Below are 72,089 nucleotides of genomic sequence, written 5' to 3' on the forward strand. Positions count from 1 at the left end.
TATGTGGAGAGTAATAATTTTATGCATGAGACTCATGATAAGAATGCTTTATGTGATAGTTATATTGTTGAGTTTGCTCATGATGTTACTGAAAGTTATTATGAGAGAGGAAAATATGGTTGTAGAAATTTTCATGTTACTAAAATGCCTCTCTATGTGCTGAAATTTTTGAAGCTACACTTGTTTTATCTTCCTATGCTTGTTACTTTGCTCTTCATGAACTTGTTTATTTACAAGATTCCTATGCATAGGAAGCATGTTAGGCTTAAATGTGTTTTGAATTTGCCTCTTGATGCTCTCTTTTGCTTCAAATACTATTTCTTGCGAGTGCATCATTAAAACTGCTGAGCCCATCTTAATGGCTATAAAGAAAAGAACTTCTTGGAAGATAACCCATGTGTTATTTTGCTACAGTACTTTGTTTTATATTTGTGTCTTGGAAGTTGTTTACTACTGTAGCAACCTCTCCTTATCTTAGTTTTGTGTTTTGTTGTGCCAAGTAAAGTCTTTGATAGCAAGGTTGATACTAGATTTGGATTACTGCGCAGAAACAGATTTCTTTGCTGTCACGAATCTGGGCTAAATTCTCTGTAGGTAACTCAGAAAATTATGCCAATTTACGTGAGTGATCCTCAGATATGTACGCAACTTTCATTCAATTTGAGCATTTTCATTTGAGCAAGTCTGGTGCCTCAATTAAATTCGTCTTTACGAACTGTTCTGTTTTGACAGATTCTGCCTTTTATTTCGCATTGCTTCTTTTGCTATGTGGGATGGATTTCTTTGTTCCATTGACTTCCAGTAGCTTTGAGCAATGTCCAGAAGTGTTAAGAATGATTGTGTCACCTCTGAACATGTGAATTTTTGATTATGCACTAACCCTCTAATGAGTTGTTTTGAGTTTGGTGTGAAGGAAGTTTTCAAGGGTCAAGAGAGGAGGATGATACAATATGATCAAGAAGAGTGAAAGCTCTAAGCTTGGGGATGCCCCGGTGGTTCATCCCTGCATATTTCAAGAAGACTCAAGCATCTAAGCTTGGGGATGCCCAAGGCATCCCCTTCTTCATTGACAAATTATCAGGTTCCTTCTCTTGAAACTATATTTTTATTCGGTCACATCTTATGTACTTTACTTTGAGCGTCTGTATGTTTCTTGTTTTTGTTCTTGTTTGAATAAATGCTTGTGTGGGAGAGAGACACGCTCCGCTGGTTCATATGAACACATGTGTTCTTAGCTTTTAATTTTCATGGCGAAGTTTCTTCTTCGTTAAATTGTTATATGGTTGGAAACAGAAAATGCTACATGTAGTAATTGCTAAAATGTCTTGGATAATGTGATACTTGGCAATTGTTGTGCTCATGTTTAAGCTCTTGCATCATATACTTTGCACCTATTAATGAAGAAATACATAGAGCATGCTAAAATTTGATTTGCATATTTGGTCTCTCTAAGGTCTAGATAATTTCTAGTATTGGTTTGAACAACAAGGAAGACGGTGTAGAGTCTTATAATGTTTACAATATGTCTTTTATGTGAGTTTTGCTGCACCGGTTCATCCTTGTGTTTGTTTCAAATAACCTTGCTAGCCTAAACCTTGTATCAAGAGGGAATACTTCTCATGCATCCAAAATACTTGAGCCAACCACTATGCCATTTGTGTCCACCATACCTACCTACTACATGGTATTTCTCCGCCATTCCAAAGTAAATTGCTTGAGTGCTACCTTTAAATTTCCATTCTTCACCTTTACAATATATAGCTCATGGGACAAATAGCCTAAAAACTATTGTGGTATTGAATATGTACTTATGCACTTTATCTCTTATTAAGTTGCTCGTTGTGCGATAACCATGTTCCTGGGGACGCCATCAACTACTCTTTGTTGAATATCATGTGAGTTGCTATGCATGTTTGTCTTGTCTGAAGTAAGGGAGATCTACCACCTTATGGTTAGAGCGTGCATATTGTTAGAGAAGAACATTGGGCCGCTAACTAAAGCCATGATCCATGGTGGAAGTTTCAGTTTTGGACATATATCCTCGATCTCAAATGAGAAAATTAATTGTTGCTACATGCTTATGCATAAAAGAGGAGTCCATTATCTGTTGTCTATGTTGTCCCGGTATGGATGTCTAAGTTGAGAATAATCAATAGCGAGAAATCCAATGCGAGCTTTCTCCTTAGACCTTTGTACAGGCGGCATAGAGGTACCCCTTTGTGACACTTGGTTAAAACATGTGCATTGCGATAATCCCGGTAGTCCGAGCTAATTAGGACAAGGTGCGGGCACTATTAGTATACTATGCATGAGGCTTGCAACTTGTAAGAAATAATTTACATGATACATATGCTTTATTACTACCGTTGACAAAATTGTTTCTTGTTTTCAAAATCAAAGCTCTAGCACAAATATAGCAATCGATGCTTTCCTCTTTGAAGGACCATTCTTTTACTTTTATTGGTGAGTCAGTTCACCTATTTCTCTCCACCTCAAGAAGCAAACACTTGTGTGAACTGTGCATTGATTCCTACATACTTGCATATTGCACTGATTATATTACTCTATGTTGACCATATCCATGAGATATACATGTTACAAGTTGAAAGCAACCGCTGAAACTTCATCTTCCTTTGTGTTGCTTCAATGCCTTTACTTTGAATTATTGCTTTATGAGTTAACTCTTATGCAAGACTTATTGATGCTTGTCTTGAAGTACTATTCATGAAAATTCTTTGCTATATGATTCAGTTGTTTACTCATGTCATTACCATTGTTTTGATCGCTGCATTCATTACATATGCTTACAATAGTATGATCAAGTTTATGATGGCATGTCACTCCAGAAATTATCTTTGTTTATCGTTTACCTGCTCGGGACGAGCAGAAACTAAGCTTGGGGATGCTGATACGTCTCCGACGTATCGATAATTTCTTATGTTCCATGCCACATTATTGATGATATCTACATGTTTTATGCATACTTTATGTCGTATTTATGCGTTTTCCGGAACTAACCTATTGACGAGATGCCGAAGTGCCAGTTCCTGTTTTCTGCTGTTTTTGGTTTCAGAAATCCTAGTAAGGAAATATTCTCGGAATTGGACGAAATCAACGCCGAATATCTTAGAATCCCCGGAAGCATCGAGAACACCCGAGAGTCGCCAGAGGGGGGCCACAAGCCCACCAAACCATAGGCCGGCGCGGCCTGGGGGTGGCCCGCGCCCCCCTATGGTGTCGTCGCCCCGTTGACCTTCTGACGCCGCCTCTTCGCCTATTTAAGCCCCCTCGACCTAAAACCTCGACACGGAAAAGCCACGGTACGAGAAACCTTCCAGAGCCGCCGCCATCGCGAAGCCAAGATCTGGGGGACAGGACTCTCTGTTCCGGCATGCCGCAGGGACGGGGAAGTGCCCCCGGAAGGCTCCTCCATCGACACCACCGCCATCTCCATCAACGCTGATGTCTCCCATGAGGAGGGAGTAGTTCTCCATCGAGGCTCGGGGCTGTACCGGTAGCTATGTGGTTCATCTCTCTCCTATGTACTTCAATACAATAATCTCATGAGCTGCCTTACATGATTGAGATTCATATGATGATGCTTGTAATCTAGATGTCGTTATGCTAGTCAAGTGAATTTTACTTATGTGATCTCCGGAGACTCCTTGTCCCACGTGTGTAAAGGTGACAGTGTGTGCACCGTGTGGGTCTCTTAGGCTATATTTCACAGAATACTTATTCACTGTTATGAATGGCATAGTGAAGTGCTTATTTATATCTCTTTATGATTGCAATGTGTTTTGTATCACAATTTATATATGTGCTACTCTAGTGATGTTATTAAAGTAGTTTATTCCTCCTGCACGGTGTAATGGTGACAGTGTGTGCATCCGTGTTAGTACTTGGCGTAGGCTATGATTGTGATCTCTTGTAGATTATGAAGTTAACTATTGCTATGATGGTATTGATGTGATCTATGCCTCCTTTCGTAGCGTGAAGGTGACAGTGTGCATGCTACGTTAGTACTTGGTTTAGTTGTGTTGATCTGTCGTGCACTCTAAGGTTATTTAAATATGAACATCGAATATTGTGGAGCTTGTTAACTCCGGCATTGAGGGTTCGTGTAATCCTACACAGTTAGTGGTGTTCATCATCCAACAAGAGGGTGTAGAGTATGCATTTATCTATTCTGTTATGTGATCAAAGTTGAGAGTGTCCACTAGTGAAAGTCTAATCCCTAGGCCTTGTTCCTAAATACTGCTATCGCTGCTTGTTTACTGTTTTACTGCGTTACTACTGCTGCGTTACTACTGCTTGTTTACTATCCTGGGCAAAGCACTTTTCTGGTGCCGTTGCCACTGCTCATATATATATTCATACCACCTGTATTTCACTATCTCTTCGCCGAACTAGTGCACCTATTAGGTGTGTTGGGGACACAAGAGACTTCTTGCTTTGTGGTTGCAGGGTTGCATGAGAGGGATATCTTTGACCTCTTCCTCCCTGAGATCGATAAACCTTGGGTGATCCACTTAAGGGAAACTTGCTGCTGTTCTACAAACCTCTGCTCTTGGAGGCCCAACACTGTCTACAAGAATAGAAGCTCCCGTAGACATCAAGCACTTTTCTGGCGCCGTTGCCGGGGAGGAAAGGTAAAGGCACTCATACTTCGGTTCCAGGTAAAGTAATTTTCTGGCGCCATTGTGTTTGTGCTCGAAGCTATTTCCTTTAGATCCTGCAATTGCATCTTTTTGTTTCTTGTTTACACTAGTTTGGCATAATGGAAAACAACAAAAATATGAGAGATCTTTATGAACTTTATCTTGAATTAGGACATGATGTGTTTGAAGAGAGAATTAAAAAACCCATGGAACTTTATATGCATGCTAATGGGAATGTTATTAATATGAATGCTTTGAACACTATTGTTGCTAATGCTATGGAAAATTCTAAGCTTGGGGAAACTGGTTTTGATGAGCATGATCTTTTTAGTCCCCCAAGCATTGAGGAGAAAATTTTCTTTGATGATACTTTGCCTCCTATTTATGATGATTATAATGATAGTAGTCTTTTAGTACCACCTGTTATGGAGGATAAATTTGATTATGATTACAATATGCCTCCTATATTTGATGATGAGAATAATAATGATAGCTACTTTGTTGAATTTGCTCCCACTACAACTAATAAAATTGACTATGCTTATGTGGAGAGTAATAATTTTATGCATGAGACTCATGATAAGAATGCTTTATGTGATAGTTATATTGTTGAGTTTGCTCATGATGTTACTGAAAGTTATTATGAGAGAGGAAAATATGGTTGTAGAAATTTTCATGTTACTAAAATGCCTCTCTATGTGCTGAAATTTTTGAAGCTACACTTGTTTTATCTTCCTATGCTTGTTACTTTGCTCTTCATGAACTTGTTTATTTACAAGATTCCTATGCATAGGAAGCATGTTAGGCTTAAATGTGTTTTGAATTTGCCTCTTGATGCTCTCTTTTGCTTCAAATACTATTTCTTGCTAGTGCATCATTAAAACTGCTGAGCCCATCTTAATGGCTATAAAGAAAAGAACTTCTTGGAAGATAACCCATGTGTTATTTTGCTACAGTACTTTGTTTTATATTTGTGTCTTGGAAGTTGTTTACTACTGTAGCAACCTCTCCTTATCTTAGTTTTGTGTTTTGTTGTGCCAAGTAAAGTCTTTGATAGCAAGGTTGATACTAGATTTGGATTACTGCGCAGAAACAGATTTCTTTGCTGTCACGAATCTGGGCTAAATTCTCTGTAGGTAACTCAGAAAATTATGCCAATTTACGTGAGTGATCCTCAGATATGTACGCAACTTTCATTCAATTTGAGCATTTTCATTTGAGCAAGTCTGGTGCCTCAATTAAATTCGTCTTTACGAACTGTTCTGTTTTGACAGATTCTGCCTTTTATTTCGCATTGCTTCTTTTGCTATGTGGGATGGATTTCTTTGTTCCATTGACTTCCAGTAGCTTTGAGCAATGTCCAGAAGTGTTAAGAATGATTGTGTCACCTCTGAACATGTGAATTTTTGATTATGCACTAACCCTCTAATGAGTTGTTTTGAGTTTGGTGTGAAGGAAGTTTTCAAGGGTCAAGAGAGGAGGATGATACAATATGATCAAGAAGAGTGAAAGCTCTAAGCTTGGGGATGCCCCGGTGGTTCATCCCTGCATATTTCAAGAAGACTCAAGCATCTAAGCTTGGGGATGCCCAAGGCATCCCCTTCTTCATTGACAAATTATCAGGTTCCTTCTCTTGAAACTATATTTTTATTCGGTCACATCTTATGTACTTTACTTTGAGCGTATGTATGTTTCTTGTTTTTGTTCTTGTTTGAATAAATGCTTGTGTGGGAGAGAGACACGCTCCGCTGGTTCATATGAACACATGTGTTCTTAGCTTTTAATTTTCATGGCGAAGTTTCTTCTTCGTTAAATTGTTATATGGTTGGAAACAGAAAATGCTACATGTAGTAATTGCTAAAATGTCTTGGATAATGTGATACTTGGCAATTGTTGTGCTCATGTTTAAGCTCTTGCATCATATACTTTGCACCTATTAATGAAGAAATACATAGAGCATGCTAAAATTTGGTTTGCATATTTGGTCTCTCTAAGGTCTAGATAATTTCTAGTATTGGTTTGAACAACAAGGAAGACGGTGTAGAGTCTTATAATGTTTACAATATGTCTTTTATGTGAGTTTTGCTGCACCGGTTCATCCTTGTGTTTGTTTCAAATAACCACTGCTCATATATTCATACCACCTGTATTTCACTATCTCTTCGCCGAACTAGTGCACCTATTAGGTGTGTTGGGGACACAAGAGACTTCTTGCTTTGTGGTTGCAGGGTTGCATGAGAGGGATATCTTTGACCTCTTCCTCCCTGAGATCGATAAACCTTGGGTGATCCACTTAAGGGAAACTTGCTGCTGTTCTACAAACCTCTGCTCTTGGAGGCCCAACACTGTCTACAAGAATAGAAGCTCCCGTAGACATCACATAGCATGCACACTGTCACCTTCATACTATGAAAGGAGGAATAGATCACATAAATACCATCATAGTAATAGTTAACTTCATAATCTACAAGAGATCATAATCATAAACTACGCCAAGTACTACATGATGCACACACTGTCACCATTACATCATGAAGGAGGAATGGAGTACTTTAATAACATCACTAGAGTAGCACATAGATGGATTGTGATACAAAACACATTGCAATCATAAAGGGATATAAATAAGCGCTTCACTATGCTATTCATGACAGTGAATAAGTATTCTGTGAAATATAGCCTAAGAGACCCACATGGTGCACACACTGTCACCTTTACACACGTGGGACAAGGAGTCTCCGGAGATCACATAAGTAAAATCCACTTGAATAGCATAATGACATCTAGATTACAAGCATCATCATATGGAGACTTGTGCTCCGGTGCTTTCTGAAAATTCGATTTGCACAACTTTCAAAGCAAGACCAAAGGCTGTGGTTAGGAGGAGTGGGTCGTGGGAGGTGGGCAGTTGCACGCTGCGGTGATCACAGCCATCCGACTGCTTTGGGAAGCGTGCAAAAAAAGTATTGGAAAGCACAGGAGCACTCCTCTCATATGGATCTCAATCATGTAAGGCAGCTCATGAGATCATTGTATTGAAGTACATAGGAGAGAGATTAACCACATAGCTACCGGTACAGCCCTTAGCCTCGATGGAGAACTACTCCCTCCTCATGGGAGACAGCAGCGTTGATGGAGATGGCGCTGGTGTCGATGGAGATGCCTTCCGGAGGCACTTTCCCATCCCGGCGGCGTGCCGGAACAGAGACTCCTGACCCCCAGATCTTGGCTTCGCGATGGCGGCGGCTCTGGAAGGTTTCTCGTACCTTGGCTTTTCCGTCTCGAAGATTTAGGTCAGGGACCTTTAAATAGGCGAAGAGGCGGAGTCGGAGGGCTGACGAGGCGGTGACACACTAGGGGGGCGCGCCCCCCTGGGCCGCGCCGCCCTGTCATCTGGTGGCCCTGTGGCCCCCTCTGGTGGCTCTCGGGTGTTCTGGAAGCTTCGTCCAATTATAAGATGTTGGGCGTTGATTTCGTCCAATTCCGAGAATATTTCCTTACTATGATTTCTGAAACCAAAAACAGCAGAAAACAGGAACTGGCACTTCGGCATCTCGTCAATAGGTTAGTTCCGGAAAACGCATAAAATCATCATAAAGTGTGAACAAAACATGTAGGTATTGTCATAAAACAAGCATGGAACATAAGAAATTATCGATACGTTGGAGACGTATCAGCATCCCCAAGCTTAGTTCCTACTCGTCCTCGAGTAGGTAAACGATAACAAAGATAATTTCTGAAGTGACATGCTACCAAGATAATCTTGATCATACTATTGTAAAGCATATGAGATGAATTGAAGTGATTCAAAGCAATGGTAAAGACAATGATTAAGCAACTGAATCATATAGCAAAGACTTTTCATGAATAGTACTTTCGAGACAAGCATCAATAAGTCTTGCATAAGAGTTAACTCATAAAGCAATAAATTCAAAGTAAAGGCATTGAAGCAACACAAAGGAAGATTAAGTTTCAGCGGTTGCTTTCAACTTATAACAAGTATATCTCATGGATATTGTCAACATAAAGTAATATAATAAGTGCAATATGCAAGTATGTAGGAATCAATGCACAGTTCACACAAGTGTTTGCTTCTTGAGATGGAGAGAAATAGGTGAACTGACTCAACATAAAAGTAGAAGGAAGGCCCTTCGACGAGGGAAGCATCGATTGCTATATTTGTGCTAGAGCTTTGATTTTGAAAACAAGAAACAATTTTGTCAACGGTAGTAATAAAGCATATGTATCATGTAAATTATATCCTACAAGTTGCAAGCCTCATGCATAGTATACCAATAGTGCCCGCACCTTGTCCTAATTAGCTCGGATTACCTGGATTATCACCGCAATACATATGTTTTAACCAAGTATCACAAAGGGGTACCTCTATGCCGCCTGTACAAAGGTCTAAGGAGAAAGCTCGCATTGGATTTCTCGCTTTTGATTATTCTCAACTTAGACATCCATACCGGGACAACATAGACAACAGATAATGGACTCCTCTTTAATGCTTAAGCATTCAACAACAATTAATATTCTCATAAGAGATTGAGGTTTGTTGTCCAAAACTGAAACTTCCACCATGGATCATGGCTTTAGTTAGCGGCCCAATGTTCTTCTCTAACAATATGCATGCTCAAACCATTCAACTCATGGTAAATCGCCCTTACTTCAGACAAGACGAACATGCATAGCAACTCACATGATATTCAACAAAGGTAGTTGATGGCGTCCCCAGGAACATGGTTATCGCACAACAAGCAACTTAATAAGAAATAAAATGCATAAGTACATATTCAATACCACAATAGTTTTTAGGCTATTTGTCCCATGAGCTATATATTGCAAAGATAAAGAATAGAAGTTTTAAAGGTAGCACTCAAGCAATTTACTTTGGAATGGCGGAGAAATACCATGTAGCAGGTAGGTATGGTGGACACAAGTGGCATAGTGTTTGGCTCAAGGATTTTGGATGCATGAGAAGTATTCCCTCTCGATACAAGGCTTAGGCTAGCAAGGTTATTTGAAACAAACACAAGTATGAACCGGTATAGCAAAACTCACATAAAAGACATATTGCAAGCATTATAAGACTCTACACCGTCTTCCTTGTTGTTCGACCCTTACTAGAAAATATCTAGACCTTAGAGAGACCAATCATGCAAACCAAATTTTAGCAAGCTCTATGTAGTTCTTCATTAATAGGTGCAAAGCATATGGTGCAAGAGCTTAAACATGATCTATATGAGCACAACAATTGCCAAGTATCAAGTTATTCAAGACATCATACCAATTACCACATGTAGCATTTCCCGTTTCCAACCATATAACAATTAACGAAGCAGTTTCAACCTTCGCCATGAACATTAAAAGTTAAGAACACATGTGTTCATATGAACCAGCGGAGCGTGTCTCTCTCCCAAACAAGCATTTATTCAGAGAATGAAAATAACAAAATGAAAATAAAAGCACACAGACGCTCCAAGTAAAGCACATAAGATGTGACCGAATAAAAATATAGTTTCAAGAGAAGTGACCTGATAATTTGTCGATGAAGAAGGGGATGCCTTGGGCATCCCCAAGCTTAGATGCTTGAGTCTTCTTGAAATATGCAGGGATGAACCACCGGGCCATCCCCAAGCTTAGAGCTTTTACTCTTCTTGATCATATTGTATCATCCTCCTCTCTTGACCCTTGAAAACTTCCTCCACACCAAACTCGAAACAAACTCATTAGAGGGTTAGTGCATAATCAAAAACTCACATGTTCAGAGGTGACACATTAATTCTTAACACTTCTGGACATTGCCCAAAGCTTCTGAAAGTTAATGGAACAAAGAAATCCATCAAGCATAGCAAAACAGGCAATGCGAAATAAAAGGCAGAATCTGTCAAAACAGAACAGTACGTAAAGATGAATTTCTAAGAGGCACCAGACTTGCTCAAATGAAAATGCTCAAATTGAATGAAAGTTGTGTACATATCTGAGGATCACTCACGTAAATTGGAAGAATTTTCTGAGTTACCTACAGAGAATTCAACCCAGATTCGTGACAGCAAGAAATCTGTTTCTGCGCAGTAATCCAAATCTAGTATGAACCTTTCTATCAAAGACTTCACTTGGCACAACAATGCAATAAAACTAAGATAAGGAGAGGTTGCTACAGTAGTAACAACTTCCAAGACTCAAATATAAAACAAAATTACTGTAGCAAAATAAACACATGGGTTATCTCCCAAGAAGTTCTTTCTTTATAGCCATTAAGATGGGCTCAGCAGTTTTAATGATGCACTCGCAAGAAATAGTAGTTGAAGCAAAAGAGAGCATCAAGAAGCAAATTCAAAACAAATTTAAGTCTAACCCACTTCCTATGCATAGGAATCTTGTAAATAAACAAATTCATGAAGCATAATGCAACAAGCATAGAAAGATAAAACAAGTGTAGCTTCAAAAATTTCAGCACATAGAGAGGTGTTTTAGTAACATGAAAATTTCTACAACCATATTTTGCCCTCTCATAATAATGTCCAGTAGCATCATGAGCAAATTCAACAATATAACTATCAAATGAAACATTCTTATCATGAGCTATATGCATAAAATTATTACTCTCCACATAAGCATAATCAATTTTATTAGTTGTAGTGGGAGCAAATTCAACAAAGTAGCTATCATTATTATTCTCATCATCAAATATAGGAGGCATATTGTAATCATAATCAAATTTATCCTCCATAACAGGCAGTACCAAAAGACTACTATCATTATAATCATCATAAATAGGAGGCAAAGTATCATCAAAGAAAATTTTCTCCTCAATGCTTGGGGGACTAAAAATATCATGCTCATCAAAACCAGCTTCCCCAAGCTTAGAATTTTCCATATCATTAGCAACAATGGTGTTCAAAGTATTTATACTAATATGTTCCATGGGTTTTTTAATTTTCGCATCAAACCATCCATGTCTTAACTCAGGAAATAATTTTAAAAGCTCACTGTTGCTTTCCATTATGCCAAACTAGTGTAAAACAAGAAACAAAAAGATGCAATTGCAGGATCTAAAGGAAATAGCTTCGAGCACTTACAATGGCGCCGGAAAATAGCTTAGCAGCCGAGATCCGGAGTGTGAGTACCTTTTACCTTTCCTCCCCGGCAACGGCGCCAGAAAATAGCTTGATGTCTACTCACGCTTCTTTTCCTGTAGACAGTGTTGGGCCTCCAAGAGCAGAGGTTTGTAGAACAGCAGCAAGTTTTCCCTTAAGTGGATCACCCAAGGTTTATCGAACTCAGGGAGGAAGAGGTCAAAGATATCCCTCTCAAGCAACCTTGCAACCACAAAGCAAGAAGTCTCTTGTGTCCCCAACACACCTAATACACTTGTCAGATGTATAGGTGCACTAGTTCGGCGAAGAGATAGTAAAATACAGGTGGTATGAATGAGTATGAGCAGTAGTAACGGCACCAGAAAATACCTTGATGATACAACTGGCGTGTGGTTGATGGTGGGAATATTGCAGGCAGTACAGATGCAGTAAAACAGTAAACAAGCGATGATTGCAGTATTTGGGAACAAGGCCTAGGGATTATACTTTCACTAGTGGACTGATGCGGGGTGGCCTTCGGTCACTCCCACACCAAGACCAACAAGTCCCCCAAGTGGACCAATGATGAGAGCCCGAGTTAAAGCTCTTCATGATGAGGTGAACTCGCTCCTTACCACCCTTGATCTCGGTACCCCTTTGGATGGATTACTACCTCATGCCGACGTGCTATGTGTCATTAGGTACAAGGAGCATCAAGATCACGGAGTGGAGGACACACCAGGGTCAAAGGGAGGAGAGGAGCAGCTGGACGCGAAGATGGACATGGAGCTGGATCGGAAGTCGCCCGAAGAGCACAACGAAGAGAAGTTGGCCGGCCGGTCCAGAACCCGGTCTGACCGGCCTCCTGACCGGGCCCCCGGTCCAGAACCCGGTCTGACCGGCCTCCTGACCGGGCCACCCGGTCACCAACCGGGTTTTGCGCTTGTGCCATCCGGGCGCTATCCAGGGGCCCCGGAACCTCGTCCGATCGTCGCCCGGTCCCAGGCCCGGTCTGGACCGGCCTGCCCGGTCCCAGGCCCGGTCTGACCGGCCTCCTGACCGGCCTGCACGACTTAAGTCGCCAAATTGGCCCGAACTTGTTTCCTTTGTACCTTTTCGGCCCGTGACGCCTTGTAAGACTATATAAGCACCCTAGACGCCCCTTTACCTCTTTAGACTTGTTTGAACTCAAACCTACCTTTGAGCTTAGTCTCCCTTGGGTATCATCCCTCTGTAATCAAGGCACCTTAGTTGTTGACTTTGATCTTGTTGAGTGAGATTCTAGTACAAGTTACTCTCTCTCCCTCACCAAGTTCTTCCTCTCCAACTCCAATCTCTCACCGGGAATTCTGCCGCGTGCCTCTTCCGGGTGATTCTATTGGCGTGGTCCATCGAGCCATGGAGGTAAGCATCGGGTGTATCGGGTTGGTGTGCGTGCGTGATTCTCGGAGTTCCTCGTGTTCTTCGTGTTCCTCGCGTTCTTCCATCTTCCCCCTTGGATTCGAAGTCAATCCGCGAGATCGGGCCACACGCGGGGTCTTAGACCTCATCATATGGTATCAGCAGCTCTTGGTTACCGCGGATTTGACCTTCCACCCACTCGATTTCGTCCCTAGAAAATTTTCCAAAAAATCCCCAAAAATAGCCCCAAATTGCCTCTTGACCGATCTGTGATTTGGTTGTGTTTTGAGTGGTTTTGGTCCGTGGATCTGGTGTTGTTGTGCTTGATCTACTATTTCCCCAACTTTGAGCCTCCGATTCCATCGTTTCCCTTCGTTTTGGTCGATTTGGTTTTGGTTTGGGGAAGAACAGGAGAGAGAAAGCTCCAGCCCGCGAAATCCGGTTGAGAACCCGGTCAACCGGGCCCACGATCGGCCGAGCCAGCCCAGAACCCGGTCGACCGGGCGGCAACCGGGCAAGCCGGTCCAGGATCCGGTCCGACCGGGCCCCAGACCGGGCGCCTCCTCGCGCCCTCCTTCGACCTCGACTTCCGGCGATCTCCACCACCACCACCACCACCATCGCAGGTATAACTTGCAGCTTTCACCTTGTAACCCTCTTCCTTTTGCGATCTATCCCATCGAGCATTGCTTGTCTAGTGTTGCGAGACATTGCACGTGGCCCCGCAATGTGAGGTGTGTGTGTCGCGTTGAGTAAGGCATCCAAGCAAACACTCATGTGGCAAGATAGCAAAAGCGAGGCTAACGCTAACATAGTGCGTGAAAAAGCCCCAAAAACACAAAAAGAGTGCGAGTAGCACCATACATCCATACATCCATACATCCATACGCCCATACATACAAAGTGTCCAAGTGCCACCAAAGATACAAACGAGTGCAAGTGCCACCATATACAAAAGAGAAAAAGCTTTTAAGCAAAGAGAGATACGAGAAGAGAGGCCGCGTGTGAATCTTGTTGTCTCTTCCTTTGCAACCAAAGCTTTGGCTCTCCTTGTGTTAGTGTGACACCGAGCACTTATACATACACTTTTCCGCTCACTTTTGGTTGCACTAACCCCGCTTATCTCGTGTGTGTGTTCCACAACTTTTTCCGTGTTTATAGTGATCTTCACATTGACATTTGGATTTTTGGACCTCACCCACTTTTAACAACATACTCGATCTTGGATTTGTCTTTTGGCTTTCCACAACACTCGCTTAACACCATATTTGCTAGCTTTTGCGTGTGGTTTTGCGTGTGTTCCCGATACACTTGATCTTGCTTTCGGCTTGGTGGATTGCCTCAATACTATCTTACCTTGGTAAGGGTACGAGGTAGTCTCCTTCCACTAACATACACAACATAGTTCTTGTCTTTCCATCATGGATAGGAACGGAGATACCAATAGGGATGAAGAGATCCTCCGCAACACCGAGAGGTTGGCTACTCAACACAACCTATGGACGCAACGACAAGAGTTCAAGGAGCAACTCACCCTCTTCGAGACGCGCATCGATGAGCAATACGATGAGGTGGCTCACAACTTCTCCACCGTGAACCAAGACTTGGCTCTTCTTCGTGAAGCTACGGACAACTTGAATGGCCAAATGGCGGCCAATGATGCCAACATGGAGCGGCGCATGGATAGCCTCGAGCGCGCCATCACCAACTTGGGTCGCCATCGCCGACACCGCTCTACTTCCTCTTCATCAAGCTCGCCACAAGACTATTACTCTCATGGTGGCCTTTCGTCCTCAAGCTCCTCTTCAAGGCATGAAGACCATCATCAACCTCATCGCCCACAAGCTCGTCATGAAGACTCCCGCTCCAACTCTAGGCGTGGAGAAATACATCGCCATGCTCGCCCACATGAGCGTCCTCCACAAGCTCAAGGCCTTCAACAAGATCGTCACCAAGCGGATCACCATGCCCACCATGGGCGTGATGGCCATCCCCAAGACCAAGGTCCTCAAGATCAACCTCGGCGAGATCTCCGTCACCACCCTCGCCATGACCAACGTGGACGAGGAGAGCTACCCCATGATCAAGATGAGAGACCCAACTTTGAGCATCGTCAACAACCACGACAAGATCTTCAACCACATCCTCACCGTGAAGCAAGTGAAGCAAGTGTGCACCTCCAACGCCAACCCAATGCTATGGTTGGCCGTAGAAGACCTCCTATTCCTCCTCTAGCCGCAAGAGATGACGGCGCCCCTCCTCGTAGAAGAACCTTGGAGGATGAAGAGAACATGTATGGCAAACTCAAGTTCAACATGCCCAAGTTCAAAGGTGAAGACGACGCCGAAGCCTACCTCTCATGGGCACTCAAGGTGGACAAGATCTTCCGCATCCACAACTACTCCGGTGCCAAGAAAGTGGCTATGGCATCACTCGAGTTTGAAGACTACGCCAACACTTGGTGGGAGCAAGTCCTCACTCTTCGAGAAGAGAAGGGTGAACCTCCTATTGACACTTGGGAAGACATGAAGAAAGAGATGCACGCTCGCTTTGTCCCCGCGCACTACATGACCGACCTCTTCAACAAGCTCCAAAAGTTGAAGCAAGGCACCAAGACTGTTGAGGAGTTCTACAAGGAGATGGAGCTCACTATGATGCGAGCCAACATCCAAGAGTCCGAGGAACAAACAATTGCTCGTTTCTTCAATGGCCTTACTTACCCCATCAAGAGGATCGTCGAGTTCCAACCCTACTCCAACATGGTTGAGTTGGTCCACCAAGCATCGAAGGCCGAGCGCCAAGTGATTGAGGACATCAAGTACTCCAAGGCCAAGTCCTATTTCTCCTCCAAGCTCGCTACATCGACTCCTACTACAACATCAACTCCTCATGCTACAAGTGCCAAGGCTGACGCATCCTCTACACTATCCAAGAAACCGACTATCCAAAGTCGCATGAAGCAAACGGTCTCCTCCACCGCCTCCTCTAAGGCATCCACGGGACCCTCTAGTGTCACTTACTTCAAGTGTGGCACCCAAGGTCACAAATCATTTGAGTGCAAGAACACCAAGGTTATGATCACTATGGAGAATGGTGACATCGAGACGCTTGATGAGGATGAATATGAAGCCCTTGTGCAAGCCGCCGTGGAAAGTGAAGAAGCTTATGAGCAAGAAAGTGGAGAAGATCCTCTCTTATGTGAGCATGACCCAAGTCCCTCACTTGTGGTCACAAGGGTGCTAACCACACAACCTCATGCTATGGAAGAACAACGATGCAACATCTTCCAAACCCGTGCCGGAATTGGTGGCAAGTCGATCAAGGTCATCATAGATGGTGGAAGTTGCCATAACCTTGCGAGCACCGAGTTGTGTGAGAAGCTCAACCTCACTCTCCGCAAGCATTCTCACCCTTACCATATCCAATGGTTGAGTGACAAGGGCAACGTCAAGATACAACATACCGTCACCGTCACTTTCAAGATTGGACCTTATGAGGACACTATTGAGTGTGACGTGGTACCCATGACGGTGTGCCACATGTTGCTTGGCCGCCCTTGGCAATATGACAAGAAGGCTATACATGATGGACTCTTGATGGCGTGTAACTCACACGTTCGTTGGGAACCCCAAGAGGAAGGTATGATGAGCACAGCAGCAAGTTTTCCCTCAGAAAGAAACCAAGGTTTATCGAACCAGGAGGAGCCAAGAAGCACGTTGAAGGTTGATGGCGGCGGGATGTAGTGCGGCGCAACACCAGGGATTCCGGCGCCAACGTGGAACCTGCACAACACAACCAAAGTACTTTGTCCCAACGAAACAGTGAGGTTGTCAATCTCACCGGCTTGCTGTAACAAAGGATTAACCGTATTGTGTGGAAGATGATTGTTTGCAGAAAACAAGAAACAAGATTGCAAAGAGATTGTATTTCAGTAAAGAGAATTGGACCGGGGTCCACAGTTCACTAGAGGTGTCTCTCCCATAAGACAAACAGCATGTTGGGTGAACAAATTACAGTTGGGCAATTGACAAATAAAGAGAGCATGACCATGCACATACATATCATGATGAGTATAGTGAGATTTAATTGGGCATTACGACAAAGTACATAGACCGCCATCCAGCATGCATCTATGCCTAAAAAGTCCACCTTCAGGTTATCATCCGAACCCCCTCCAGTATTAAGTTGCTAACAACAGACAATTGCATTAAGTATTGCGCGTAATGTAACTAGTGACTACATCCTTGAACATAGCACCAATGTTTTATCCCTAGTGGCAACAGCACATCCATAACCTTAGAGGTTCTTGTCACCCCTCCAGATTCACGGAGACATGAACCCACTATCGAGCATAAATACTCCCTCTTGGAGTTACTAGCATCAACTTGGCCAGAGCATCTACTAATAACGGAGAGCATGCAAGATCATAAACAACACATAGACATAGCTTTGATAATCAACATAACAAGTATTCTCTATTCATCGGATCCCAACAAACGCAACATATAGAATTACAGATAGATGATCTTGATCATGTTAGGCAGCTCACAAGATCCGACAATGATAGCACAATGGGGAGAAGACAACCATCTAGCTACTGCTATGGACCCATAGTCCAGGGGTAGACTACTCACACATCACTCCGGAGGCGACCATGGCGGCGTAGAGTCCTCCGGGAGATGATTCGCCTCTCCGGCAGGGTGCCGGAGGCGATCTCCTGGATCCCCCGAGATGGGATCGGCGTTGGCGGCGTCTCTGGAAGGTTTTCCGTATCGTGGCTCTCGGTACTGGGGGTTTCGTCACGGAGGCTTTAAGTAGGCGGAAGGGTAGGTCAAGAGGCGGCACGAGGGGCCCAGACCATAGGCCGGCGCGGCCAGGGGGGGGGCCGCGCCGCCCTAGGGTTTGGCCGCCTCGTGGCCCCACTTCGTTTCGTCTTCGGACTTCTGGAAGCTTCGTGGCAAAATAGGCCCCTGGGCGTTGATTTCGTCCAATTCCGAGAATATTTCCTTACTAGGATTTCTGAAACCAAAAACAGCAGAAACAAAGAATCGACACTTCGGCATCTTGTTAATAGGTTAGTTCCGTAAAATGCACGAATATGACATAAAGTGTGCATAAAACATGTAGATAACATCAATAATGTGGCATGGAACATAAGAAATTATCGATACGTCGGAGACGTATCAGCATCCCTGCTTAGTTCTGCTCGTCCCGAGCAGGTAAAACGATAACACGTATAATTTCTCGGAGTGACATGCCATCATAACCTTGATCATACTATTTGTAAAGCATATGTAGTGAATGCAGCGATCAAAACAATGTATATGACATGAGTAAACAAGTGAATCATAAAGCAAAGACTTTTCATGAATAGCACTTCAAGACAAGCATTAATAAGTCTTGCATAAGAGTTAACTCATAAAGCAATAATTCAAAGTAAAAGCATTGAAGCAACACAAAAGAAGATTAAGTTTCAGCGGTTGCTTTCAACTTGTAACATGTATATCTCATGGATATTGTCAACATAGAGTAATATAATAAGTGCAATAAGAAAGTATGTAAGAATCAATGCACAGTTCACACAAGTGTTTGCTTCTTGAGGTGGAGAGAAATAGGTGAACTGACTCAACATTGAAAGTAAAAGAATTGTCCTCCATAGAGGAAAAGCATCGATTGCTATATTTGTGCTAGAGCTTTGATTTTGAAAACATGAAACAATTTTGTCAACGGTAGTAATAAACCATATGTATCATGTAAATTATATCTTACAAGTTGCAAGCCTCATGCATAGTATACTAATAGTGCCCGCACCTTGTCCTAATTAGCTTGGACTACCGGATCATCACAATGCACATGTTTTTACCAAGTGTCACAAAGGGGTACCTCTATGCCGCCTGTACAAAGGTCTAAGGAGAAAGCTCGCATTGGATTTCTCGCTATTGATTATTCTTCAACTTAGACATCCATACCGGGACAACATAGACAACAGATAATGGACTCCTCTTTTATGCATAAGCATGTAACAACAATTAATAATTTTCTCATTTGAGATTGAGGATATTTGTCCAAAACTGAAACTTCCACCATGGATCATGGCTTTAGTTAGCGGCCCAATGTTCTTCTCTAACAATATGCATGCTTAACCATAAGGTGGTAGATCTCTCTTACTTCAGACAAGACGGACATGCATAGCAACTCACATGAAATTCAACAAAGAGTAGTTGATGGCGTCCCCAGTGAACATGGTTATCGCACAACAAGCAACTTAATAAGAGATAAAGTGCATAATTACATATTCAATACCACAATAGTTTTTAAGCTATTTGTCCCATGAGCTATATATTGCAAAGGTGAATGATGGAATTTTAAAGGTAGCACTCAAGCAATTTACTTTGGAATGGCGGAAAATACCATGTAGGAGGTAGGTATGGTGGACACAAATGGCATAGTGGTTGGCTCAAGTATTTTGGATGCATGAGAAGTATTCCCTCTCGATACAACGTTTAGGCTAGCAAGGCTTATTTGAAACAAACACAAGGATGAACCGGTGCAGCAAAACTCACATAAAAGACATATTGAAAACATTATAAGACTCTACACCGTCTTCCTTGTTGTTCAAACTCAATACTAGAAATTATCTAGACCTTAGAGAAACCAAATATGCAAACCAAATTTTAGCATGCTCTATGTATTTCTTCATTAATAGGTGCAAAGCATATGATGCAAGAGCTTAATCATGAACACAACAATTGCCAAGTATCACATTACCCAAGACATTTATAGCAATTACTACATGTATCATTTTCCAATTCCAACCATATAACAATTTAACGAAGGAGAAACTTCGCCATGAATACTATGAGTAGAAACTAAGGACATACTTGTCCATATGCTACAGCGGAGCGTGTCTCTCTCCCATAAAGTGAATGCTAGGATCCATTTTATTCAAACAAAACAAAAACAAAAACAAACCGACGCTCCAAGCAAAGCACATAAGATGTGATGGAATAAAAATATAGTTTCAGGGGAGGAACCTGATAATGTTGTCGATGAAGAAGGGGATGCCTTGGGCATCCCCAAGCTTAGACGCTTGAGTCTTCTTAGAATATGCAGGGGTGAACCACCGGGGCATCCCCAAGCTTAGAGCTTTCACTCTCCTTGATCATGTTGCATCATACTCCTCTCTTGATCCTTGAAAACTTCCTCCACACCAAACTCGAAACAACTCATTAGAGGGTTAGTGCACAATAAAAATTAACATATTCAGAGGTGACACAATCATTCTTAACACTTCTGGACATTGCATAATGCTACTGGACATTAGTGGATCAAATAAATTCATCCAACATAGCAAAAGAGGCAATGCGAAATAAAAGGCAGAATCTGTCAAAACAGAACAGTTCGTATTGACGAATTTTAAAATGGCACCAGACTTGCTCAAATGAAAATGCTCAAATTGAATGAAAGTTGCGTCATATCTGAGGATCATGCACGTAAATTGGCTTAATTTTCTGAGCTACCTACAGGGAGGTAGACCCAGATTCATGACAGCAAAGAAATCTGGAACTGCGCAGTAATCCAAATCTAGAACTTACTTTTCTATCAATGGCTTAACTTGGCACAACAAAATACAAAACTAAGATAAGGAGAGGTTGCTACAGTAGTAAACAACTTCCAAGACACAAAATAGAAACAAAGTACTGTAGGTAAAAACATGGGTTGTCTCCCATAAGCGCTTTTCTTTAACGCCTTTCAGCTAGGCGCAGAAAGTGTGTATCAAGTATTATCAAGAGATGAAGTGTCAACATCATAATTGGTTCTCATAATAGAATAAAAAGGTACCTTCATTCTCTTTCTAGGGAAGTGTTCCATACCTTTCTTGAGAGGAAATTGATATTTTATATTACCTTCCTTCATATCAATGATAGCACCAACAGTTCGAAGAAAAGGTCTTCCCAATATAATGGGACAAGATGCATTGCATTCAATATCCAAGACAACAAAATCAACGGGAACAAGGTTATTGTTAACGGTAATGCGAACATTATCAACTTTACCCAAAGGTTTCTTTGTAGAATGATCAGCAAGATTAACATCCAAATAACAATTTTTCAGCGGTGGCAAGTCAAGCATATTATAAATTTTCTTAGGCATAACAGAAATACTTGCACCAAGATCACATAAAGCATTACAATCAAAATCTTTAACCTTCATCTTAATGATGGGCTCCCAACCATCCTCTAGCTTTTTAGGAATAGAGGCTTCGCGCTCTAGTTTCTCTTCTCTAGCTTTTATGAGAGCATTTGTAATATGATGTGTAAAAGCCAAATTTATAGCACTAGCATTAGGACTTTTAGCAAGTTTTTGCAAGAACTTTATAACTTCAGAGATGTGGCAATCATCAAAATTCAAACCATTATAATCTAAAGCAATGGGATCATCATCCCCAATGTTGGAAAAAATTTCAGCAGCTTTATCACAAGCAGTTTCAGCAGTTTTAGCAGTTTCAGGCAGTTTTTCGCGCTTTGCATTAGAAGTGGAAACATTGCTAACACCAATTCTTTTATTAGTATTAGTAGGAGGTGCAGCAACATGTGTAGCATTAGCATTACTAGTGGTGGTAATAGTCCAAACTTTAGCTACATTCTTCTCTTTAGCTAGTTTCTCATTTTCTTCTCTATTCCACCTAGCACGCAGTTCAGCCATTAATCTTATATTCTCATTAATTCTAACTTGGATGGCATTTGCTGTAGTAACAATTTTATTATGATGATTCTCATTAGGCATAACTTTCGATTTCAAAAGATCAACATCAGCAAAGAAGACTATCGACTTTAGAAGCAAGTATATCAATTTTCCCAAGCTTTTCTTCAACAGATTTGTTAAAAGCAGTTTGTGTACTAATAAATTCTTTAAGCATGGCTTCAAGTCCAGGGGGTGAATTCCTATTATTGTTGTAAGAATTACCATAAGAATTACCATAGCCGTTGCCATTATTATAAGGATATGGCCTATAGTTGTTACTAGAATTGTTCCGGTAAGCATTGTTGTTGAAATTATTATTTTTAATGAAGTTTACATCAACATGTTCTTCTTGTGCAACCAATGAAGCTAATGGAACATTATTAGGATCAATATTAGTCCTATCATTCACAAGCATAGACATAATAGCATCAATCTTATCACTCAAGGAAGAGGTTTCTTCATTAATTTACCTTCTTACCTTGTGGAGCTCTTTCCGTGTGCCATTCAGAGTAGTTGATCATCATATTATCAAGAAGCTTTGTTGCTTCACCAAGAGTGATGGACATAAAGGTACCTCCAGCAGCTGAATCCAATAAATTCCGTGAAGAAAAATTTAGTCCTGCATAGAAGGTTTGGATGATCATCCAAGTAGTCAGTCCATGAGTTGGGCAATTTTTAACCAGAGATTTCATTCTTTCCCATGCTTGAGCAACATGTTCAGTATCTAATTGTTTAAAATTCATTATGCTACTCCTCAAAGATATAATTTTAGCAGGGGGATAATATCTACCAATAAAAGCATCCTTGCATTTAGTCCATGAATCAATACTATTCTTAGGCAGAGATAGCAACCAATCTTTAGCTCTTCCTCTTAATGAGAAAGGGAACAATTTTAGTTTAATAATGTCACCATCTACATCTTTATATTTTTGCATTTCACATAGTTCAACAAAATTATTAAGATGGGCAGCAGCATCATCGAACTAACACGAGAAAATTGCTCTCGCATAACAAGATTCAAGAAAGGTGTTTAATTTCAAAGAATTCTGCTGTAGTAGCAGGTGGAGCAATAGGTGTGCATAAGAAATCATTATTATTTGTGGTTGTGAAGTCACACAACTTAGTATTTTCAGGGTTGGCCATTTTAGCAACAGTAAATAAAACAAACTAGATAAAGTAAATGCAAGTAACTAATTTTTTTTGTGTTTTTGATATAGCAAACAAGATAGCAAATAAAGTAAAACTAGCAACTAATTTTTTTGTATTTTGATTTAGTGCAGCAAACAAAGTAGTAAATAAAACTAAGCAAGACAAAAACAAAGTAAAGAGATTGAGAAGTGGAGACTCCCCTTGCCGCGTGTCTTGATCTCCCGAACGGCGCAGTAAATTTAGCTTGATGGCGTGTAACTCACACGTTCGTTGGGAACCCCAAGAGGAAGGTATGATGAGCACAGCAGCAAGTTTTCCCTCAGAAAGAAACCAAGGTTTATCGAACCAGGAGGAGCCAAGAAGCACGTTGAAGGTTGATGGCGGCGGGATGTAGTGCGGCGCAACACCAGGGATTCCGGCGCCAACGTGGAACCTGCACAACACAACCAAAGTACTTTGTCCCAACGAAACAGTGAGGTTGTCAATCTCACCGGCTTGCTGTAACAAAGGATTAACCATATTGTGTGGAAGATGATTGTTTGCAGAAAACAGTAAAACAGTATTGCAGTAGATTGTATTTCAAGAAAGAGAATTGGACCGGGGTCCACAGTTCACTAGAGGTGTCTCTCCCATAAGACAAACAGCATGTTGGGTGAACAAATTACAGTTGGGCAATTGACAAATAAAGAGAGCATGACCATGCACATACATATCATGATGAGTATAGTGAGATTTAATTGGGCATTACGACAAAGTACATAGACCGCCATCCAGCATGCATCTATGCCTAAAAAGTCCACCTTCAGGTTATCATCCGAACCCCCTCCAGTATTAAGTTGCTAACAACAGACAATTGCATTAAGTATTGCGCGTAATGTAACTAGTGACTACATCCTTGAACATAGCACCAATGTTTTATCCCTAGTGGCAACAGCACATCCATAACCTTAGAGGTTCTTGTCACCCCTCCAGATTCACGGAGACATGAACCCACTATCGAGCATAAATACTCCCTCTTGGAGTTACTAGCATCAACTTGGCCAGAGCATCTACTAATAACGGAGAGCATGCAAGATCATAAACAACACATAGACATAGCTTTGATAATCAACATAACAAGTATTCTCTATTCATCGGATCCCAACAAACGCAACATATAGAATTACAGATAGATGATCTTGATCATGTTAGGCAGCTCACAAGATCCGACAATGATAGCACAATGGGGAGAAGACAACCATCTAGCTACTGCTATGGACCCATAGTCCAGGGGTAGACTACTCACACATCACTCCGGAGGCGACCATGGCGGCGTAGAGTCCTCCGGGAGATGATTCTCCTCTCCGGCAGGGTGCCGGAGGCGATCTCCTGGATCCCCCGAGATGGGATCGGCGTTGGCGGCGTCTCTGGAAGGTTTTCCGTATCGTGGCTCTCGGTACTGGGGGTTTCGTCACGGAGGCTTTAAGTAGGCGGAAGGGTAGGTCAAGAGGCGGCACGAGGGGCCCAGACCATAGGCCGGCGCGGCCAGGGGGGGCCGCGCCGCCCTAGGGTTTGGCCACCTCGTGGCCCCACTTCGTTTCGTCTTCGGACTTCTGGAAGCTTCGTGGCAAAATAGGCCCCTGGGCGTTGATTTCGTCCAATTCCGAGAATATTTCCTTACTAGGATTTCTGAAACCAAAAACAGCAGAAACAAAGAATCGGCACTTCGGCATCTTGTTAATAGGTTAGTTCCAGAAAATGCACGAATATGACATAAAGTGTGCATAAAACATGTAGATAACATCAATAATGTGGCATGGAACATAAGAAATTATCGATACGTCGGAGACGTATCAACTCTCCAACACATACACCTTCAAGGTCAACGACAAGAAGTTCGAGTTGCGCCCGATGACTCCTAGCCAAATCATCGCGGATAATGCGAAGGCTTTAGCGAGGGCACAACTCCGCACCCACCATAGTGAGATGAGAGGAGAGGGAGCGACCCACCACAAAGATAGTGAGCGCCACAAGCCATATATGAGTGAGTCCAAGAGTGTCCTTCTAGCCACCAAGAGTGAGTGGAGAGAGCTCCAAGAGAACCCATCCACCATATTGCACTACGTGCTCATATGCAAGGGACCCTCGACGGCGACTAACGACTTAACCAACATTCCTCCGTCTTTGTTGTCTCTTTTGCAGGAATTTCAAGATGTCTTCCCCGACGAGCTCCCTCATGGACTACCACCACTCCGAGGCATAGAACACCGCATCGACCTCATACCCGGCGCTCCGCTCCCAAACCGTGCCGCCTACCGCACCAACCCCGAAGAGACCAAGGAGATCCAACGCCAAATTCAAGATCTCCTCGCCAAAGGGTACGTCCGCGAAAGCCTTAGCCCTTGTGCGGTTCCCGTGATTCTTGTGCCTAAACCGGATGAGACGCAACGGATGTGTATGGATTGTCGCCCCATCAATGCCATTACCATCCGTTACCGCCATCCCATTCCGCGTTTAGATGACATGCTTGATGAACTTAGTGGTGCCACGATTTTCTCTAAAATCGATTTGCGTAGTGGTTACCATCAAATCCGCATGGCTATTGGTGATGAATGGAAAACGACATTCAAGACCAAACTCGGTCTCTATGAATGGCTCATTATGCCTTTCGGTCTTTCCAATGCACCATCTACTTTCATGCGCCTCATGAATCACATCTTGCGTCCTCTCATTGGCAAGAGCGTGGTTGTCTACTTCGATGATATTCTTATTTAGAGCAAAAACCTCGAGGACCATGTGCAACATGTGAGAGAGGTCTTGTGCATCTTGCGTCATGAAAAGCTTTATGCTAACCTCCCCAAGTGCACCTTTGCTCAAAACAAATTGGTTTTCCTTGGCTTTGTGGTTTCCGCTAATGGGATTGAAGTTGATTCTTCCAAGGTGGAGGCCATCCACAATTGGCCTACTCCTACAAATGTTGGTCAAGTCCGAAGCTTCCATGGACTTGCCGGTTTCTATCGTCGCTTTGTGAAAGATTTTAGCACCATTGCTTGCCCTTTGAATGAGCTTACCAAAAAGAATGTTCCGTTTGTTTGGGGCAAGGCCCAACAAAATGCTTTTGATGAGTTGAAGAAACGCCTTACCGAAGCTCCCCTTCTTGTTCTTCCGAATTTTGCAAAATTTTTGAGATTGAGTGTGATGCAAGTGGGCTTGGTATTGGTGGTGTTCTTATGCAAGAGGGCAAACCCGTGGCATACTATAGCGAGAAGTTGGATGGCGCACGCCTCAACTATCCTATATATGACAAGGAGCTCTACGCTTTGGTTCGTGTTCTTGAAGTTTGGCAACACTATCTTTGGCCAAAAGAGTTTATCATTCATTCCGACCATGAGTCCTTGAAATATTTGAAAAGCCAACACAACTTGAACAAACGACATGCAAAATGGGTCGAGTTCATTGAGTCCTTCCCATATGTGATAAAATACAAGAAGGGCAAGGACAATGTTGTGGCGGATGCTCTTTCCCGCAAAAACACCCTTTTGCTAACTCGTTTGGATTTTCATGTTTTGGGACTTGAAGAGATCAAAGAACTCTATCCTTCCGATTCTTTCTTTGCTCCAATTTTTGAGAAGTGCTCCGTTGAGCGAGGAGTGGATGATTTCTATTTGCATGATGGCTACTTGTTCAAAGCTAACAAGATTTGCATTCCCGACTCTTCGCTTCGAAAATTGCTTTTGCAAGAGTCACATGGAGGTGGTCTTATGGGACACTTTGGTCGAGAAAAGACATATGCCATGCTCTCAACCCACTACTATTGGCCAAGAATGTACCGCGACGTCGAACGCCTTTGCCGCCGGTGCACCACATGCTTACAAGCTAAGTCTACCTCCAACCCTTATGGCCTTTACACTCCTTTGCCTATCCCACATGCACCATGGACCGATATTAGCATGGATTTTATTCTAGGATTGCCTCGTACTAAGCATGGTCATGATTCTATATTCGTGGTAGTGGATAGATTCTCTAAGATGGCTCATTTCATACCTTGCCATAAGAGCGACGATGCTTCACACATTGCTTCTTTGTTTTTCAGGGAAATTGTTCGCTTACATGGAGTACCGCAAAGCATTGTGTCGGATCGAGACGTCAAGTTCATGAGTTATCTTTGGAAGTCGCTCATGGCAAAGTTTGGAGTGAAGCTCTTATTCTCATCATCCTCGCACCCGCAAACGGACGGCCAAACGGAAGTGGTCAATCGAAGCCTCTCCACCCTCCTACGCATTCTCGTGAAGAAGAACTTGAAGTCATGGGAAGAATGTCTTCCACACGCGGAGTTTGCCTACAACCGCGCCAAGCACTCGACTACATCAAGGAGTCCCTTCATGGTCGTCTACGGGTTTGAGCCGCTCACGGCACTCGACATACTCCCGCTCCCCCTTCATGAGCGGATCAACATGGATTTCGACAAGCGCACCGCCGCCGTGAAGAAACTTCATGAAGAAACAAGAGCTACCATTCAAGAACATGTGCGTCGTCAAGCTACCCGCCTCAACGCCAAGAAGAAGGAACGCATATTTCAAGAAGGCGACCTCGTTTGGATCCACCTCCGGAAGGAAAGATTCCCTCATGAACGCAACTCGAAGCTCAAGCCAAGAGGAGATGGCCCCTTCAAGGTCCTCAAACGCATCAACAACAACGCTTACGTCATCGACATCCCCACCTCCAAGTACTTGGTGAGCAACACATTCAACGTTGCGGACTTATCGCCATATCATGGAGATGAGGAGGAACAAGAGTCGAGGACGACTCTCTCCCAAGGGGGGGGAGATGATGCGGGGTGGCCTTCGGTCACTCCCACACCAAGACCAACAAGTCCCCCAAGTGGACCAATGACGAGAGCCCGAGTTAAAGCTCTTCATGATGAGGTGAACTCGCTCCTTACCACCCTTGATCTCGGTACCCCTTTGGATGGATTACTACCTCATGCCGACGTGCTATGTGTCATTAGGTACAAGGAGCATCAAGATCACGGAGTGGAGGACACACCAGGGTCAAAGGGAGGAGAGGAGCAGCTGGACGCGAAGATGGACATGGAGCTGGACCGGAAGTCGCCCGAAGAGCACAACGAAGAGAAGTTGGTCGGCCGGTCCAGAACCCGGTCTGACCGGCCTCCTGACCGGGCCCCGGTCAGAACCCGGTCCGACCGGCCTCGACCGGGCCACCCGGTCACCAACCGGGTTTTGCGCTTGTGCCATCCGGGCGCTATCCAGGGGCCCGGAACCTCGTCCGGTCGTCGCCGGTCCCAGGCCCGGCTGCGGACCGGCCTGCCGGTCCCAGCCCGGTCGACCGGCCTCGACCGGCTGCACGACTTAAGTCGCCAAATCGGCCCGAACTTGTTTCCTTTGTACCTTTTCGGCCCGTGACGCCTTGTAAGACTATATAAGCACCCTAGACGCCCCTTTACCTCTTTAGACTTGTTTGAACTCAAACCTACCTTTGAGCTTAGTCTCCCTTGGGTATCATCCCTCTGTAATCAAGGCACCTTAGTTGTTGACTTTGATCTTGTTGAGTGAGATTCTAGTACAAGTTACTCTCTCTCCCTCACCAAGTTCTTCCTCTCCAACTCCAATCTCTCACCGGGAATTCTGCCGCGTGCCTCTTCCGGGTGATTCTATTGGCGTGGTCCATCGAGCCACGGAGGTAAGCATCGGGTGTATCGGGTTGGTGTGCATGCGTGATTCTCGGAGTTCCTCGTGTTCGTCGTGTTCTTCGTGTTCCTCGCGTTCTTCCATCTTCCCCCTTGGATTCGAAGTCAATCCGCGAGATCGGGCCACACACGGGGTCTTAGACCTCATCATGGACACTCTCAACATTGATCACATAACAGAATAACTAGATAAATGCTATACTCTACACTCTCTTGTTGGATGATGAACACCACTAATTGTGTAGGGCTCAAGAACCCTCAATGCCGGAGTTAACAAGCTCCACAATATTCGATATTCATATTTAAATAACCTTAGAGTGCATGATAGATCAACACAACTATACCAAGTACTAACATAGCATGCACACTGTCACCTTCATACTATGAAAGGAGGAATAGATCACATAAATACCATCATAGTAATAGTTAACTTCATAATCTACAAGAGATCATAATCATAAACTACGCCAAGTACTACATGATGCACACACTGTCACCATTACATCATGAAGGAGGAATAGAGTACTTTAATAACATCACTAGAGTAGCACATAGATGGATTGTGATACAAAACACATTGCAATCATAAAGGGATATAAATAAGCACTTCACTATGCTATTCATGACAGTGAATAAGTATTCTGTGAAATATAGCCTAAGAGACCCACACGGTGCACACACTGTCACCTTTACACACGTGGGACAGGGAGTCTCCGGAGATCACATAAGTAAAATCCACTTGAATAGCATAATGACATCGAGATTACAAGCATCATCATATGGATCTCAATCATGTAAGGCAACTCATGAGATCATTGTATTGAAGTACATAGGAGAGAGATTAACCACATAGCTACCGGTACAGCCCTTAGCCTCGATGGAGAACTACTCCCTCCTCATGGGAGACAACATCGTTGATGGAGATGGCGGTGGTGTCGATGGAGATGCCTTCCGGGGGCACTTCCCCGTCCCGACGGCGTGCCGGAACAGAGACTCCTGTCCCCCAGATCTTGGCTTCGCGATGGCGGCGGCTCTGGAAGGTTTCTCGTACCTTGGCTTTTCCGTCTCGAAGATTTAGGTCAGGGACCTTTAAATAGGCGAAGAGGCGGAGTCGGAGGGCTGACGAGGCGGTGACACACTAGGGGGGGGCGCCCCCCTGGGCCGCGCCACCCTGTCATCTGGTGGCCCTGTGGCCCCCCTCTGGTGGCTCTCGGGTGTTCTGGAAGCTTCGTCCAATTATAAGATGCTGGGCGTTGATTTCGTCCAATTCCGAGAATATTTCCTTACCAGGATTTCTGAAACCAAGAATAGCAGAAAACAGGAACTGGCACTTCGGCATCTCGTCAATATGTTAATTCCGGAAAACGCATAAAATCATCATAAAGTGTGAACAAAACATGTAGGTATTGTCATAAAACAAGCATGGAACATAAGAAATTATCGATACGTTGGAGACGTATCAATCATTATGGTTCCAGAAAAGGATTTGTGGTCCAGATAACGCCGAGATCAAGTAAGTTATAGTTAGAGAAGCTCATCAAACACAGTATTCAATCCATCCAGGAAGTACAAAGATGTACATGGACCTAAAAGAGATATTCTGGTGGAATAACATGAAGAGAGAAATTGCACAATATGTGGCGGAGTGCCATACTTGTCAAAGGGTGAAGGTAGAGCACCAAAGTCCAGCAAGACCATTACAACCTTTACCAATCCCAGAATGGAAGTGGGAAGAGATAGGAATGGATTTCATCACCGGACTACCCATGACCAATAAAAAGAAGGACATGATATGGGTAATTGTGGACCGGTTGATGAAGAGTGCACATTTCTTAGCCATAAACCAACATGACAAAGGAGAAAAACTCATAGATCTTTACATCAAAGAGATAGTAAGTAAACATGGAGTTCCCAAGAAAATAATGTCAGATCGAGGATCTGTGTTCACCTCAGCCTTTTGGAAGCAACTTCATGAAGCTTTAGGATCTAAATTGGACTTTAGCACTGCATATCATCCTCAGACAGGAGGACAAACGGAAAGGACAAACCAGATACTCGAGGATATGCTTAGGGCTTGTGCCCTAGATTTCGGAGGATCATGGGAGGAACACTTACCTTTAGCAGAGTTTTCTTACAACAACAGCTACCAAAGCAGCATCAAGATGGCACCGTTTGAAGCTCTGTACGGAAGGAAGTGTATGTCACCTATCTGTTGGTACGAGGCAGGTTCAAGCAAGGAGTTTGATCCAGATTATGTGAAGGAGAAGCAACAGATAATTGATGTGATAAGGGACAGACTCAAGATAGCTCAAAGCCGACAGAAGAGCTACGCAGACCAAAAGAGAAGGACATGGGAACCAAAAGTAGGAGACATGGTTTTATCTTAAGGTAAGTCCGATGAAAGGTCTCTAGAGATTTGGAGTGAAGGGGAAGCTTAGCCCTAGATACATCGAACCTTTCAAGATACTAAGTCAGAACCGAGGGGTAGCCTTTGAATTGGATCTACCGGGAAGATTAGCCCAGGTACACAATGTGTTTCATGTGTCGCAACTCAGAAAATGTCTAAAGACACCAGATGAACCAGTACCCATGACGAGTTAGATCTTCAGCCAGATCTGACTTATATTGAAAAGCCAGCAAAGATTCTCGAGGAGAACTGGAAACAACTCAGGAATAGAGCTATTAAGTATTGCAAGATACAATGCAGGGGCGGACCCAGGTTTAGCTAGCAGGTGTCACAGGACACCGGGTCAAACTTGCTTTCTTTGGTAAATTTTAACTATTTGCTGTGTGTGATACCCCTAAATCTAGGTAAAAATTATGAATAATGAAGAGAGTGACACCGGGTTCGTTTTCTTCTAGGTCCGCCCCTGATACAATGGAAGCATCATCCCGAGAGAGAGGCCACCTGGGAAAAAGAGGAAGATTTAAGGAAGTCATACCCAGAACTGTTCAGGTATTACAACCACAACTTCGGGACGAAGTTTTCTTTAAGGGGGAAAGGTTGTAATATCCCAGGTTTAGATACGATCGAGGAGTAGAAAGGGATGTGCATTGCATCGTAAAATCTGGGGAAATTTCGCGCTTTTATAAAAACTTGCATCTTAGGGGGGACAAGTTTCTCTCTCGACACCATATAGGATTAGGGTTTCGAGAGTGCGATAAACTTGGACCTATCTAAACTCAACTAGGGTTTTCGAGAAGAGAGGGGAACAATCTACCTCTCAACTTAAGTTGCATGTTTGAATTCAAACAAGATAGGTTTGAAGTTCAAATTCAAACTCAAATAGGTATATTATAATTCAATTAATAGATATTCCTTAAACAAGTGAATACCCAAGAATATAACAGAATAGAACATATATTAAAAGCTCATCAGGGAAAACTTGATCTTTATTGATTAACACACAAGATACATTGTCAATTTACATTATCCAAATTGAATTATAAATATTACAACACATTACAGAAATTAAATAAAGGAAAAAAGAAGATGAAAATTACAAAGATATGCAAATGGCTAAACTACTAACTAAATTCTTCAAGAATTCTTGATCAACACTTGATGAAGAGTTTCTTGAGCATCCATATGATCCCTGCAAGCAAAACATCAAAAAGGAACAAACATAATGCCAAGTGGCAATATCACTTGGCAGGTTAGTGTAAAAAAAGATGGAATAGAGAGGATAATCTCAACACTGCCGGGGAAACCAAGCCAAGGACCAAGTCCCAGCCTGTGAAGCACACATGTAGCTCACAGGGTGTGCTGCATGCTCAACAACACACACAGACCAGGGGAGAGTCACCAAAGTGACCTGGTGGAGTTGTCGACCAAGGAAGCAAGGTAAAGGGGGTATAAAACCTTTTCACAGACCAAACCCTAGTTGTTCATCGACAGCAGCTCCAAAGGGTAAGAACACAAGAACAGGAAGAACACAGAACCACCACAAAACCTTCATAAACAGTTCAGTTTCACCAGAACTGATCACTGTGCTCAAGCCACCATGGAGTAGATCAAGCACCAGCTAGCAAGGAGGAGCAGGGCAAGCATAGAAACCATCCAGAAGCAAAACCTCTACACCAACACCAATTTCTAGGAGTTGGAGTGAGGTATATCATGATCATGAACAAACCAGATGGTTTTGTTCACTATTTGCACAACCATGATCACACAGACACACAGAAAGGGTAGGAAACCCTGGTTGTATCATCACTTGGTTGCAAAACCATTTGGTGCCAGCAAACAAAAGAAAGGCTAGCATGAAAACAACCAAGGGAACACTGGTTGTGTCAACACAGTGACACAACCAGAGAAATCCAACAAGGATTTAATCCTATTTAGCCACCCAAAGTCACCAAGCACCTAACAGTTTAGCTACACCATCAGAATGGCAGAAATATAAGTTTTCTGCAAGCATTTGTCAACATCAAAGGCTTCTGGCAATCAAATATGATCAACCAGTAAGCAATTATCCATAAACAGCAAGCCACCTGAGGCGGGAGCTACCAAAACAACAAGGAATTGCTGTTGAGGTCACCTGAACCACAAAACCTTCCAAGCCATGCACACAGATCATTACCCATAGGGTTCAGAGTGAGCTGGGGTTCCCAACCAATGGTTGGCATCCCTCTAGCTTCAATTTATCAAGAAATAGGATCATCACTGACAAGCAATTCACCTCATTTATCTAGCTAATTAAATAAGGCTACACAGATAAATGAGACATATAAATAAACAGTGCACAAACACTTGCAAATGATCCAGAAGATCACTGCAAACATCATCAGATGCTTAAGCAAATAAAAGTATGCACCAACACAGGCCAGTGTGTCACACAGACACAAGGAGGAGCATCAGTGAGTCACAAGTCATAAGAAAGCAACCATCTCCAAGCATCTGATGATCATATGATCATCAGGGCTTGGCAGGGCATGCAAGAGCATGCTAGAACCAAGTCTAGCACTAATCCATGCACCATATATACTAAATAGCCACAGCTCATGATTAATTGCATCACATATAATCAAATAAATCATATATAATTGTATCCAGAAGCACACCATCAAGGGATGGAGCTGTCTAGCCAACAGCTATGCTCAATAGAGCATTTCCATGATTTACAACTCAATAAGCAACATACCAGGGGCACTGGTTCTTGCAGATTGCAAGGAGTACCACAGTAATCAAGCCAGGGGCCAAGAAGATGAACACACATGTTAGCCTAGCAGCAGTAGCAATAGCAGGAACAACCTGGTAGGCCATGAGCATCATAGGATGCTCATGGGCATGTATACATGAGCTACAACAGCAATAATGGCAAACACACAAGCATGAGCCAGAGAGAGGAGAGCACCAGTACAAGCACAACACTAGAGCTAGGTCATGGCACATAGAGCAGCAGCTAGCACACCATGGCAGCAATACATGTAGCACAACACAGAGCACATAGGCGCAGGAGCAGCAGCAGCAGCACAAAAACCTGGACGCCAAGGCATCCAGTGGACGAGGAGGAGGAAGAACAGACAAGAGAGAGAGTGGAGCACATACCAGGGCGAGCAGACAGCAGTCGTGGCCATGGCGGCCACGACGGCACATGCCGGGCGCACGGCAGCGCCAGGCCAGGCCAAGCCACGCCTCGACCAGCGCCGCAGCACCCAACACCACTACGGCGGGGCTCACGGCGGGGCTGTAGCGCCAGGAACGCCAGCGAGCAGCGAGATCGCCGCGGATCCCGTAACCCTAGCCACAGAGAGGGGGTCGGGGACGAGCGGGAGTCACACCACTTCAGATCTACGCGGAGGAGCATGACCGGCGTCGTGGTGCAGATCGATTGCGCCCCATGGCTAGAGCCAAGACCGCTGGAATCCGTCGGAATCGGCCGGCGACGGCGGAGGCGACGCGGGTCGCCAGAGAGAGAGGGGATTAGGGTTCATCGAGTCGACGCGGTGAAGAGGTAGAGTGAGCGACCGCACGGGTCGGTTGGACCCGAGTGGGTCTAACCCAACCCGTTGGGCTCCACTGACAGGTAGGCCCAGGGACAATTCTGTCTTTTCAAAAATTGCCCAATTAATTAAATCTTTCCATGAATTTTAGAAAAGTAAATGTAACTCTAAAAAAATAAATAAAAATATGAAAACCACTCAGCATAAATTTATCTATCATAATAAAATATGAAAAGGAATTTTTGAGACAAATGAGACTAAGTCATAATTTGATGAATATTATAATCACTAAAAATCACACCTCATATTTTTAATGATAAATAAGTCCATAAATTCTTGTGGACTTTAAAAACACCTTGACAACATTTCGAGGTGGTATTTTTCCCTAAACAGAGTATCCCTAAATCATTCTTAGTAAACACCTCTTACATGAAATAATAAAGCGTCGGGAAGGGGGGAACAAACCCTAAAAGCTGAATCATGCATAATTACTTCTTTAACCATTGCCCTTATCGGACAATGATGCTATCTTCAGGCAAGTTCATCGCTTGCTCATGTCATTTGAGTATTTTTATCAAATTACTTGCAAATACTATGTTATCACTCTTGCATAAAAAGCAAAACCACTATTTTCATAACTATGAATATGACTATGTGGTTGGCAATGGAACCATGGAATGTGTTGACATGGTGGAGGTTCCATTGCAATGGGTTTATATCAATCTAGGATTAAACAACAAATGTCGTCCAGTGATTCTTGTGCCGTAAAACCCGGACGGAGTAGTCAATTGTATTTCCACCTCTCGTACATCAACGAATGCGCTTACCGTAGACACCTGATCCCGAGGGACAAGCGGTGGGGTGGGGATCCCATTCTAATTCCCCACGGTAATGCGGTCTATGATGGGTTGCATCTACCGGTGAAGGAGTTTATGGTAGTTAGCCCAGAACTGTCGTCGTGGTCGGGGGCCATCCTTAATTGGTATAAGTACACCGGCGTGGACCCAGGGTCGGGGATTGCAACAAAGGGTGGGTGTGCGAGATAGCGGAGGAATATGATTGGCTAAGACCTTATACCGGGCCTCACACCAAAGGAAGTGTGGACGGGAAAGCTGCCCGGTTGGCACCATGGTTAAGACCTCTTATGGGTAAAGCAACACACCTCTGCAGAGTGTAATGAACCGTGACATGTCACTCCATGTTCCGGGTTTGGAACTGCGAACGCTGCCGGAAAGGAACTCCATGAAGTTCTAGTAAACCGGTGAAGGCTGACGGACATAGTTCTTCTAAATAAAAGCAACCTCTTGAAGAAATGATTATCAAAACCTGCATTGGTATTAGACTTTCTGGTCTAGTATCGTAGTTAGTGCATTAAACACCTCTTTCCTAATATGAACTTGTTGAGTACGCTCGTACTCATACCACTCTTAAATACCCTGCTTAGAATGCCTGAATCGTTTTGAGGAGGACAACGACAACCAGGAAGGAGCAGAAGAAATCTGCTATGAAGAGTCAGACCTCTCCGGAGGTGTAGAAGGTGCTCATAGTCTACGGAACCAGGAACAGTTTCGAAGGAGAACAAGCTTAGGAAAGTGGAGTAGTAGTAGTAACCGAGCAGTGTGAACACTTAGTACTTAGTTGCTCGAGGAGAATAAATGTATAACCTGCCAAGACTTATATATTGTAAGTTAAGCTGGGTTCACCTCGAACCAGGAGTATTCCTCTCGGGACCCAGGAGGAACTCCGTGATGATATGTACATATGGTTTGTAATAATAAATGAATGAGTTATGGACCAACTATGTTCTGTTGTACTACTCTGAGGGATGTACTATTTGCGGATTGGTACTTCGTGAATGTTATATCAACGACTGGCATACTACAACATGCAGTGGTATGCAAGGTCACCGCATAAGCTCACATCAGATCAACCACAAACTGTGAACTCGGGGACGCTCCACTTGACACGTCCGTCTACCAATGTGCCCCTCTTACGACCCGGTGGAGCGAGCTATACCTAGCTCCAGCCTTCACACCATGCTGAAGGGTAAGGGCATCCATCGGGGGAAAGCAATCAATCTCCTTGGTGCGCGTGACTTGCGCGTGATAAAAGAAGGAAATGAGGGAAGTGCTGATTTGATTGCGTGCAAATGAATAGGAAAGAAATAATGATTTTTTATTATGTGCAAATGAATATGAAGGATATAATGATTTGATTAAATTTAGACTTAATGCTAACAACCGGGTGAGGGAAAGTACTTAAAAACGCATCGAACGGTCCAACATGGTCAATCCTTGAGCGGGGTGCAGTTGTACGACCTTGATTATCCTGATCTTTGACATCAAACATTTTTAATAATGTACGGACTCCAATATAATACTATCTCTATCCATAAATAGATGCTAAAAGTTTGTCTAAATTTGAATATATCTAGACATGATTTAGTGTATAGATACATCCGAATTTAAATAAATTTTTGGCATCTATTTATGGATAGAGGGAGTAGTAAAGATAGATATCAAAATATCAAATCTAAAATTTGAACTCTTGGTGTATATGAAAGTTCCAATACCCTCCTAGCCATCCACCGTTCTCAACCTGATTTTTGATCTCGCGAACCGAACCATCGGGCGGCTGGAGCGTGTGTCCTTTTCTCATCGGCCCGTGGGACCTGAAAGAACTCATCGAAACCCTATCCAGCCTCGATTCGCCACCAAACCCTAACCCTATTCCGCTTGATGTTGTGATTCCGCCGCGCTGCCATGGCTCTAGAGGGGCCCGCGGAGCGACGGGACGAAGGCCAGCAGGCAGGGGTGGCGAACGGGAACTGCGTGGCTCCGCCGCCGTCGCGGATGGCCGGCCGGCCATCGGGCACCACTGCGCACTCTGACAGGCGGCTGCGGTTCAACCCGAACACGGAACATAAGTCGCAGGACTACACCGACGTGCGCGGTGAGTACGCGCCGGCCGTCTACAGCGCCCTGGAGCGGCACCTCCCGCCTAGCCTCCTTGAGGCCGACCGTGACGTCAAGCTAGACTTCATGCGTGACATACTCGCTCGCTACTGGCCCCATGGCGAGCGCAACAAGGTCGCCCTCTCGATCCCTCTTTAGCTTCTTGAGTGATATGCATGGGCGTTGCGTGGATTTATGTAGTATTGTAATTGGTTGAATTTCGCTTTCTGCTTGGAACAAGATACTCCTTTTGTTTTGCAAAATACTAGGTTTGCTATTAAGCTATGTGACCAATCCGTGTAGTCTTCCAAACCCTGAATTTGGAGCGCCTGTGGTGGATGGTATCCTTCGGCAGTAGGGCCTGGGGCAGGGGAAGCTGGCTATGAGAGGAAGGAAGCCAGGTCTTATATTGTCACCACTGATCATTGCAGGTGATGGGCCACTGCTGCCACAGCTTGCAGAGCAGAGAGCAAGCTTATCCGGTGTAAGATAGCCTTCCTGCTACTGGCATTTTGGGTGATGGGGCCAGTGGTATTTGGTCAGGGAAAATGATTTGCGGTTGGTAGGGATGTCAACTGATGATACTCATATTTTCAAGTGGCACACATGAATTTGAATATGATGATATAACAAGTACAACTTGAATCCATACCTACTGAATTTGGTCGTATTTGGCAATTTGGACTGCACTATAACTTATGCAATTTGGATATGTATAGTTTGAATAAAGACAATCTGGAATAAGAACATTAGAATAACATATTTGTGTACTATATTCCTTCTCATAATTTTATGCAAGTTCGGATATTCAAATATGAATTGTGGAAACATTATCAATCAGATGGAAAATAACAACCATAATATTTATTACTCCCTCCGTCCAGAGTTACATGCGTATCTAGACGAATCTGCGGCATCCTTTTCCACGGATGGATTATTATCGAATACTATGTATTTTTCTTACGCATACTCCTGTTTTACGTATAAATATACATGTATTTTGAATATATAGTGCAAACTATGGGTTCACTTGCATTTTTTTCACCAAACTTGGTTTGAAGTATCTTAGATATAGTGTAGGAACATACTCAAACCGATAAAGTATGGTATATACTTCCGTATGGTAGTATATATGACTTGGGTATAGTTACACCACTTTTCAGTTTTTACCCTGCCCATTTATACCTTTTTGAGTCAAGTTTGCGTGTGAAGGCAGAACATTTTTCTTTAAGAATGCATCTGCCATATTCAGTATTCTTACGCTACAGAATCTAGCTGTGGTGATTCATAACTGATTGAGGAAGCCCTCTGAGGAATTATCTTGATTATACCAACAAGCTTTGGTTTTGAGACAGCAGATTATACATATAAGCTCCTTTTAAAAGCAGCATCTTTTCAGATTTATCGGGGTTTGTGGGACATCCCTTTTTTTGACATGTATATTATGATACCTTTGATATTTGCTTGTCTAGCAATTGACATGTATATCATGTAATTCAAGTCCTTATTACAACTTCCATTTTTATCTATCAGGGATGTACTATTTCCCATCCCTTGTAATTTGCAACATTACAATTTTATTAGGTTGCCTTAGATTTACCGATTTGATTATATTTGGGTGCTTGGAAAGAAAATAAATTTGGGAATGAAGTGCATATAATTGTGTTCTGTATTTGAAAATTGGGTAGGAGTAAGGACTGATGATATTGTTTGGTATTTGAAAATTGGTGTTCTGTAGAAGTTGCATGTAAAAATGATGTCCTTTTAGTTGTATTGATATTGCTTGTATATGCTAGATCGGCATGGACTGACAGCACAGCTAACCAATGCAGCGATTGTTTTATTTCCCAATTATAGCCAACATAACTGTAAAATCTGGTGTTATATTTATTATTTAACAGCAGTAGGATCTGTGAGTACAGATTTAGGCAGTTCAGTAGGAGCTGTTACTGTATAAGCTATGGTGACACTGTATAGGAACAAACAGTTGAATATAGCTTTGGTTTGCTTTTAGCATCTCCTTATTTAGGTAGAATTAGAAATGACATTTGTTATATATCATTTTACTTAAGTTAGCTTCCTCATTTCATGTATTAATTTTGCTGCAGGTTCAAAGGCACAAAGAATACAGGCAGAAGATACTCCACCTCTATAAGGTTTGCACTCTAGCATAGGTTTAGAGTTTCTCTAAAATAGAGATGGATAACTGTACTTTCTATACTTGTTCATAGATGCACTTACAAGTAGAAATATGCAACACCTAATTAGTATATTATCATTTGTTTTGCAAGTATTTTTTTTTTGAGTGGTGTGAAAGAAGATGCATATGGTGCAATCGTGTTTGTCCTGTACAACCTTGCCATATGTGATGGCCATATGGCCCAGAGTGTACAGTTTACGATTTTTTTTGCAAAGTTTCTTATTTAAATTGCGCTGGGTTGGATGGTGGCCCCTTGTGTTCTTAGTGTTAGAGTAATCCTTGCTCAGGAATAAGCCAGTACCTACTGTAGGTGCTGGTATGTTCTAGTAGTACAATCTATATCTCATAAAGCAAAACCCCACTAGAGGGTCATTTAAGTTGTCTATCTCAACATGCAAGCTATCCACATCATCCATTCTATTAGCCATCCAATTGTCCATGTCATCCCTCACTAATATTCATTAATACTCTACATGCAAGCCACATTATCTATTTTTTAAGCCATCCAATTATCCACATCATCTATTTTTTAAGCCATCCAATTATCCACATCATCAACTTTTAGCCGCCAACTACATAACCATTTCAAGTCAATTTTTTAAAGTTAGCCTCTTGACTATTTACACCAATTGAATCATGCATGTTCCTACAGATAACATCTTATTCCAATCAACTTATATCCTTTTGTTTTTTACAAAATAGAGTTATCGGAGAAATTCCCGCTGCAACGTGCGGGGTATCCTTCTAGTTCACATGTAAGCCCTAGGCAGTAGCTAACTCTGGTTAGCACTAGAAAGTTGTAGAGGGTTAGGTTTACAGTAGAAAGGTCTAGTTGTTGTGCCTAGCTTTTATCCTATAAATAGGACTATGCAATACAAGCTCCATGAAGCTTTTGGCAGCATCACACATAGACTACTTCCCACACACTACTACACTACCAACAAGGCTAACAGTTGGTATCAGAGCGTTGGTGAAGATAGGATCATGAGAGATGTCAGCTCCAGTTGGAGGTGTTGCTGGTAGTCCGGCTCGCCAACCACAGCGCCGTTCCCCTTCACCGCCACCGAGACGACCGCGTCACCGTGATGCAGTAAGGCGCGAGGTTGTGGTCGAGCGAGTCGTGAAGGACGTCAACGGTGGTAGTTACCCGATGCTTACGCGGACGAACTACACCGAATGGAGCCTCCTCATGAAGTTGAAGCTGTAGGGTCGGGGCATCTGGGATGCAATTGAGCTCGGTGCCGACGACTACTAGGAAGATCGAATGGCGCTGGAGGCTATCTTGCAAGCGGTGCCACCAGAAATGATGGCTGGACTAGCGTCAACCGGACAACGAAGGAGGTGTGGGAGGCGATTCGAGCCATGCGTGTAGGTTCAGACCGCGTGCGGAAGGGCAAGGTGCAGCAGCTGAAGAAGGAATTTGAGATGATCTCATTCCGCGACGGGGAGTCCGTTGATAATTTCGCGTTGCGCCTTAGCAACCTTGTCACAAGCCTCGCCACGTTCGGAGCACCTATCGACGAAACCCAAGTCGTTGAGAAGTATTTGCTGGCCGTGCCGCCTAGGCTGTTGCACGTAGCCCTTGCGCTTGAGACCCTCCTTGACACTTCTGATACTTCATTGGAGGAAGTCACTGGCCCGGCTGAAGTCAGCTGAGGATCGCCTTGAGTTGCCTGCTCCTACTTACCGAGGAGCAATGGCTAGAGTGAATGAAGGGGCACCAAGGAGGTAGCTCCTCCAAGCCTGCACGCGGCAGCGGACAACGACGACGGCCACCACATAAGAAGGGTGGAGAAGGCGGCGACGATCCGTGCAGGGGCTAGGGTCAGCCCACGCAATGACACATACCGTAGTTGTGGTCGTCATAGCCATTGGGCCAAGGACTGCAGGCAGCCCCGGAGAAACAGGGCATACTTGGTCCAAGTAGAGGACGATGATGAGGAGCCTGCACTCCTCATCGCGCAGGCCGTTTCAGCTGCTGCCATGGTGGGTACAACAGAACGTCGCTCCAACCCTGGCCATTTTGGTGCAACATAGCACCACTACAGCTCTAGAGCATGCCCCTCTTCACATCGATGAGCCGAACGCAAAGGCTTACCTCAAGACAAGCAATGCCGACGAGCTTGAGGATGGAGTAAAGACATACTGGCTGGACCCAACCACAAGGTGTGTTCGCATCGCTCGTGATGTTATCTTTGACGAAGAACGAGGTTGGGATTGGGTAGCAGATGGCGGTGAAAACCCTAGCAACAACTTTGATGTGGAGTATATCAGTCATCATGCCACAAGGGTGCCTAGCCAGGTGATGTGGCTTAAGGCCACGTGGGTTGCCCGATCTCACGAATTGACCGAGGGAAAGGCGGGGGAGAGAAAGAACACGAAGAACACGACGATGAACACGATGAACACACGCAAACGCACACCAACCCGATACAATTCCGGTTTACTCCCGATAGCCCGAACTACTATCCCGATAGAAACTCTCAAGAGAAAGACACGCGGCAGAATCCCCGAGAGGAAGATCGGTATACGATCGGTAGAATCACACGAGTGAGAGACCGGTGGTAGAATCACAAGTGTGAGAGACTAATCATATAAGGAGTGCCTTGTACAATAGATTTGGGTAATCTAAGGAGGGGGTTTCCCTAATCCCAAAGGGATGGTGGAGGCATGAGCCTAATTCTCTCAAGTTCATTCCTAACTAGTGAAGGGGGAGGTGGGAGCCTATATATAGGGAGCCACTAAGGAGGGGTAGTTTAGGGAAACAAAGGGGTACATGGGCCTTTGCCCGAGTTGACTTGGACGCGTAGGGGGGCAGATTGTCCGGCCTTAGTGGGGCGGATAATCCGGCCTAGCAGTCGTGCTTCATGCGCCGTCTCTTCTTGGCGACCTCGGGCCCTCTTCTTCCTTTCTTCCATGCCTCCGTGACCTCGGCCTTGAGTGTGGTTCTTGTCGTTGAAGCATATGATGAAGCGAAGACCGTAGGTCGGGCTGCATCACCAGGTGTAGTCATCATGCCACAGGGTGCCTAGCCAGGTGTCCTCGAGGCGTGGGGCTGAAGGTGCCTCAACCAACGCACCACCAACGCCTCCATCAGCTCCAGCAACAAGTGCTACAAAGTTTTCGTCACACAACCAGCAGATGATGATGATCGACTCTATCGGAAGGTCGAAAACCTGATTGGAGATGAACCAATGCCTGGGCTCGCACTGCGCAACCTCGCCTCCGAGCTACACTTGGCCAGCACGGGGAGGCGTGCTCATTCGCAGAAGCTAAGCGCGACAAGGCATGGATGGCAGCCATGTGTGAGGAAATTGAAGCAGTGGATGGAAACAACACATGGGAGCTTGTTGATCTACCACACGACCATCGACCAATAGGCCTCAAGGTCTATAAGTTGAAGAAAAATGAAGTCGGCGAAGTAATCAAACACAAAGCACGGTTGGTCGCTCGCGGCTTTGTCCAACAAGCTGGCATAGACTTTGATGAAGTCTTTGCTCCCGTCGCTCGCATGGAATCAATCCGGTTGCTGCTTGCTTTGGCTGCCCAGGAGGGGTGGCCCGTCCACCACATGGACGTAAAAAACAGCCTTCCACAATTGAGAACTGAAGGAGGTCTATGTGAAGCATCGAAGAAGAAAAGGCCCTACGGCTACACAAGACCCTCTATGGCTTGCGGCAAGCTCCTAATGCAAAGCTTGACTGCATGCTCAAAGAAATGGGCTTCAAGCATAGCGAGCCCGAGCACGTAATCTACCGGCGCATCATGGGCGACACAATCTTGCTCACTCCCTAGGCCTTGTTCCTAACTACTGCAATCATCGCTTGTTTACTGTTCTACTGCATCTGTACTGCCTGCAATATTACCACCATCAACCACACGCCAGTTGTAGCATCAAGCTATTTTCTGGTGCTGTTACTACTGCTCATATATATTCATACCACCTGTATTTCACTATCTCTTCGCCGAACTAGTGCACCTATACATCTGACAAGTGTATTAGGTGTTGGGGACACAAGAGACTTCTTGCTTTGTGGTTGCAGGGTTGCATGAGAGGGATATCTTTGACCTCTTCCTCCCTGAGTTCGATAAACCTTGGCTGATCCACTTAAGGGAAACTTGCTGCTGTTCTACAAACCTCTGCTCTTGGAGGCCCAACACTGTCTACAGGAAAAGGAGTGTGCGTAGACATCAAGCATATTTTCTGGCGCCGTTGCCGGGGAACGAAGGAAAGCTACACCATTTCCTCCCTCGTCAACAGAGTCACTGGAGTATATGTGGATGATCTAATCATCACAGGTTCATCCAAGGGAGCGATTGAGAGCTTCAAGGACGAGATGAAGAAAAAATTCGAGATGAGTGACCTCGGATTGTTGTCATTCTATCTCGGAATTGAAGTCTAGCAGCATGACGATGGCATCAGCCCATGTCAAGCACACTATGCCTCATGCATCCATCAACACCCCCCCCCCCCCCCCCCCCCCCAATGCAGGAGCGGCTCAAGCTGAGCCGTGAAAGTACAACAAACGAGGTGGACGGTACAAAGTATCGGCGGATTGTTGGCAACCTGCGCAACCTCGTCCACAGTAGGCCAGACCTGGCATTTGATGTTGGGTTGTCAGTTGATTCATGGGACAACCCACGGAGGAGCACATGATGGCGGTGAAGAGAATTCTTTCGCTGGCACGACCCACTATGGTCTTCACTACCGATGGAAGACAAAGGAGGCACATCTGATTGGTTACGGTGGGAAGAGCACGAGTGGCAGTCTATTTTTCCTCAGCAACTGCTTGGTGAGTTGGCAATCTCTCAAGCAGAGGGTGGTTGCTTAGTCTTCTTGTGAGGCAGAATATGTAGCAGCCACAACTGCAGCAACTCAAGGAATTTGGCTGGCTCGACTTCTTGGAGAACTTCAAGGAAGAATAGCTGAGACAGTTGAGCTAATGGTGGACAGCAAGTCTGCCCTGGCATTAGCCAAAAATTCACTCTTACATGAACGCAACAAACATATCGATATTCGGTATCACTTTATTAGAGGCTTCTTGGAAGATCGAAGCATCAACGCTAGCTTCATCAATACTTCAGATCAGCTCGCTGACATTTTGACAAAATCACTTGGGCGAGTGAAGTTTCAGGAGTTGCATGCTAGAATTGGAATGGTCCAGATCAAGAGCAAGGATTAGGGAGAGAATTGTTAGAGTAATCCTTGCTCAGGAATAAGAATAAGCCAGTACCTTCTAGTAGTACCGTAGGTGCTGGTATGTTCTAGTAGTACAATTCACATGTAAGCCCTAGGCAGTAGCTAACTCTGGTTAGCACTAGAAAGTTGTAGAAGGTTAGGTTTACAGTAGAAAGCTCTAGAAGGCTTTAGAAATCTAGTTGTTGTACCTAGCTTGTATCCTATAAATAGGACTATGCAGTACAAGCTGCATGAAGCTTTTGGCAGCATCACACATAGACTACTTCCCACACACTACACTACCTGTGAACTAGCAAGGCTAACACTTAGGGTGTTTGAAGCTGCATAGATGAAGAGTTGAAAATCCATCATGCCATGTTAGTTTCATAGTTATTAAAAGTTTTCCTATCCAGCAATTCTTTATATGTGGAGACCACTTCAGTTAGAGACACATGAATATGCATTGATAAAGTTGAGATAGTGGATCACATGCAACAGTGGGGTTGCCAATGTTATTGACCGGAGTACAATGTCTCCACAAGGCATTAAATATTAAATATTAAGATCCCGCTATATATAAATGGGTTCAATCATTTTTTCTAACCGGAGCACAAAGATCTCAATCTATTAACTAGGAAGACAATTGCCTAGTTAATTTGAGAAAAAATGGCTAAAAATTGACATTACAAACGCCCAAAGACATGGTACCCCCAGGGTCAATCTGGCCACCAAAGCAGAGCTGACACACAATACTGAGAAAGCAACCTCAGTAAAAAAAAAAACTGAGAAAGCAACCATCGGGCTGTCCAGTAGATTCATCAACATCACCTATCACCCCTGATCTGGTGACTGCAACTTCTCTTCAGACAACCATCAGCATACCAATCATCACAGAGCCCATAGGAAATCAATGCATGGTTAAAAAAAGCGGAAAGCGGTAAACAAGTGGTGAGGTTCTGTATGGACACCGTGTGGACAGGCAACCGGGAAGGCAAACTGGGCATATAGAAGCCAAAAATATGTGTATTTTGGTATCCTAAACATGTAATGATATGATTCAGAGAAATGTGGATTAATACCTTGGCTTGCTTCGAGTTGTCTCCCTTTTCTTGTTCTCCAAGTCCTTTCTCCCAAGAGCTGCATGCACATAGATCAAAATATGAGCAACCAAATATTATTCAAGCAGTACTATTCAATTATCAAACAAGCAATGAAACAATATTATTTAGCTTTGCAAATATAAAACCCACATGACATATTACATGACAACCCAAATTGGAAGCAAATGTAGTCACCCCCGCCCTTACGATATCTCTCCTCTTTGTGCATTTCCTCATATGTGCCAATGTCTTGGATGCACATAGATGAAGATGGTCGCATTCTTTGCTTGATCAACTATGGACTTGAACCTTTTGGTGTTGCCAATTCCTTGGAGCATCAAGTTGATGGTGTGAGTTGCACAAGAGCTCCAAAATATTTTTGGTCTCTTCTCAAGCAACAACTTCTTCGCTTCCATGTTATTGGAAGCATTGTCCGTACAAACTTGCATCACCTGTTCAGCCCCTAATTCCTGAATTGCTTTGTCCACTAGTTCAAATATGACTTCCGCCAAACACACACAGCATGTACTGCACAAGCTGTGGAGGAGGGAATACCTGATGCGTGGTGGCCAGCGGCGAGTTGCAGAGTAGGCCGAGCTCGATCTGGACGGAGGGGGCGAGGGAAACGAGCTTCTGGAGGAAGGGCCCCCTGTTCCAGCAGCCTGGAGGGAGAGCTGGTGGGCAGCGTGGGTTAGCTTCAATGGCTCCGCCTTTGACTTTTTTGGGTCGAGGCCTTGAGGGATGAGTGGCCGATTGGAGGAATCCGTAACCCTAACCCCCCAATTTCACTCTCTTTCCCACCAGACGGTTAACCAACACATTGGATCGACGCATTGAGGACAAGACGGCTCCAATTTTGCCGATGAAATTTGCAGGTGAACAGTTTCAAGCCTTGCACCTAGGCCTGTCCACTCGGTTTATTCTGTTTGGTTAATTCACAAGATGATATTCCAGCCCAGTGTGCAGCTAAGCAAGCCCATGAGGACGACTTAGGAATCAAGGCTTGGATTATTTGGAAGTACATATATATTTTTTGGTTTCTATCAAACTAACCAATGCTAGAATGGTTACCAAAATTCATACTGTACCAAGAGCCAAAAAAACATCTTTTGGTTTTGGTTCGGTTTATTTCAGATGTTTTTTTTTTTGGTTCGGTTTCAATATGCACAGGCCTATTTGCACTGACCTTACAATGCAGCCACTGGAGAGATACCTGCTGAGCCACCCTGCGCAAGCCACCGTCGCCGCCATGCTTATCCTGGCACGCAGCACAACTTCGTGCAACACACCAAGGAACAGCAACTAGAGACTAGCACACAGGACTCGCGTAGTTAGAAGGCATGCCGTGACCCAGCTCTGCTCGCCACCTTTGTTGTTGCCGCACAAATCACAACGCTGTCGCTACCAAATGGACAAGCTGCCATCTACTAGTCCCTCCAGTCCGTATCAACTCCAGAAACTATGGCTCATTGAGGCAGGTTATTATGCTAGTGAATGAACCGTTGGCTGGCAGGTGATGCCTGCCAACACATCTGGGCTTCTTTCTCAATAACACCTCGAAGTCATGGCAGTGCTGTAGCGCTGCAATGCAATAGAACTGGGGCTCAAGCCTGCTTGAGACTGTAACACAATTTCAAAAGTCTTGTTTTGCCAGTTTTATAATAAATCAGTAATTTTTTTTTTTGATTAACTAAGATGATATGTTTTTTTCCTTGAATTTGATGTCATTCTTCTAGTGCCAAACAACCCTAAAATTACGACCCTTGTGTTCACAAGGGACATTTGAGTAGAGATTAGTGCTTACTGACCATTGCAATTATTGTAGAGTTGATGGCTGTACTGGTTACTATGTGCCACAGAGCTCAAAATCACCTTTTTGCTGGATCTCTTAAAATCTTTTAAAAGCTTAGTAATAGGCAACGGGTTCTATTTTTTAGAGCATTGTTTCTTCCCTGTTTGCTTGCTTGTAATTCATTCTTTTTTGCTACTTTGCAGCCACTTCATGGAGAATTATACACAATGCATCCTTCAGCTTTCTTCTTACCAACATTCCTTGAAGCAGTAAGAACTAATACAGAAGAAAGTATTGCAAGTATAATGACTGAGCCAACTCCTGGTGTTTTTTCATTTGCTATGTTACAGCCCAACTTTTGTGACATGCTGTTGGAGGAGGTATGGTCAAGTAACCAATAACCTCTTTAGCTCAAATGGCAGGTTTGCTAGATTGTAAAAGCAATTATTTAAAACCTTTGTAGGTAGAGAACTTTGAAAAGTGGGTTCATGCAATGAAATTTAAGATAATGAGGCCAAATACAATGAATAAGTATGGTGCCGTACTTGATGATTTTGGCCTGGAAGCTGTGCTGAACCAGTTCATGGAGGAGTTCATAGCTCCAATTTCTAAAGGTTATTTGATTTCCTGCTGTGTTGTTGTAGATGGGAAGAGAGAGTATTGGTTTCATTGTTTCAACATATCCGTCCAATTAATATGATGTTCTTTGTGTCAACCATCAGTTTTTTACTCTGAGGTTGGTGGGGGGACATTGGACTCTCATCATGCTTTTGTTGTTGAGTACGGGAAAGACCGAGATGTTGAACTTGGTACGTTTCGATCATCAGTTTATCATATCAAAGGATGCTGACAAAATCTTTTGAAGTTCTCTGTTCTTTAACTCTGCATATCTATCTGGATGTATTCTTGCCATTTCTTTCATATTTTTTTTGTGCCAAGGTTCAAGGTTATATTTTGGAGGTTAAAAAAATGGGGATACTATCTGTGGTTTGGATCCCCTCCTCTTTATTTTTAGGATAGCGCATTTGAAATCTTGTATATCAGCTTTAACTTCTTGGGCCTTTCAACTCACCGTGTCTGTTCAAATGAAGTAAATAAATGATCAATTTAACCATTTTGTACCAGAAAACTTATAATGGCCCTCACAATCAAATGTTATGGTCAAATCCTTATCTGGATAATGTGCACTGTCTTAGTGTATTTTTACCAATTTATAATAGTTATATAATCCCGATGATCATGCTCTGCAAGAACTGTAAGAGCTGTTTTATGATTTTGTTGTTTCCTGCCTAATTGTATCAGTGACTTGCATTTTCTTGTCACTTGTCAGCTAATGATTCTTAGTGATTGTTATGTAGTGGGCCTGATGGCCTCATTTGTCTCAGCATATATGCTCATTTTCATGTCATGTCCATGTGTCTTTCTTATCTCTATCTTTACCATTATCAATGTAGATTAAAATACGTAGAACAAATTATGCACTACGCTCTGTAAGATCCAATGTTTTGGCAACGTAACCTTTTTTGATAATTCCGAGATCAAGCTGTATGTATGCTCTGTAATTTATTAGTACTTTGTTTGAAAATCTAGGGTATACTTATGATTCACAAAAATAGCTGTATAAGTATGTTGTTCCATCTATATCGCCATTCTTGCTTTATTTCATATTGCCTACTGGGCCCTTGCCCTGTTACCCGGCCCTATCCCGAGTTCGGGGCTGCGCCTGAAGCGAGGCATCCTCGACCGAGCGACCGGGCATGCTTTGCGCAATGCTGCCCAGGCGCTCCACTTCTGGGGCTCTGACTCAAGCTCTCCCGGAGGGGCCATGTGTTGCACTGTTGGTATTGGCAGGCGTGACTAGTCCATGTCCTCCATGCTGACAGGGAGACGGATCGATTTCGACATCAGCAAAAACACATGCGGCGATGGCCCGAGAGATGTAGTGCTTCCTTCCGGTGACAGCAGCGAGTGTCCCATGCAGCAATGCACAACTGTGCTGCCCGCACCCATGATAGCAAAGGCAGACTGCAACCGTGAGTACCAGCGAGACGGTGCCGTACTTTGAAGGGCGGCTACTCCGGCGAAGCTGCAAGTTCAACTTTTTCATTGATCGTCAACTTTTGGATAGTTCAACATTTGTCGTTTACCGTTGGGGCCCCACTAGTGGGAGTTCTTGTTAATTGTTAGCTTAGCACAGATGAAACATTTGCATGTGACGAGCTGTACAGTATACATTATTTTGATAAAAATACTAATTTGGAACTTCCATTCTTTTTTTTTGTGCACTTTAGAATATTCCTTTTCCTCTTTCTATTATAGTGCCTAAAGATGTTTGTGCTTCTTGTAGTGACACTTCCTGTAAGACTAATCCACCTGTTTTGCCACCTCTGCCTAGAGATACCATCTTCTTTCATGTTCTAACTGTTAATACTCTTGCAGGTTTCCATGTCGATGATTCTGAGGTAACATTAAATGTTTGCCTTGGCAAACAATTCTCTGGTGGTGAATTATACTTTCGTGGCATCCGCTGTGAGAATCACGTGAACTCAGAAACACAACATGAGGTAGTGTTTTTGTGAATATTGTGAGCTTCTGCAATTTCTATATTTCTTACTGGATGATTTTGGGCTCTCTTTGTTCACATGCATCCTGGATTTATTATATATCATTGCTGATACTGGTTAATCTAAATGCGTTACTCCTATTTTTTTGATGGAATTTGGCATCAGCTAACAAGCTAGGGAGTATTCTTACACTGTTCATGTCAGTTATACATTACATAAAAATCAATATATAGGTTATACGTTACTTTTTGTTCAAAGAATTCAGTGTTAGTATACAAGTAAACAATTAAGTGTTCCCGTTCCTGATTTTATTGCAGGAAATGTATGATTACTCTCATATTCCTGGACGAGCTGTGCTTCATCGTGGTCGTCATAGACATGGTGCTAGACCAACAACATCAGGGCTCAGAATGAACCTGCTTTTGTGGTGTAGAAGGTATTCAGATCTTTCCTTGCAATTTCAATATTGTCCAAGATCTCTCCATGACTTCTTTTGGATGTTGTAAGCACTTAGATTGCTAGGCAGATATACATATTGTACTAAGTTTCTTGTATTTCCTTTATGTATTTTCGGATTTATAGTTTATCTCCTATACTTCTCTATATATACGCTTTACAGACTTTTGCTTCCCTCATAACATGGTATCAACATATGATCAGTTTTTTTTTTTATAAAAAATCTGCATGCTACCAACTCACCCCATGTTCGACCGACTGTCGGGCTTGTTGCGGCTGCAGTCCACTACTTTGGTGCCGTGGCTGGCGCTGGTAGAGGGGTATCGGGATTTGGGAGGAGAAGGGGGTCAAGGACTAGAATTGTTGATTGATTGCTCGAATTCCTAGTACATGCTACTACTCTTTATATGGGAGACAACCCACAAATCTTACAAGGAAACCAAAAACTAATGGCAATAATCTAGCCGCTACAAGGAAAGCAAAGACTAAGCACAACAATCCAACCGTTGTTGTGGACGATCTCCTGTCATGCATCTGTGGTACACGGCGATCACCTTATTCGTACTTCATCGTGTTCATCGAATTGCGGATGGATTGCATGTGCAGATGCATTCCAAATAGTTGAAAAATACTCCCCTTCCAAAAGTTACTTGTTAAGTTTGATTCACGGTCGCTGACTATGGATTGAGGTGGACCATGAAGACAACAATATTATCAAAGAAGGCATGAGTAACCATGAGGCCGTGTACATATGAGCCGAGGGAATAAAGTGGGCATATTTCAAAAACAGTCAACAACTGAAAGTGTCATTGTTTTTCCATGCACACTAGAAAGAGCCTTGATAAAATGTATAGAGATGTCACACCAAATTGGAACCTTTAATGGTTGTAGCAAACCCGCATGATTCAGTGCTTCTGTTTTATTGCGCTGACACTGAACTAGCACAGACAAGATATTCAACCAATTTATGATCACCCAGAACGTGGAAGGACGCTTGTTCTAGAAGTGAAGGTAAGAGCTGGTGATGATAAGGACACATGAACCTCACGAGCATACAAAATCACGAGCACACAAATCCTATCTTTTCATTGAAATGAAATGCAAAGCCTTTGCGTTTTCTCGAAAAAAAAAGATAAGGACACATGAACCTCACGAGCATACAACATCAGGTCATTCATGATTTAGGTGCTTCAGATTTGCTTGAGAAGGCGCTACACAGGTCCGAGAGCTCCGCTTAGGCTGCAATTTCAACAATTTCGGAGCGCAGGTCATCATAGAGGGAAAATGCAGGTTTGAGAGAGCACAGACTCCATGAGTAACTCATCCGGTTCATGCCGAGATAGCCGAGGCAACGTGTCAGATACAATGTTGAGACGCCCAGTAAAGTCGTAGCTGAAAGTTTTGCTCACCTATTGATGTTGTCAAATAATGGAAAGGCGTTGATCCAAGATGAAATTCAAGCTACAATGGTTGGTGCGAATGGTGAATTCACGGCACTCTGTTGACATGGACAATCGATTCCCCTTGGTATGCTGCAAGTTTAGCATGGCAGGCAACCATGAGGTGAAAGTTGTCCATCACCTTGATGAAGCACATCGTCTAAACCAGATCCGGAAGCATCGCTCGACGATAAATTGGAAGGAGTAATCTGGCATTTGTAGCACATGATCCAAGCTGCCCAACGATATCCTCAGCGAGAGCTCTTGCAATAATACCATAATCCTTGATGAACTTGCTATTGTAACCAGCTGAACCTCAGTATCCAGCGCGATCACCCTCAAATGGGTGTTCAAGCTGAAGAGGGATGAAGCTGGCGCCATCGTCAAGCACAAGGCTCGCTTGGTGGCACGAGGCTTCTTGCAGCAGGAAGGTGTTGACTTTGACAACGCCTTCGCTCCCGTGGCACGGATGGAGTCCGTGCGACTCCTCCTTGCGCTAGCTGCCCAGGAGGGCTGGCGCGTCCATCACATGGATGTCAAGTCTGCCTTCCTCAACGGCGACTTGAAGGAGGAGGTCTACGTGCAGCAGCCGCCGGGATTTGCGATTCCCGCCCAGGAGGGCGAGGTACTCCGCCTGCGCAAGGCTCTCTATGGCCTGCGGCAGGCACCACGGGCGTGGAATGCCAAGCTGGATTCCACTCTGAAGGCAATGGGCTTCGAGCAAAGCCCGCACGAGGCGGCCGTCTACCGACGGGGGAGTGGAGGAAACACCTTGTTGGTGGGCATCTATGTCGACGACTTGGTGATCACCGGCATCAAGGATGCAGAGGTGGCGTCGTTCAAGGAAGAGATGAAGTCCGCCTTCCAGATGAGTGATCTGGGGCTCCTCTCCTTCTATCTGGGGATCGAGCTGCACCAGGACCACTCCGGGATCACGCTTCGGCAGACCGCCTACGTCAAGCGCATCGTTGAGCTAGCTGGACCACTCCGATGGAGGAGAGGCTGAAATTGAGCCGCGACAAGCACGGCGGAGGAAGTGGACGCCACACAAAACCAGCGTCTTGTGGGGAGCCTTCGCTACCTTGCCAACACACGGCCGGACTTGGCCTTCTCCGTCGGCTACGTTAGTCGGTTCATGGAGCGACCGACGATGGAGCACCTACAGGCTGTGAAGAGGATCATCTGCTACATTGCGGGGACTCTCGACCATGGCCTCCACTACCCTAGGTGTCTTGGGGCGGTGACCATGCCGGCAACATCGACACCAGCAAAAGCACAAGCGGGATTCTATTCTTCCTCGGCAAGTGCCTTGTGAGGTGGTGGCCTTGTCCAGCTGCGAGGCCGAGTACATCGCGGCCTCCACCGCCTGCACTTAGGCGCTCTGGCTCGCTCAGATGCTTGATGATCTCCTTGGCCGAGACACTAGAGCTGTGCAGCTCATGGTGGACAACAAGTCCGCTCTTGCCCTAGCGAAGAACCCCGTTTTCCATGAACGGAGCAAGCACATTCAGTTGAGACATCACTTCATCCGAGGCTGCTTGTAGGATGGGAGCATCAAGGCAAGCTACATCAACACCTCGGATCAGCTTGCGGATTTGCTCACCAAGCCTCTTGGGAGGATCAAGTTCCTCGGGCTCTGCTCCCGGATCGGGATGGCTCAGCGCTCGCACAAGACGGCGTACAAGACTTAGGGAGAGAATGATGAATAAGTCATTGTATTCTGGTCTTTGTGGAGCTGCTGCTGCACATGGTTCTTGTGAAGGACTGCAGCACAAAGATGGGCCTTTGTGAAGGACTGACTGTTAGGATAGGATAGCATCTCTGATCTTTGACTGCTTTTGGAGGCATCAAGGACTGGTAGTTAGCAGCTTTTAGACTAGCATCTTAGACTAGCATATTCTGGTTGGCTAGCAGCTATAAATCTGTACCCCTGTGCCCGCAGTTTGGCATGGTATTGCGTGAGATGTGTGAGAAATAAACCAACGAAAATTGCCCCAACTCTCCTAGTGTCATCCTCTTCTTTATGAAAGTGAGGCTAGAGATACTAACATTGAAAATGAATAGTTTTCTATGTGATGTCCTGTTGGTGCATGCGCACATGATGGTATCCCAAGCGCAGGCCGAGACACACACATGCTGAAGTCCCACAAGAATTGGGCCTAGAGTCACTAAGGACAATATCAAAACCACCAAGAGTTATGGCAAGCCATCATCCAAGAAATTGAGGTCTCCAATGTGGAGTTGAACTTTCGTGCATAAGCCTTCGCTAGCCACATGGTCTCCATTTGCAACCCTCTCATGCGAAGGACTGGATGTGCATTATGTGTTAGCTTGACACAAGCAAGTGCATTACTATTGATGAAGTTATGTGTCGAGCTGGTATCGGAGCGCCCTAAAAGTGGCTGAGTCAGTTCCAATGCAAATATCCAATTGTGTAGTGTCACGTGCACTGATGCTCCAAAATATGGTAATGACTTGCAGGGAAAACATGGTTCCTAGTCCGAAAAATTGTTCAGACGTGTCGTGTGGTCAGGCTTGTCATAGTCAAAGAAGTGTCAACCTCCACTGAGAATAGGCTCTCATGATAGTCAGTGACATTGCCGTTAAACGAAGAAATGGGCAGCAGCTCCAAGCCGATTGGTATGCTTTGGCTGTCCACACTTGTTTTGGCAGATTGTCTTGAAAAGCTTCCAGGTTGGGCCCTTTTGACTTTGCATTCTTGTGGTACTCCCTCTGTTCGGGCTAAACCCCCTTGAATTTCGAGCCAAACTACCCTAAATTTAACTAAGAAAATAGAAGTTATATGACACAGAAAACACACCATTGGATTTGTATTGGAAAGATTTTTTAGTGGTATAATGTTTTTGGCATATAACTCATATTTTGTTAGTCTAAATCGCGGTCAAAGCTTGGCTGGAAAATCGAGGACTTATAAATCCAAACTGAGGGAGTGCAAAAGATGAGCATTGGCAGGTAGGTGAGGAACGATGCACCGAACCTGACTCTTCACCGGTTCACAATGACACAATCCTGCACAGATACAACTTGGCTCTAATTGAGACCTACACTTGTGGAGAATACCCAACGTAACACACTCACCATTTGCAGGCTCCTTCCATGTCATACATGCCGGTAATCTGTTTTGCCTTAGTAGAGCATGTACATGATCTGCTTCATTTTGCATAAACATGAAAACAGAGTAAAAATGAAACGTTGCAATGGTTTTGATTTGTGACGGCGTTAATTAGACTTTGTTTTGCACATGTGCATCCACATGAGCAGACTGACTCCCAATAACGCACATGCTATCACGATTCTTTTCCGAATTGCTGGTTGTTGCTCCCACCCATGCTGCCTTGCTGTTCTTGCTGACTTAAAGTTCCAGCGTGTTAACGATTCCTTGAGTGATGACGAGTCCAGTTTTTTAACACGATTTCCTTGTCTCTCTTCTGGAGGTGTTCTGGAGGTGCTTAGAGCATCTCCACCAGTTACGCCCATATAGTAGCTGGCAGCACACATGTCGGCTACGTATTAGGGTTGGCTAAAATTATATTGGTTTCCACACCGGTAATCCCCCAAACCAGCTCCCAATAGGAAAAAAAGAGAAAAACAGAGCTGCAGGAGGTGTGGGTCTTTTAGCGATACCAATCTGATGACGTGGATCTTCTATTGAGGGCACAGGTGGAAGCAAATTTTTTTTTTTTTGGTTTGGACCCCAATAGCCGTATGGGGCACGCTATGGGGTCACTGGTGGAGATGCTCTTATAGTGATACGTATAGACACTAGTCTTTTGTGATGCTGGTCTACTAGCTCTTTCCTCACTACACCGTTCACTGCCTGCACCTTGCACCCTTGTTTGGGTGGTGGCTGTCCTTGCACCTTGCAACGAGGATATGATCGTGTTGAGTCTACCTGATTCAGGCGGAAGCGGCACCTTGCACGCGGCTTTTCTCGAGCACTGGTGCTTGTACGTCGACCTCTCTAGTTTTGTTCCTTACTGAGCAGTATATTGGACCTGCTTGCAGCTTCTAGCTCTCCATCAACAAGTTACTTAGGTTGGTACTATCTCTTCTGTGTTGAGAGACCATGATTCTTGATTCTTTCACTATATCCTCGAGATTCACTATATCCTTTATTAGACCTCGAGATTCTCTTGTTCCTGTTCTTACTGATGGTACTCCCTCCAACCTATGAGTCGGTGATTTGTCAAAATTGGGATGTATCTAGACAGACTAAATTTCATGGAATGGAGGGAGTACTTCCCTTTCTGTTGCTAGCTGAGGTACTCTTTAACACTTCAACTTTTCACCTTCCTTCTGTTGCTTAGTTTACATCTGAAGTTGTTGGCAAAAGTTCATAGCCGACTCTAAGCGAATACTTAGTTCAAGCAATTTCTTTATCCTTATCAGGATATGTGTGCTAATGTCAAACCTGTGTAATAAGCCTGCTGCAGCTTATAAGTCTCACAAGCCTCTTCCAATGTTAACCTATCATTCCTGTTCATATCTGCTTGTAAGGCTGTAAAAACAAAAGCCCGGCCAAACAGTGGTTATATACTTTTTATTCCTTGTCCGTATAACAGTTTAAAAATATTTGTCCATTGGTCAGCACTGGACAACTTGTTTAATACTGTATAATCATATTAATAAAATGCCTTTAGGGCATCTCCAACGGGGCGACACATTTCGGACGCCTAAATTGTCCGCGCGTGTCCGTTTGCGTCGCCTCGGACAGCCCGGTCACTATGCGTCGGGCCGCTAGGCCTGCTCCCTGATGCATTTTTCGATCGCGCGGACACAAACGGTCGCTCAGCGTTCATTTGCGTTGCCCATCTCCAACGGGGCGACGTATTTCGGACGCCCAAATTGTCCGCGCTTGTCCGTTTGCGTCGCCTCGCTAACGCAAAAATGGTCATGCGTCCGCTTGCGTCGAGGGGTGTCATTTTGGCCGTGCACCATTTTCTTTTCTGAAATATTGGAAAACTGGAGCAAATTGCATGAACATGGCCATCATATTGGCTCAAATTGAGGTCTTAAATAAGTCCATTATGCACATCGTACGGCACAAAATGTAGTCCAAAAGGGGCACAAACATGGCCAGAACAACAAATGTTGTCCAAAAAGAGGCCATGGTGCTTGACAATGGCGACGCAGATCAGGCGCCTCACGCGTGGATTTCGGCGCGCTTCTTCAGGAATCAGACCCTGGTGTCGTCGTCCATGTTGCCCAAGTCGGCCAGCATGATCCTTGTGTCCTCTGCTTGGATCTTTGCCTCGGTGTACATCCTTCTAGCCTCGGCGTCATGCATTTTGGCCTCGGCGTCTGCCTTTTTGGCTTCGGCTTCGACGTCCAATCTTTGGACCTTGGTGAGGTTGAGGTAAATGACATTAGAGGGCCTCCTTTTCCAGGCGCCTGTTCTCCTCCCTTTTGGCTAGGGTGGCTTGAGACTTGGCCATGATCTTCTTCAAGGTTTGGCTCAACGCAAGGGCTGATGCCTCCCTGGCAAGATCGGCCTTGGTAGCCTTATGGCCCCAGGGACAAGGTGGAAGGGCTTCCTGCCCAGGTTCATAGTCTTCGCCGGTCACGACCAACATGGCTGTCTAGCTAATCCTCCACTTCGGCGCATCCTTCACTGTTTGCTAATGCTAAGTACATAGATGGAATGATGATGCCCGTTTCTTTACCACTGCCAACACGCTGTGCGGCTCTTGGGGTGGGAAACAACATGATCGACGGGAGCGCAAAACTTGGAGGTCTCCTGTTTGATGTAGGTCCATCTTTTTCGGATGGACTCTTCCATGGGTTCGCTGGGCATCTTGTCGGGCTTGTGGTGCTTTCTGTCTTCGTATTGTTGGACCACCTTGGCTCAACAGACTTTGCCCTTTTGCTGGGCACCATTTATGCAGTCATTGCTAGTCATGAGCCACGCATAGCACAAACATTTGTCCTCGTCGTCGTTGAAGCGTTGGTCCTGTGGCTCTCGCCTTCTTGCCAGAATCATCCCTGGTTAGGATAGGCCCGGTTGTTGGCTGCGTGGGCTCGGTGGAGAACAACCGTTCTCCATCGATGTCCGCCCCATCCAACATGTGTTCCCACTGATCCTGCGTCTCTGGGCCAGGATCCTACGTCCCTGTCTTGACGTGTGTTTCATCGACGAAGCCGCCGCCGAAGATGATGGCCCGCATATCGCCCTCATTGCGTCCCGTCCAATAGGCCTACGAATCACCGGACATCAGAAATGACACATGGCAGAGCGACACACTGAGAGAGCAAAGCAAACGTACCGGGTCGTCAATCGTCGGGGCAGATGGTGTCATTTCCTCAAACAGGGTGCGGAGCACCGGCATGCTCTTCTTCGGGACATGTCGCGTCTTTGTGTCGCGTTCGGGCATGAGTCACCGCTCCTCGGTGTTCGGTTCAGGTCGGGAACCTGGGCCCCGTTGAACTGGATCGGCGCTGAAGGCGAACCGCGACGCCACGTGGACCTGCGAGGGTGCAGGCGTTCCAGGACGCAGCTGGAATCTTACCGAGCTCATCGATGAGACCGGGGGAGCGATGCCACAATCCTCTCTTGCTTGACGAAGAGCATGGCCTCCGCTAGGCTCGGATGGAGGCCTACGTGGGCGCCGGCTTTCACCTGCATGTGCCGTGCCATTTGGGTAGCGGCCTGCGCCTGCTGGGCGGCACCGCCGCATTCCTCTCCTTCAGATTCTTGCGCCGGCCACGACGCTTTGCTATGTTATGCATAGAATGAAAGCGCCACCATGCTCTACCTAAATGGTCTCCCCACAATCAACACGAATAGATGTCAAATTGTAGCAGAGCTCCTATGGATGGATAAAGAAGATGTATGTGAAGTAGCACATGATTTAGACGGCATGCAGATGCTCTTAGGTTATTAAATAGATATCACAATATCATGTGAAGTAGCAAATAATTTAGATGGCATGCATATGCTCTTATGTTATTAAATAGATATCACAATATTTATTCCTTTGAACATGAGGCACTCCAATGTTGATATCCATATAACTGTTTTTTAGGGTAGTATATAACTGTTCCATGTGTACCACGTGCCCAGGTGGTTGTATAGTATATAATTCATGCATAAAGCATCTCTAACATCGCGATTAGTTTTAGTTCCAGTTTGTTGGTATTAACATGGTCCTGCCGAGTGCACAACTAAATTGGAGCTTCATGTGTTCAGCTCTGTGTTCAGAGAGATGAAGAAATACCAGAAAGATTTTTCTGGTTGGTGCGGCGAATGCCAGCGCGAAAAGAGAGAGAGACAGATTCAGTGTGTCAAAGCGACCAAGCTGGTAATCACTATCTTCAATAATTCCTCGTGTAGCTTCCATTTGGCAGCAACCATCATTGTTATTTCACTTACACTTTTCTGCATTACTCCCTTCCGAGCAGGCATTTCTTAGGGGTGGTGGAGGGGGAATGATTTAAGCCATATCTACTGCATGTATTTTTATAGTCCTGTATTATATTGACATCGTTTGATCATTTGGAATACATGTAGTAGTCGTTCAGCTTTCTGCCCGTATCTTTATTAATGTTTCATGTAAATCTAGACTAACTGCTGCAGGCTGCGTGATTTGCCTCGCGCCTTATATATTGAAAGACTTCAGTCTCACAAACATTATACCTGACGTCCCATTTCACTCATGAGAAGATTCATTAGCTATGATATGTTACAAATTTTTTTTTAACTGGCCTAGCTGTTTGCAATAATGTATGTGCTTAGCTAGGTGTTAATTTGGTTGGACGATCATTTTACATTATGCAAGGCTTGAATGATGATTTGGTGGCACAAAATCTTCGGTTAGTTGATGACTATGGATTTTTATGTCGCATTCTTTGCTACTAATCCAAAATATTACCAGTCCATTTGTACTGGCTCATTAGGCCGGAGTGATATTTTGGCTTGGAAGTCAAAAAATTCTAAATGGAAAATTCACTTGTCTTCACATGCTACCTGAGCAGCCTTTCCACGAAAAATTGATTTATTGTTTGGCATGTGTAAAAATGACACAATTTGATGCTAAAAATAAGACTTCTTATGAGACTTGTTTTGCGAATATAGGGTGGCGCACCTCCACACCCTGATATTCAAAACATTCAAATAACCTATTTAAATGTGTCAATTTTTTTGAAATAATTCATGAATGTACATGTCACCATGCTACTTACTCGTGTCAATATTCAAGGAAAAAATTTGAATTTATGTGACCTACACAAAAATGAGAAGATCGATTTGCAGTATATTGTGAATAGTACGTGTCTACTACTATAGTGTGAATAGTACATATTTTTGTGTATGCTACATAACTTAATATTTTAGTTTCCGATTTGATGTAGGCATGTCTGCATACATTCTGTACACATTTAATTTACGACACATTTTTTAAATAAATTTCTAATGTGTTTTCAATATAGGGTGCACGCGCACCTGAGAGCCAAAAGTGCGCGTTAGCTTGTTTTGTCTCTTATATTAATCATAAAGAATATTGGATTTTTACAAAACTGCATTGAATGCACTTAGATTGTTAAGATATGCAAAATTTTGTACATATGTATGGGTGTGAGTGTATTTGCTAGCTAAATTAATTGTCAAATTTTTTCTTAAAGTAAAATCCAATGAATTGATTTTTATTTTTTACTATAGTTTTCATTTATTGAATATGAAGTTCTTAGAAATATGAAGTTCTTAGAAATATGAAGTTCTTACTCTTTTTGTTCTTCATAAAAACAGAACATGTGATGTTGCTACTTTTCTATTTCGTGATGGTATGTTTGCAATAATAATCGTCATTTTTTTCAATTATTCGGTTGTATTTTGCCGATTCTTTTGAGTATTATATCTAGAAATCCCTGTTGATTTCTCATTAGCACCGTTTAGAGCAGAGCCGATGCATTCCAAAATAACTCTAATTCTAACATCTTTCCTCTGTCATGAACATCTATTTCTTTTTTTTATTGACTTAACTTAATTCTTTTATTCTTGAAGAACTGAAGAATAAAATCCATTATTTTTTTTAAAAAATTCTTAAATTAGGTAATCTAAGTGGTTAGATTCTTTTTTGAAACATAGTGAAGTGAGGTACACATAAGCCATGTTGACAAATAATCCATTAAAATATGGGAGCTCAAATCAGAGGTGGTCTGTTAAGGGCTAAGCCCTAGGGGAGACCCGATCTTCACGGATTTGGGTTAGATTCGTGGGGGAGGTGGTAGAACACGAAGAACACGAAGGGGATCGGAGATACAAACTCATACACGCACACAAATCGGTTTGTCCTCGTTGGCCTCAACCACCAACTCGATGGAAGTTGCAGGAAAAGACTTTTCGGTAAAAGTCCCACAAAAAGATCGACGAATCGAACCCGAGAGATCTAGAAGAGTGAAAAGATCAAGGTTGATAGAAGTACAAGCAAAAGACCAAAAGGTAGAAGTGCAAGCAAAAGACCAACGATTGATATAAGTCACCAAAGAGATCACATGGATTCAACAAGGAGATCGCGTGGTACAAGATCTAGGATCTATTATAGGGGTTCCCACATGAGGCAAGAGCAAAGCTCAAGTATATTCTCACAGCAAGTCTAAATCTCAGATCTGAGCCAACAAGGCTATTTATAGTTGGTGGGGCGAAGGGACAAGTTACATGCTGAAACGTGCAGTTTTGAGCTAAAAGTCGTGCAGGCGGAAGTTCCGGCCTCGGGGGCGGAAGTTCCGGTCGGGCGGAAGTTCCGGTCTTCGCAGGCGGAAGTTCCGGCCAGGGCGGTACTTCCGGCCAACTTCCGGCCTAGTTCCGAAAACGACCAATTTGCTTGCAGTAACATCCCGGGGCATTTTGGCGCGTTTCCGGAACTGGAGCGGAACTTGAGCGGAAGTTTCGGCGGGCGGAAGTTCCGGTCCTTGGTGGCGGAAGTTTCGGCTGGATCCTCTTTCCTGGGCGTTGGACGACATCTGGTAGGCATCTGGTTGGAAGTTCCGGTCCTGGGGGCGGAAGTTCCGGCTGGAGCGCTGGGTCTCCATCTTCAGCTCCCGCTCCATTGGCTTGCTCTCCATGGCTTGCGTCTTGATCGATGTACCTGATTGAACACAGAGTATTTGCATGAAGTAGCATGCCATCCAATGTGGTATCAAATGCATACGTGGAAAGGAGCGAATTCACCTCTTGGTGTATGGCTTTGGCCCGAGCTGTCATTGGTCCACGAGAAGGGCTTGTCGGTCTTGAGGAGGAGGTGTCCAAAAGCCACCTCGTATCATCTCCCCCCTTGCGAAAGAGTCGTTCTGTAACATCCCAAGTTTTCAATAAAGAAAGAAAGAGAGAGTTCCAAAAATCCAAAAATTAGAACCAACAAAAACTTTCTCTCATCATATAGAACTATGCATATAGATCACCTTATTAATTATTTGAGTGTGCCTTTTGCCATGATGCTTGCTTGTGTGATTACACTTACTCTAATACCCTAACCATGATCTCTTGATCATCCAAATACAAAGAAAAAGAAAGGAGAAAAGAAAATATAAAAATCAACTCAACACACACATATGGCCTATGCCATTTTTGCAAATCCTTAACCTAGACCATTTTGGTTTGCACCATTGGTTGTAAATGGATACTAAACACTTATTAAAACTTTTGGAATCAAAGAAACTCAAATCAAATCAAATTTGAATCAAATTTGAGCTCACATGCAATTATGGTCACTTGTGCCATTTTTAGCCTGATGCCCACTTTGAGCCCCTGGTTTTTGAGATTTCCCTTCTACACTTTGCCAAGTCTTTGCACCTCATCCAAGACAACATCAAGGAGAACAACTTTGCCCAAAACCATCACCCCAAACTCTGTCTCAATTTCAAATGGAAAGCAAGCAAAGTGGAGACTTTGAAACATATGTAAGATCACATGCAATATGTGATTTTGCAAATCAACACCATTTTGACCACCACCACCACCAATCTACTTCTATTAATATATGATTACAATCCACCAAAAAAATTTCCAAAATTCGAAAATAATTTTCTTGCGGGCATTTAATCAAACACCTTCGGGGCAGAGATGGAAATCATGCCCATGCTGGAAATTGGAGGAGACCAAGTCCACTCTGGCCCTCCCCTGATGCTCTGGCAACCCTCTCCACCTCCCAGCACCAGTGCCACCACTTGCCCTCACCTCTACTGGCTCACATTGACAAGGGCATGACCATGCCGTGGCATGGCATGGCCAGCCCGTGCCATCGCCCTCACCCTTCCTCTCCAGCCTGCACCACCATGTCTGGCAGACCCCTCTCTCTCTCTCCTGAGCAGCCTGGACACCAGACTTGACCAAACCTTGCACTGGACACGCCAGAACACGACGCGCCTAGACGTGCCAGTGACGTGCACACACGCGCCAGAGCGCGCACGGCGAACGCCACGGGCACGCCAGAGCGTGACGACGCCCGACGCGTCTCGCCTCCACTTGCCTGCTCCGCTCGCCAGTAGCCGCGCCAGACCTCCAGGAGACTCGCAGACATCGCCGTTTGACCGCAGGAAGGCTGTGGTCGTCGTCACCGTCGTCGCGACCCGCCACGGACCTGCAAGCTTCCGTCAACCTCACCATCGCGTCTCTCCCTCGTTTTCACCGTAATCACACTCTACAGCACCGCCAGGACATCGCCTGCAAGCGAGCGTCATCGCCAGTGCCCCTGCGAGCTCCTATCGCCGACGCCATGGCTTACCTCATCCGAGCGCCATGGCCACCTCTCGCTTCTATAAAAGGGGCGCTCCTCTCCTCAAATCAAGCACGCCTCTCACTTCCCCTCCTCACACTAACTCGCCTAGCCACCTCGCCTTGCTCGATTAGCCACCGGAGAGCTCCAATTGCAAGATCGCTGCCGCGCTTCATCGCCAACGATCGCCGGAGAAGGAGGCCGCCCCAGACGACGCAACTGCTACCAGACGCTTCCTCATCGACGACAACATCCCTGTGCACCACTCCGACGACCGCCGGAGCTCCGACGAGCTCGCCGACCCCCTACCTCCGCCGCCAGTAAGTTCCCCTCTCGCCGGAGAAGAAGACCTCCCTCGGCCGTTGATCTGGCTTCTAATCGCACGACCCTCCTTTCGCGTACCGATTCGCCTGCTAAGCCCCACTGACAGGTGGCCCCCACGCTGTCAGCTGGCCCGTAGCGATACTGGGCTGGCCCATTTCTCTCTCTCTCTCTCTCTCTCTCTCTCTCTCTGCACAGCCCGTTTAGTTCCCGCCAGCCCAACTAATTGAAATTCGAAATTCCAGAATAGATAACTTGTGCAATCTGATGTCAACTTTAAAATTTAATAGGGACAAATCTACTTGGCCACATTTTACAAATTATATATATTTGGAAAGCTTAGAGTTTTATCTACACAATGCCACTGGTTTGAACCCTAGATCTTTTATAGAATTAAAGTAGAAAAATAAACAAGACAGGGACTTTTGTGAATTAGAATAATTATTAAAAATCAACCAAAAATTCTTTTGAGTTGATTCCAACTCCTATAAATCACATTTCACTTGCACTAATTGTTTCTGCAAAAATATGCCATGCTTACTTTGAATGATCATGACCTAGATTAATTAAAGGACTATATGGCTATTTCTAGTCAAAGATATTGTCCAAAACTATTAATAAATCATATGGGAGTTTTTCTCTCATTTAAATCTTGTCATAAACATTTCAAAATGAGGTAAAGACTTTGGTCATTTAGGTCTCATATGATTTGTTTCATGATATTAAATCTTTACCATGTTAGGATTAAATTGTATGAGGTGCTACACCTCATTGAAATCATTTTCTTAAATGATGAGTATGAAGAGGTTGACTTTGGTCAACCTAGGTCATATATCCTTCATGAAGGAAATTAAATCTTAATAAGATAATGAGAGGAAATTATTTCTCAAAATAATTAAAAGTAACACCTAAGTTAGTATGAGAGGAAATTATTTTTCTTAAATAAGAAAAACACATCCACCAACTTAATAGTAATGTGTGATGCTAGTTTAAGTTGTGTGACTCATGTGTGTGCTTAGTTTAGTACATAAGTTTGGTATGATGATTGTATACCCCGTATTCGTATTTTAGACGCTAGTACCGAGGAGTAGCAAGAGGAGGAGGAGGTCTACTTCCAAGGAGAAGAAGACCACTTTGACCAATTCCCCAACCAAGGCAAGATAATACTCTTGCAAAGTGCAAATCTCACCATGAGCAAGGCATTCCCCCATTTACTTTATATTTATGATCCTATTTCCAAGTTTTACTTTACAAGCTTTATTACTTTTGTTTCCTCAAAGTACTTTTTGATTTATGATTCACTTGGTTAGTATTGGATTAGTACAAGAGTATCAAACTTAGCCTAGAAGCAAAGCAAATTACTTAGCACCCCTCATACTTAGATGCTAGTGCTAAATTAAAATTGACTACTCTAGATGGGAACATGTGTTTGTGAATTGATGATGGTGAAAACCTTGGAATGATGAGTCATTTCCATTGAAAGATTTTGAAGGTGAATATGACATGAATTTGACTTGGTGAAATGGCTAAAAACTGATGATTGAGTTGGATGCGATACCATTCCAATTCTTGAGTACCCCCACAATACCTGATTATGGGTAAGGCTTAGCTGGAAATTTATGTGTCTTAGTATGGGTTCCCTCTAAACAAGCGTCATAGAGGTTATGCCGAGGCTGCCTCCGTTGAAAGTGAAATGACGTGAATTGAGGTGAATTGTACGGCCAAGCCCTGTGCAGTTCCCGGGATAACAGTTGGCTATCACCGGGAGGCTAAGCTCATGGGGAGAGGTGCCTATACTAGGATGTGTAAGTGAAAGGTTAACGGTTGATGATCCGCGTACTGAGTTACGATTATTCGGGGTTTATCCCTGACGGATGTAATCAAATGTTGTGGCACAAGTGTGCAACCTCTGCAGAGTGTAAACCTATTCGAATAGCCGCGTCCGCGGTCATGGACAGTTGGAAAGGCCATACTGTTTTCGTCATCAGAATTTATATCTTTTTGACTTGTGAATTTGAACTTGAACGGTGACTTTGAATTTGAATCACAACAGAGTTGTGGGAATGACACTAATGTTCCCACTTGAGTTAGTTAGCACATGAGGAGTTGTTTACTAAAATGTTTCTAAACTAAAATTGGCTTTATGCAAATAACCTTAGAGCTTAGAACACTCTCAATAGCAATGTTAGTACTTACATTAGTATTAGTTTGCGAGTACTTGAAAGTACTCACGGCTTTGTCCCTGGCTATTCAAATGGCCAGACTATGAAGCCGAACAGCAGTACGAGGATGACGACCAGCAAGACGTCTACCACAACTAGGAGCTTCTAACGTCAAGCGTTGCCTGTGGAATAGATAGTCCACTACTACTTCGCTTCCGCTACTTATTTGTGTAATGATCAATAGATCAAGTGTTGTAATGAAACTGGAGCATGTGATCCTATTTGTGTAATGACTATGTTGGTATTGTAATGAATGATGACTCTATGCTACTTAACTATTATGTCTCCCAAAAACAATATTCCTGGGATTGCGATGAATGGCATAATAGGCATCTGGACTTAAAAATCCGGGTGTTGACAAGTTGGTATCAGAGCCATTGTTTGACCTTAGGAGACCCTAGATAGAAATGGACGTTCTGAAAATTTAGCTTCAAAAACAAATGAACTGAGTATTTCTGAAAAACTAAGTCTTTGTCTTCTCTTTGAGTTCTTTGGGAAAAAGAAGTCATGCTCTTCCTTAGAAATGTATCTAAAATTTTGCCACACTTGTTCACTTCTCTAACTTAATCCTTCACTTCACTTTCAGATGGAGCCCGTGAACACGAAGTTTTACCATCTTGGGAATGGGGGAAGCTTGATCTTCGAGCACGACCTCAATGCCCTGTCCGATCACCTTGATCGCCCCCACCCGGAGTTCCACGGAGTTCAGGTCACTGACCAGCCAGGAGGCGAGTTGCAGTGGATCATCACCGCTGACTTGAGGGGCAAGATGGAGCCTCCTACTTCTGAGAGGATCCTCTTCTCCTTCAGGGAGAGCAACTGGCTGGACGGACTTGCCCGCGCCCTTCAGGAGGGACTCGCACGCTTGAGCGGGATGAGCGGGGAGGCACTCAAGGACCCTCGCTTTTCTCACCTCGCGAGGCGTAACTCTGCTGGAGAGCCCATGGACATGCAGCCCCACCCGGAGCTGAAGCACCATGTAGAGCATCTCGACTTCATCCTGTACCACACTCAGCAGGATCTCGACCACGCCCGTGAGTACGCCAACCAGACTCACGCCCACATCATCCAGCAAGGCGAAGCCATCAAGATGCTCGCCAAGGACCGCAGGACCCTCTGCCAGCAGCGTACTAAGAAGGACGCTACCATCACTCGCTTCCGCGAGAAGATAGCAGCACTAGAGGCCACTGTCAAGGCCCAGGAGGAGCAGATGAAGAAGATGGAGGAAGATGGAGAAGACATTCAGGGAGAAGGAGCCTTCCTGAGTGACGACGACGACTTCGAGGAGGATGAGAACACCGAGGAGGAAGACTACGAGTTCCTAGACGCCGGAGAGGATGACCACATCCCCATAGATGTAGATGAGGAGTAGTTTCACTTGTGCACTATCGTAGGTGTGAGTTGTATCCCGCCCCATGTATCGTAGCTTGGAGAAGAAGGGTTCTTAAAACCCTTAGTGTGTTATCCGGTAATGTGTGTTGTTTGTTATGAATGAATGTATGTTTGTGTCATCATGAAAAGACTTCAAATTTCAAACTTTTTAACTTAAACACAAAACAAGCCATAGAGAATTTCCCTCTTTATCTCATGATCTATCTCAATGCTCAGATGGCCCCTTCAACGCGCAACGCGAATCAAGACGCTATGATGCATATGTTGCAAGTTATGCTGGAAGATAGAGAAGCCGAAAGAGCTGAAAGACAAGCCAACATTGCAACACTTCAACAGCTTGCCAACAACAATCAAGGCCATCATGATCACCCAGGATCTAAGCTCAAGAACTTCCAGAATACAAACCCGCCAGTTTTCAGCAAGACTGAGGAACCCCTGGATGCAGATGATTGGCTCCAAACTATGGAGAACAATCTAGAAGTGGCTGGAGTAGAGGACAATGAGAAAGTGCTGTTTGCCACGCACTACTTAGCAGGACCAGCAAGAGCTTGGTGGACAAGCACCCGTGCCATGAACGCGGGACAATTCATGACTTGGGCAGATTTCAAGCTCAAGTTCAGCAAGTACCATGTGCCCCCGGGTCTGATAAAGAAGATGAGGGATGAATTCCGTGAACTGAAGCAAGGCCGGATGTCCGTGGTGGAATACCGCGATAGATTTCTGACTCTGTCAAGGTACGCCCCGGATGAGACTGATACTACTGAGAAGAGGAAGGAAAGGTTTCTGAACGGCCTACATGATGAGATGCAGAATGTGTTGATCAACATCCCCTTTGCCGACCTCGAAGCCCTTGTTGACTCCGCCATCCAAATGGAGGTCAAACTGCATCAAGCCAGTGAGAACCGCAAGCGCCGCATAATGAATCAGAGTGGGCCCAACAATGCCCTAAGGTATCGCCCCAACTCAAACGGAGGCTTCACCTCCAGGAACAACAAGCCCAATGCACAAATGTCACGTCCGGGTTATCAGAACCGGAGTGGAGGAAACCCCAGGTCAGGAGGCCACCACAACAACAACAGCAACTACAACCACAACAACAACAACAACTTCAACCGCGCTCCGCCGAGAGCCCCCAACAACAACAACAACAACACCAACACCGCTCCAAGGACTGGGAGCAACGCCATCCCACTTGCAACCAAGGACAAGGCCACAATCACCTGCTATGAATGTGGAGTTGTGGGACACTACTCCAATGAGTGCCCCAAAAGGCTAGCCAAGATCGTCGGCAACACCGCTGCACCTGCTCAGCAGCAACGCCGTGTCTCCACTGGCAAGAAGTTCGCCCCCAACAACCCAAACAACCGTGGAGGGCGCCTCTTCCACATGAACGCCGAGGAAGCCCAGGAAGCACCAGACGTGGTGTTGGGTATGTTCTCTGTTAACTCAATACCAGCAAGAGTGTTGTTTGATTCAGGAGCATCGCATTCATTTGTTACAGAAGATTTTGTTTGCACTAGTAAGATTCAACCAATCAGCTTGAAACATGTCATGATAGTTCAAATACCTGGGTCAACCACCAAAGCTAGAAAATTTTGCAAATATGTACCCATAAGAATTCATGAAATAGATTTTTATGCCAACTTGATTGTTCTAGGAACAAAAGGATTGGAAGTAGTACTGGGTATGGATTGGATGTCGAAACATCAGGGATTGATAGACTGTGCCAAGAAGGCCATCACCATGACTAGTAGCACCGGAATAATAATAGAACATGTGTCTGAGAGACTACCCAGAAAGTTCACTTGCAACCAAAGTTTAGCCAAGCCAACCTTGGATCAGATCAGGGTCGTTTGTCGATACCCTGATGTGTTTCCAGATGATCTACCCGGTATGCCCCCAGATCGGGATATCGAGTTCATCATCGAGTTAATCCCTGGAACCGGACCTATAGCCCAGAGAGCCTATAGCATGAACCCCACAGAGCTAGTGGAACCGAAGAAGCAACTGGATGATATGCTGTACAAATGTCTGATTCGACCAAGTGCGTCGCCTTGGAGATCACCAGTTTTGTTTGTGGATAAGAAAGACGGTGCCACTCGTTTAGTTACAGATTACCGTAAGCTTAAAGATGTCACCATCAAAAACAAATACCCCTTGCCAAAGATAGAAGACCTGTTTGACCAGCTGACCGGTGCCCAAGTGTTCTCTAAGATTGATCTTAGGACAGGTTACCATCAACTGAAGATCCGTGCAACAGATATCCCTAAGACTGCCTTTACCACCAGATATGGATTGTATGAATACAATGTCATGTCATTTAGATTGACCAATGCCCCTACTTATTTCATGAACCTCATGAATAAGATCTTTATGGACTTTTTGGATAAGTTTGTCGTTGTCTTCATCGACGACATTCTTATCTACTCCAAATCAGAAGAAGAACATGAGCAACATTTGGAAGTGGTCCTAGAAACCCTTATGCAGCACCAGTTGTACGCCAAGTTTAGCAAATGCGAGTTTTGGTTGAAGGAAGTAGGATTCCTGGGACACATCTTGTCTGCAGGAGGAATTGCCGTAGATCCCGCTAAAATCAAAACCGTTGAGGAATGGAAAGCCCCAACCACCCAGACTGAAATCCGGGCATTTCTGGGATTAGCGGGATATTACCGCAGATTCGTAGAAGGATTTTCCAGCATCGCAAGACCAATGACTCAACTGCTGAAGAAGGACAAGAATTTTGACTGGAATGACAAATGTGAAGAAAGCTTTCAGCAACTCAAGCTCAGATTAACCACAGCCCCAATTCTGATCATGCCTGATGTCACCAAGCCATTCGACGTCTATTGTGATGCATCCAAGATTGGTCTTGGATGTGTGTTGATGCAAGGAGGCAAGGTGATATCATACCTATCAAGGCAACTGAAGCAACATGAGCAGAACTATCCAACTCATGATTTGGAGTTAGCAGCCGTAGTTTTAGCCCTGAAGGTTTGGCGTCATTACCTCATGGGTAATCGATGCGAGATATATTCAGATCACAAGAGCTTGAAGTACATTTTCACCCAGAAGGAGCTGAATATGAGACAGCGCAGATGGATATAATTAATCAAGGATTACGACATGGAAATTCACTACCACCCCGGCAAGGCCAATGTGGTAGCGGATGCTTTGAGCAGACTGCCGTGTCAGTTGAACTCCATGATCGCAATAGAGCAACCCAGCCTGTTTCAAGAGTTTGAACAGTTTAGACTAGAGCTAGTGAGCGAAGGATTCTTAGCCAGCATTGAGCTCCAACCCACCTTGATGAGCCAGATAAAGGAAGCCCAGAAGGGAAATGCCAGCATTGACGGAATCAAGAGTCAGATAGCTGCAGGAAAAGCACCGGGATTCACCATAGATGAAGAAGGAGTTCTTTGGTACAACGGACGCCTGTGTGTACCGTCAGATTCAGAGTTGAAGCAAGTCATTCTAAAAGAAGCTCACGATACACTATATTCCATTCACCCCGGAGGAACCAAGATGTACCAAGACCTGAAGGAACAATTCTGGTGGCACGGAATGAAGCGAGAGATAGGAAGCTACATCGCCAAGTGTGATATCTGTCAACGAGTCAAGGCAGAACATCAACGACCCGCAGGACTGTTGCAGCCATTACAGATTCCTGAGTGGAAATGGGATTCTGTCGGTATGGACTTTATCACAGGATTGCCCAAATCTAGCAGAGGAAATGACTCCATTTGGGTAGTTATCGATAGATTGACCAAGGTTGCACATTTCATCCCCGTCAAAACCACATACCAAGGCCCAAAGCTAGCTGAGTTATACATCTCCAGAATAGTCAGCCTGCACGGAACCCCGAAATCAATTGTATCCGATAGAGGATCGCAATTCACCTCAAGATTCTGGCAGAAAGTGCATGAAGGACTAGGAACCCGTCTGAATTTCAGCACCGCTTATCACCCACAGACTGATGGACAGACCGAGAGAGTCAACCAGATACTGGAAGATATGTTGAGAGCCTGTGTGCTAGAGTATGGATCCAAATGGGAAGACTGCCTACCTTACGCAGAATTC

General features: G+C 44.2%; 1 protein-coding gene and 1 pseudogene across 1 annotated transcript; both read left to right on the forward strand.

The window, feature by feature from the left end:
• The first annotated feature begins 37,289 nt into the window (after positions 1 to 37,289).
• Positions 37,290 to 60,002, forward strand: LOC127327026 (2-oxoglutarate and iron-dependent oxygenase domain-containing protein CP2). Its single transcript, XM_051353803.2, has 9 exons — positions 37,290 to 37,756; positions 39,730 to 39,777; positions 48,096 to 48,272; positions 48,356 to 48,506; positions 48,615 to 48,701; positions 50,332 to 50,456; positions 50,774 to 50,892; positions 59,559 to 59,670; positions 59,771 to 60,002. Exons 1-9 carry the CDS (start codon positions 37,430 to 37,432, stop codon positions 59,804 to 59,806), a joined length of 1,182 nt encoding a protein of 393 aa, XP_051209763.1. The 5' UTR covers positions 37,290 to 37,429; the 3' UTR covers positions 59,807 to 60,002.
• Positions 39,784 to 44,290, forward strand: LOC139838498 (uncharacterized; annotated as a pseudogene).
• Positions 60,003 to 72,089: the final 12,087 nt, after the last annotated feature.

The sequence above is a fragment of the Lolium perenne genome, chromosome 3, assembly GCF_019359855.2.
Source record: "Lolium perenne isolate Kyuss_39 chromosome 3, Kyuss_2.0, whole genome shotgun sequence".
Taxonomy (NCBI): Eukaryota; Viridiplantae; Streptophyta; class Magnoliopsida; order Poales; family Poaceae; genus Lolium; species Lolium perenne.

Excerpts from the sequence above, each read along its gene's own strand:
- LOC127327026 (XM_051353803.2), top strand. The coding sequence starts at position 37,430 with ATGGCTCTAGAGGGGCCCGCGGAGCGACGGGACGAAGGCCAGCAGGCA. Across the intron at positions 37,757-39,729 it reads CCCATGGCGAGCGCAACAAG|GTTCAAAGGCACAAAGAATA; the intron begins GTCGCCCTCTCG and ends ATTTTGCTGCAG. Across the intron at positions 48,702-50,331 it reads AGACCGAGATGTTGAACTTG|GTTTCCATGTCGATGATTCT; the intron begins GTACGTTTCGAT and ends ATACTCTTGCAG.